The following is a 53,911-nucleotide window of genomic DNA, read 5'->3' as shown; positions in this document are numbered from 1 at the left end:
GGCATATTCTCACCTTAGGGTTTGGGGCCTATTGAATTTAGCCACATGGACTCATACTTATGCACAATACTCTTTCCACTCACATTGTTCGCATCTTTAAGACTTGAATAGCAGGTCAGTTGTAAAGGCTCGCATTGTAATCAGTAATCTGTAAATTGTGTGTGCTGTAATATGCTCTGTCTGAGGCCAGAACTCTCCATCCACCTGACGAAGAAGCAAACCCCGAAAGCTTGTGAGTGTACTACCAAATAAATTGGTTGGACTTAAACCTGGTGTTGTCAGATTTCTTACTGTGTTTACCCCAGTCCAACGCCGGCATCTCCACATCACTTCTAGAGCGATCCCATTTCCCCTGCTCTTTCTCCACAACCCTCTGAACCTTCCCTGTAAATGCGGCGTCTTATTGTGTTGACTTTAACATTCTTCAGAGAAAGACACTGATCAGTATTCCAGCCGCGATTCCCTGGTCCCGACCCAGTTCTGTTTGGTTTTGGCTTTTATTTTGTGCTGAGCTACTGAACTCCATTCCTGGAAAGCAAGAACTTTCATTTCCCTGAGATCTCATTCGGCCTTTGGGACTTTCAGTTTCCAAACGTCACGCTAGTTTCCTGGAGGCTGTTTATCGGTCCGGCAGCCCCAGCAGTTTGGGTGTGGGGTTTGATAAAGCGCCCTTTGGCTGGGGAGCTGAGTTAGGCGCTGTGTCGGGCTGAGCTCTCTCCACTCACTGCGGCCACAATGAGTGTCCGCTGCAGCTTCCAGATGGCCCAGTCACTGGGACCGGCGCTGTACAGGGAATGGGCCAAAAGGATCTTCGCAATCGAGTGCAGCAATAACTCGGAGCCGCTCTACTTCGCCCTCAACCCAACCTCCGAGGGGCCCTGGGATGAGAATTCCCGTCTGCACCAACTCCTGAGCCGCGCTCAGACCTACTCGCTTTGCATCACCTCTGAGAACAGGATCCAAGGTGCAGAATCGTACGTCTATCTGCGAGATCAACTGAGCAGGCTGCCCACAAGATGCCGCGTTATGGAACTGATGGCCTTTTCCCCGAACCAGCAGGGATCCTTGATCAAGGGGTTCTTGGTTCAGGACGATCAATGCTTGAAGGAGACAGAGCGTCTGTTGCAGGATGTGGTCCGTGCAAATGAGCACACAGCTCTCTGCAGCTACACCAGGGACGGTGCGGGCAGAATATGGCAGAGACTGAGGCTGATCATTGCTGGACAGGAGAGAGAGATCTCCAGAAACTGCATCTGTCTGGCTGAAAGACCAGAGCTCCATCCTTCTGTGTTAAATATTAAAAATTCAGTTATATTCACCAAGTATGAAGATGCTTACGGCGTTTTAGAAGAGGTAAGTGCGAATTTTTAAATGATTCTTCACAGCAGATACGTTTCTCGTTTTGGCAGAACACAACTATTCATGTACTGGTTAAACGGCGTTTAAATCCTGGCATCATCAAACCCCACTCAACTTTTTTTTACAACCTTGTCCCATTTCCATCCTCATCTGTTTATTTCCTTCATTTTTATCTGTTTATCGCTTCCTTCCTTTGACCCTGCCACCCAGGGAGGGCAGGGGCAGACAGCAACATCAGCATCCAGGCATTGGGTGTGAGGTGGCAGTGGTAAAATTCAAGGGCAGTGGGCACATAGGAACACCATCATGCACAAAGTCCACTCCATGTTATGCCCCACCATGACTTGGAAATCTATTGCCATTCCTTCATTGTCATTGAGTCAGAATTCTGGAACTCCCTCCTGTGGGTGTACCTAAACCAGATGGACTGTAGGAGCTCAGGAAAGTGTTGAGCTGCCACCTTCTCAAGGACAGTAAGAATAGGGTAATAAATATCTTGCCAACAATCTCACTTCTCCTCTTGATAGGGATCCTTGTCAAATATATTGCATCGATTGACACACACCATTGAGTCACTCTTAGATCTGTTCTTCCCTCTGTTGCTGGAGCAGAAAGTGAAACCAGAAAGTGCTGGAGATTGATAACTCATCAGTGTCCCTGGCTAGTGAACACTGGGAGTTGGGGATTTTCAGCTGTCTGGCAACAGAAATAATTCTCAGTGAATTGTCACATGATTGTGGCCAGAACTCCAGTTTCCTGCCTGTCCAATATAACCTTAAATCCCTTATTGATGAAAAATCTACCTAACTCAGCGTTGAATATATTCAGTGACCCAAGCACACCCTAGTCTGTGGAAGAAAATTCCAAATACTAAGAACTCTCTGAAAGAAGAAATCCTTCCTCATCTCTGTCTTAAATGGGAGACTACTTAGTTTTAAATGACGCCTCCAAGTTCTAGATTCCCCTATGAGAGGAAACATCAGCGTCTACCCTGTCAAACCCCTCAGAATATTTTATGTTTCAATAATCACTCATTCTTATAAACTCCAATGATAATAGGCCCAACTTCTCAACCTTTCCTTATAGACACCCTCCTCCCAGGAATCAGTCTAGCAAACCTCTAAACTGCTACCAATGCAAGTAAATCTTTCCTGAAGTAAGGAGACCAATGTTGTATGTACATTGCACTCTAGGTGTCGTCTTGTCAATTCGCTGTACAGCAAATAGTTGATGCCCCATCACTGATCCCTGCAACACTTTACTAATTATAGTTTGCCAGCCTGATAATTACCTATTTATCCTGACTCTTCAAACCCTGAGCAGCTGTATGGAGATGCTGCACCCTAAGATTATCAGATCGGGGCAGTACAGATCTGTGAAGTATTGGCAGGACTTTCATGGCACTGTCCACAACTGCATTGGGAGTGGAGGAGTACAGCTTGCATGACACTATCCACAACTGCGTAGGGAGTGGACCATGCATCTCCCTGGCAGGCTGTTGCTGCTGATGTTATTTGTCTCACCACAGGGCACTTGCAGGTCTCATCATAATAGGCTGGTGCTGCTCCTTTGTTGGCCATCTGTAGGTCTCATACAGTAGGTTGTTGCTACTGCTGATGGCCATCTTGCTCCTTGTTTAAGGTCCAACCTAAGGATCTTACCCACCTTCAAAGTGCACAAATGAACCTTTCTCAATGACTACTTTCAACAAATCCTTTCCTATAGTGAGAAGTGAGAAAGCAAAGCTAAACACCGGAGAGTATTTATGACTTTTAATTAGCCTCATGAATTGCTGCTCATCTTCGTAGAATCATAGAACCCTGCCATGCAGAAAGAGGCCCTTCGGCCCATTGAGTCTGCACCAAACACAAGTCCACCCAGGCCCTACCCCCATATCCCCACATATCCACTAATCCCTCTAACCTACACATCCCTGGACACTAAGGGGCAAGTTCTTAGCATGGCCAATCAACCTAACCCACATGTCTTTGGACTGTGGGAGGAAACTGGAGTACCCAGAGGAAACCCATGCAGACACAAAGAGAATGTGCAAACTCCACACGGATAGTGACCCGAGCCGAGAATTGAACCCAGGACCCTGGAGCTGTGAAGCAGCAGTGCTAACCAGTGTGCTACCGTGCTGCCCAATTATTCTTATAATTATTTTTATTCTTATAATTCTTCTTTGGTATGCATTGGTGTACTTCAGGAAGCCCATGCATGCCCTAGTAAATTTAAATATTCGTCATTATAACATTGCAATATGGTCAATTAAAAATTCACATCATTAAACTACCTCCACACACACACACACACACACACACACATCTGAAAGTGCTGAGTTAAACCTAGAGGTGGTGAGTTGGAGCTGGCTTCCAGATGTATGGTAATTTTCACAAAACTTAGCTTCCCCAAATTAGTCTAGATTTCCAACAGCCACAGTACTTGCAGAATATTTGTCCAGCTCACCTCTTGCAGGTGCTATTTCTGTGCCACATCCATATTTTAACTACTTCTTGAAGATTTTGCTATTTTTCATGTGCAACATCTTTAGAAGTTGTTTTTTATCAGGCAAAAAGCGATGTAGCTAGTCAATTCATCTGATTCCACTTCCATAAACATTTAGGAAGTAGCCACTTGGTTGGCACAGTGGCACAATGGTTAACACTGCTGCCTCACAGTGCCAGGGACCCAGGTTTGATTCCCAGCTTGGGTCACTATCTGTGTGGAGTCTGCATGTTCTCCCTGTGTCTGCTTGGGTTTTCTCTGGGTGCTCTGGTTTCCTTCCACAGTCCAAAAGACGTACTGGTTAGGTGAATTGGCCTTGCTAAATTCTCCCTCAGTGTATCCGAACAGGCACTGCAGTGCGGTGACTGGGGAATTTCCGCAATAACTTCATTTCAGTGTTAATATAAGCCTACCTGTGACACTAATAAAAATAAACAAAAAAATGTTTTTTTAAAATAACATTATTACTTCTGTGCGGGTATGCACATAAAGTGAGAGTCTGAAGGTATTTTCTTTCCAATACTGTTCTAGGTTTTTTGATCTATATATTGTGCTTCGTTGAGAGGGTGGGTGTAAGGATGACCTGTTGTAAGGCCAATCTCACTGAATATTGCCATCAGAGTATACTCTGTGAAAGAGCAACATAAATAAATTCCATGCTTTGTCTTTTATTTTATGGGAAGAATCTGGCTTCCTCACAAGCCTATTTGTGAAACTAATAAATAAACTTTGAAACTTTAAGTGAGGTGGGAGGTTCCACGCTAAGGACATTGATCATATGAATCCGGATCCAGTGACCCTGTGCCGTGCAATATGAGCTGCAGTGGACTCCACCAGCTTAAGACAATGCGCTCCTCTAAGGCATGCAATAAAGGCCTAACCTTTTTTATTGATTGAATGTGTCTTTTTATGCTAAACACAATAAAACAAAACAGGTTTAAGCAAAAGCATTTGGATTATAAATGCTAAGACAAATAACAATGATTTACAGGCTGTTCTAAAAATGCCACTTATGTTGAATGCTGTGTTTGTATTTCTGTTCATCTAAGTGTATAGGTATGATTCCCAAAGCTAAGGATGTTCTGCAATTAGCGGATCAATGTGACAGGACTTGTAGAAAGGGACAATTTCCAGTAATTGTGATAGAAGGACTCGATGCAACAGGTAAGAAACATCATTTTATATTTCACACAATGAGAATACAAAACATGTAACATTCTTCAGCAAGTATACAGAGTTCAGCAGTTTGTAAAAATTAATATTGCATAAAAGTCCAAAACTATTGTCAACATGCAGAACAGGCAGGCCACCTAGTAAGGAGCTAGTTTCCTAATGCAGTGTACTAAAAACTTTTAAAGTTTTAATTGCCAGATATCATCAGAATGATATTGGCTACCTAATAGTGTTGTGGAGTTATTAAATCAATGAAATATGTTTTAAACAGTTATGATTTTAACATTTCAGTGAGATCATATAGTTCCTTATGATAATATTTGCACAGGTAAGAGGCATAGCCGTTTTCCCTCTCTGCTTCAAAAGATGCTGAATTTTGTAAGGGAATCTCATTCAAGTGTCCCTTCTGTATGTTCAAGCCAATTCAGTGTGAAAGGGTTTCACAGCTGATGTCATTTGATGTTCATCCTACAGAAATGCATGCTATCGCCCTGGGACAGTTGAATAGGCAGCGACATGGGAACCTTGGTTGATTTTCTTACTTCTCTGGCCAGTTATGGGATCTACTGTCCCATACCAACTGAATCAACTCAAAACGGCAATCTCAATTGCGACCTTCTCTCTTATACGGCTCCCGAGGTAATCTAGTTCACCACTAGGCCATTGATGGCTGAACAAGTGGAATGTCAAAGCTCATGAGCGATCCTCCCAGTCCGCCTGTGCTGCTTTTGTAGCACAGCAGGCTGGGAGACTCAAGCGGAGGCCATTTTGAGGACTCCCTCTGAGAACCATGGCTTCCGTGAGTCTCCAACAGCCAGACTCCGGTGCCATCAGCTGCGTGCCGATTTATTCAAATGAGCATTTAAATCCTATTCAAATATCATAAAGGGCCTGGGACTGAAGTGTCCGGGCCCACAACTTTCTCCCCCCCCAACCCCACCCCCACCCCGCCGTGCCCCCCTGATCAGGAGTGGTTCACTCCAGCAGGGTTTACTGTAGCTCCCCCCCCTTGCAGGGAGTTGGCAGTTGGACCCACTGGAAGGGGGCAATGGAGGCTCCCCAGAGGCACTGACCAAGTGGCAAAGTGGTAATGCCCAGAGGCACCTTGGTAGTGCCCCCCCTGGCCATCGGGCAGTGTTGGGGGGCAAGATCAAATGGTGCAGGGCCTAATGCGGGCAGGACCTCTCAGGGAGACTGGTGGGGGTGGGGGCTCCTGCTGCCCCTCTGCACTGGGATCATGAACAGATGGAGGGAAGCCAGTGATCAGGACTGGCCATCGGAGTGGGGGTGGGGAGTTTGGGGGGGGGGAGGGGGGCAGTCTGCTTGGAATTGGTAGTTGCAGGGGAGGTGCAGGGAGGTTGGGCATCGGGATATTGGGACAGTGAGGGACAGGTGGTGGAGATCAAGGCAAGCCGGGAGGTGTGGGGGGTGGGGGGCTGGGTAGGTGGATGGGTTGATGCTGGCCTGGACACATCCAAGAGGACCACAATCGGGCCATGGGGCGGGGGGTTTGGAGGAGCAGCGATGAGGGGGTTGTGGGGCTGGCCAGTGATTAGGCTGACCAGCAATCAGGAGGTCAGCAGTGCGGGGCTGACAAAGAACAAAGAGCAAAGAACAACACAGCACAGGAAACAGGCCCTTCAGCCCAACAAGCCCGCGCCGCCATTTTAACATTCAGTGAGTCCCTCATTCCAATCCTTCTTCTACCTATGACCTTGGCGCTGGCAGATTAGCGCATGCGCAGTGGCCCGCTCAGCGCAATGCTGCCAATCTCTCAAGTGGGAATAGGCCATGCCCACTGATTTTTGGACTGATTTACGCTGAGGCACTGAACAGTGCACAGAGTCTGGAGATTCATTTTGAAAATCCTACTGAAAAAAACTCAGCGTGATTTACTCCAGTTTTACCTGAATTCGGTACTAATAATTTTTTTGGGTGAATTGCACCCCCCCACCATATATTTCCCTTGCTCAGTGCTCTGGTTACACATAGCCTGTGCATCTTAAGCCAGTAATTTACATCTAAAAAGAGCTGCTCTATGATGTGTTATTGGCATGACTTCTAACCTTTTGTATTTATCTGTAGGAAAAAGTACTTTGACTGAGGCCTTAAGAAAATCAATTCAAGCCACACTTCTGAAGTCCCCACCGGATTGCATTGGCCACTTGAGAAAAACATTTGACACGAAGCCGCCTCCTATTCGACGAGCTTTTTATGCTTTGGGTAACTACATTACTGCTTCCACCATAGCAAGTGTGTCGGAAAAGTCTCCAGTAATTGTAGATCGGTAAGTATAGCCTTTAGAACTTTCATTCTCAGTGAATACCATACTGGGGCTTTCTATTGGCGTGTAACACCCCTCAGTGTGCACAAATGGTCCTCTGACACATAACTTTCAGATATAAACATTGCTGATGCTTTGGCATGTAACTTTCAATGACGCCCACTGAAAAACTAACAATTTATAACCATGTAGATCCCCAGTAAAAATTAGTTAAGTTCTTAAGCACATTGAGTTGTCAGTATCATTATAGCCAGAGTAAATCGACATTCTGCTGGAAAGAAAGGGAGTTTATAATGTGATCCTGTACTGAGGGTTAGTTCAGAAAGACAAATACCACAAATTTCAAAAAAATGAAGAATTGCTGTAAACACAGGAACTAAAGGATATTGCTTCAAAATCCACAAGCTTAAAGCTGCTTTCATTATGGAGTTGCAGCATTGATCATCATTATTGCATGACATTGAATCATAATTGCATGATCATCATTAGTTATAGATAGTGCAGCCCATCTTCATGTTAACCAATAATGCTTTGGGATGCAGTGTTCCATGCATGTTCAAAGCAGCCCTGGTATTTTGCCTGGACAAATGAATGTAATAACAATCGTGATGTGTCACCAAAGAGAGCAGGCCTTAATACACGTAATTTTGTGAGAACACTTCTGCCATAATGCACTGTTGCAGTCCAAAAAGCTAATTTATTGCTCCAGCAAGCTGCAATGAAGTACTTGCTTGGTAGGACAGAATGTGAGTATCGCTGAAAACAAGGGACATGTTGTCGGAGCTTTTCATCTTGCATTTCAAAGGGAACAACACTTTTTATTGCATGGGAAAAGATTTGCCAATTGGTTGACAAGTTAACTTTGATGAGTCAAAGAGTTGTCATGGAGAATGCACAGGATGCTATTGTCCCGCATGCTTTTGTTTAATTAAAAAAAGGCGCAATTCCCGGACATGTTCCTTCTGCTTGCTGAGGACATGTCCCTACATATAAATGTACATTGCTTCTAACCAATGTACAACTAGTTCAATAAAACATTTATGCAGAGGCAGGCCTATCACCCATTCACCTCCTCTACCTTCCTAACAACCTCTGCATTCAATCCAGGGGTGGTGGTGGGGGTGGGGGGCAGGGGGAGGGGGGTGGGGTAGGTGGTGGGTGAGGAGAATGGGCCTGACTTCTAATCAAGCTGTCCAGGATGAAAGTCTAACTTTCCAGGTCTCTTTCTTTCTCAGGTCTGGTTCAGTGGAGCCAGAAAATTTCCCAACTCTGCGCACCCGATTGGGAATGAAAATCTGCGCCAGTGTATTTTCTAAATGGCTAGATGCTAGAAACTGTGGAACAGGAGGATAATTTACAGATTCGAAAATCACTAAAAGTTTGTGGACAGGTGCAGTGGTGATTTAAAAGACCAAGGAAATATTGGCCTCTATCTCAAGAGAGCTGGCGTATAAAGGGGTGGAAGTTATACTATATTTAATCCAAGTTATTCCTTTGGAGCAGAAGTCCCTTCACCAAAATCCTTTTATTTACAAACTCTAATAGCAGTACACAAAGTGCTTTCAGTCAGCAGTCTAACTCCAGGGGGATTTCAGAGGAACTGACACTCCTGGTTAAGTACAAGGCAAGGACTCCATGACTGGCCTATCAATTGGACCCTTAATCAGGGAATTCATACTCCAATAGGCCAATCTCAATGGCTTGATTGAAGTCATTACACCCCATGTGGAATGTTGTGTTCTATTCTGGTCACTGCACCTGAGGAAGATCATAAGAGCGTAGTAGTGAGTGCAGCCTGCATTCACCAGAAGGACACCAGAGTTTAGAGGGTTAAGTTCTGAAGATGTGTTGGGTAAGTTAGGTTTGTTTTTCCTTTGGGTATAGAAGATTGAGGGGTGATTTACTTAAGATATTTGAGGTGATTAAATGAATTTAGAGAGAGAGCGAGGAACAATTTTCTTTGGGGGGGGTCATACGGAAGGAGGAGCATAACTTTAAAATAGGAGCGAGATCATTGAAGGGTCACGTCAGGAAGCACTTCTTCATAGAAAAGATAATGGAAGTTTCAAATTCTCTCTCCAAAGAAAGCTTTTCATACCAGGTTAATTGGAAATATAAAAATTGAAAGGCAAAGTTATTAAGGTTACAGAAACAAGGTGAGTAGCTGGAGTTAAATAATGAATCAGCATTATTTATTGAATGGTGAAACATGCATGAGGAACCCAATGATTTATTCCAGTCTCTGAGTTGCAGAGAGATCAATCTGCTACCTGCTAGTTTATTGACCAGCTTTTTTACTCTTTGGATCAGATGATGCAATTTCACAGGATGATTTAGTTGCTATTTGCTGATGAACTAGTCTTTAAAAACCTGCTGTTAAAAAAAATCAATGAAATGTAATTTGCAAAATGTGCTAGGTATTATTTGTTATGTTGTCTGGTGTCTTAAGTTAAAATATTACATTATTAGATACACTGACACTTAACAAGTCATCTTTTGACAAAATAGAATATAACTTTGTGTAAACTGACAGCACTAATTTCAATTACTGACCGACCTCTAAGAAGTCAGAAAGAAGCTGGACCGGTGGTCCTGTCTCCTACGTGTTGAGCTACCGGTCCCCAACAGCATTCTGGACCTATCCCAATTGCAGAAACAGTTCACTGAGAAAGCAAACAGGAAACCACAATTATCGTAACATATATTTCACATAACATTGCCCCAACACAAGGAAGTAAACACCTAACAGGAGGGAAATGAATTGCAAAACGGGAATGAGTCACAAAAGCAGAGAATACCTGTTGCTGGGAAAGAATGTGATGGAAGGGTTCAAAAACAACTTTGAAAGATATGCTGGTTAGGGTGCTATTGGACATGCTAAATTCTCCCTCAGTGTACCCGAACAGGTGCCGGAGTGTGGTGACTCAAGGATTTTCACAGTAACTTCATTGCAGTGTTAATGTAGACCTACTTGTGACACAAATAAATCACTTTTCGTGTAAATCCAACTATACTGAATATTGATCAGAAATATTCATTATTATTTAAATACACTAAGACATTTCAAAAATTATTGTCAACTTTTCTTCCAGGTTACCAAACTCATCTCTCTGTTTGTAATACTATCTGTCTTTATAGAGATTTAAGTGTGTTGTGTTACATTCTAGATTCTGGCACAGCACTGCAGCATATGCAATTGCAACGGAAGTCAGTGGAAAGGTGGAGAACCTACCACCCCCACACCATGAATTGTACCAGTGGCCCCAGGATCTAGTTCAACCAGACTTGGTGCTGTTGCTCACAGTTGATGCAGAGGAGAGAGTCCGTCGCTTAGAACAAAGAGGAGAGACAAGAACGAAGGAAGAAATTGAGCTGGAAGCAAACAATTTATTTCGACAGAAGTAAGGCATTTTTAAAACTACTTAAAGCTATGGAGACAGGGCAGCCATCTTTGGCTTATTTACTTTGGGTCTTTGAGAAAAGTGCATTCTCTGTCTCTCCACATGTTAATGTTTTCTAAAACCCATCTTTTTTGGCCAAGAAAATGATCCCTCTTTGAATCACCATCTATTTCCTAATTTATAATTTATTATTGGACAATAAATTTCCAAAATCCCTTTCCTTGTTTTTGAACCCTTCCATCACATTCTTTCCCAGCAACCGGTATATTTTGTGACTCATTGCCATTTTACAATTCATTTCCCTCCTGTTAGGTGTTCACTTCCTTGTGTTGGGGCAATGTTATGTGAAATATATGTTATGATAATTGTGGTTTTCTGTTTGCTTTCTCAGTGAACTGTTTCTGCAATTGGGATAGGTCCAGAATGCTGTTGGGGATTTTAGCTCAACATGTAGGAGACAGGAGCAGCAGCTTAGTGTTGGACCCTCAAGTCCAACAGCAAAAGGAGCTGGATGTCAGTAAGCAACAGCTGGAACTGGATCTATTCTCCTAGGGAAACTCAAAAAAATGCACTTCAGAAAGAGATTATAATGAAAAAAAACAAAGAAATTTGCAGCACAGGGACAGGCCCTTTGGCCCTCCAAGCCTGCACTGACCATGCTGCCCCGACCAAACTAAAAACCCCTACCCTTCCAGAACCATATCCCTCTATTTCCATCCTACTCATGAATTTGTCCAGACGCCCCTGAAAAGTCACTATCGTATTTGCTTCCACTACCTCACCTGGCAGTGAGTTCCAGGCACCCAACACCCTCTGTGTAAAAAAAAACTTGCCTAGTACATCTCCTTTAAACATTGCCCTCGCACCTTAAAACAATGCCCCTAAAATATTATATGAAGAGATAATTCATGTGGACATTTATGGAACAGCTCATCATAAAATGTTAAAACAGAAAAGTTCAATCCTTGTGCCTATACCAGCTAATTTCAATTGGCATGACTTATTTAAAATGCACTGCTGATTTATAAGACACACCCTACGTACCTGCTCTGCAGTAACCTCACATGAGACCAGAAGAACACCCATTATCTTTATTGTGAGTCAGTAAAGTAGTCTCAAGTCACTTGAAATAATTTAGATGCTAACTTTAAGTACTGAAGACAAAACTAGGAACCACATTAATTGTCACAAAAGCCAGCACTGGACTTTTGTGACAATTAACACTGAAACTTCAGGAATTTATCACCTCCAACAAGTTGTATGGCTTGTGCCAAGATCTGTTTTAATCAATTTACAAATATGTTTCTAATCTTTTGCACACTAGGGTGGAAGCAGCTTACAGAAGAATGGAGAATCCAGCCTGTGTTGTTGTTGATGCCAGTGTTTCAAAGGAAAAGGTCCTTCAAAACGCTCTTCTTCTAATTGAAAAACACTGTGCCATTGAACAAACCTGACCTCATACATTGGTGAATTTGAGCTTCAATCATTTCCTACTGAAATATATTTCATGCCTTTATTTAATGCATTGTAATTAAGTGTCATGAACAAGTATTAATAACCCCATTTCTTTTGCACTGGGTATGTAAATGAGTCATGCACTAATTTCACTGTGATAAAATAATAAGTGAATGATGATGTGATTAGCTGATTTTATTTGCACATCGACCTGTGCACCTTTAAGTGAATGAAAATAGATATACAGGACCCTATTGCTCACCTTTCCTTTTCCAGTGACTGATCACCAGCACCTCTCTCCCTCAGATCCTGGAATAACTCTTAATTTCTTCACTTGGGCATTAATCTGTTCAATTGGGTTCTACAACTGTCAGTGATCTGCCCTGCTGGGTTACTGCCATGACAGTGAAGTTGAAAATCAGTGCCTAACACTTTGTCAAAAAAAAGTGCTGAAATTGTTGTAATCAGTCATCTGAAGAACCATCAAGTGACATTAATCAAACACTCTGCACCAATCATTACAAAGCAAGGTTGACAACCCTGCGGATGGAGTTTGATTGGACAGTTAAATTTAAGCCGAAGAAAGTAGTGGCTCAGCACAGGCTGTGTTGCCACTGACCAGCTTCAGAGTTACTTTGAGTTTGTTCTCACGTGGAAAATTGCAAGTTTCCTCCTGCATAAAACCAATCACTTTTGGTGCAGGCTGCAAGGCAAAGTCATTTGAAGTTGCACTGTATAGTGTTAGCTGGTCGCACTCTTGTCTCTTGAGTTGTAAAGGTCTGAGTCCAAGCCCACTCCAATGTTTGAGCATTGAGACCGTGCTGTTGGAGGCATTGCCTTTTCATACAAGACATTATAAATTTTCTGCACACTTGGGTGGATGTAAAAGATTCCATGGCAAACTTTCAAAAGAAAGAGCAAGGTTGTTCTCCCTGGTGTCCTGGCCAATATTTATCTATCAACATCCCAAAGACATTCACTCATTATCAAGTTGCGGTTTGTGAACATTTACTGTTGCAAATTGACTGTTGTTTCCTACATTACCACAATATCTGCACTTTGAAAGTACTTAATTTGCTGTAAAGCACCTTGAGATATCTGAGAGCTGGGAAAAGTGTGTTATAAGTGCAAGTCCTTCTTCATGCAAAATACTGAAGTAAATTTGTTACAGCAGAATGCCATGCCAACGTAGTTATCCACTCTCATCTGGTTATTGTGCTGGTGATATGTGAGGCATGGGACTGGTCCATTAAACCCATTTTAGAATTAAATTTCCAATTGCATCAGATTTTGGTTTCAAACATACCACAATCCCTGATATGGATTGCCTTAACCTGTTCTGCTGTAAATAAGATACGAAACACACAATATATGCTATTTCAATTCATTGAGTAATTCTGTGCAATCATCCTGTTGTTTGGTTATAATTCTGTAATGAATAAACTTAAAATACACCCATATAACCATCAGTGTCATTATATGGAACAATCTGAAATAAAAATAAATATTTAATCTACATTGAGGAGCCATGTTTTGTTTTTTAAGTGAGGTAGTATATTTATTGCCTATCCCTTTTTTTTCAGGCGAATATTAGGAGTGAAGTAGATTGTCTGGGCCTGGAGTGACATGTCACTCACACTAGATAGGCATGTGGGCCTGACCATTTGCTAAAGGGCATGTTCCTCACTGGCAAAAGGAAATTGGATTGGACCAATAGTGGATGGTTGATCTTACACCATCCCCCATTTTGTGCCATGTTAAAGTTTGAGCGATTCTCTCTACTTCAGCAACGTACTAAATCACTCTTGTAAGTGTTTCAAGTGTTGGTGAGGTATGAAAATTTAGTGGTGGGAGGAGATCTGGCAAAGGGGGAGCGGTTAATGACAACATTTATTTAAATGAATGTAAAAGGTTCTCACCATTATGTCGGTGAGGGGCACCTGGTTTTGCTGGCGAGATTCGGGATTTCTGATTTTGCCGGATCTTGTGGACGGAGACCGTAGGCTCAAGATCACTCCCAAGGTATTTGGGGATTGAATGGGAAAATTGAACTGAGGTCAGAGGTTAATTGTAATGTTATTGAATTTGGAGCAAGTTTGAGGAGCAATAAGGCCTACTCCTGCTCTGATTTCTAATGTTATTTCTTAAGAAAGGGACATGAGGCAGAATTTTAGGCAGTGGGGAGGATGGGGATGGGTCGCAATAAAATTCTTCACATGGTCTATACACCCAACTTGCACTCAACCTGACGTCTTTTTTTTCCTGGTATGGGTAGGGCCTAGGCCAGCCAGGCCTTGCCCTAACTGAGGCCCTTAATTGGCAATTATGGGCAGTTTCCCATCCAGCCTCAATTATCAGGCTGGCAGGAGGAGATCAGGGTCAAGGAAAAAGCCCAAAATGTTGGCTTTGGGTGAGAAGCTGGGGGATGCTGTGGACACTTCAATCAGCAACCACTTTTTTGACCCCTAGACACCATCTACCTCTGCTTCCCCAAAAAGGAAAGGCCCCTGCAGGTGTTCCTTCCCCTCCTCCAATGCTCCCAACCAGCCTCTGCCATCTCCTCTGGGCCTCACCTCCCCGTTCCACCCAGATTCCCAGTTACCCAGTCCTGGAATCCCAGGACATGCCACAGAACCTTACTAAAACTTGGCAAAGAGTCAGTGTCTGACTGAAAATTGACATGCTTCTCTTCAGAAAAAAAAACAGGCAGGTTTTCTTGCCAGATCTTATGGCACTTAGTCAAAAAAAGGGGGTTGTTTCACACCACCATGTTGAGGGGTGGGGCCTAAACATGCAGATATAGCCTGTCTGCATAGAAATCAGGGTACCAATTTTAAAAGGCATTCCAATCAGAGGCAAAAAAAAATCTTCCCCGCATCCCACCACAGAGGTCTCAGGGGCTTTGACCCCAACCCCCTCGCCCGCAATCAAAGCTAGAATCACCCCCTTCCCCAATGATCAACGCCTGCATCACTCTCTCTCTCTAGCAACACAATTTAAAATTTAAGACAACTGCCAGTGAAACAGTTGGGGTTGACACAGAGGTCTTGTAGTTCATGGCCTGGAAGATGTTTCTCCAACTTTTGTGTGGACATTTATAAAATTTGGACATCAATGAAACTTTAATGTTTTGATCAACTCTTTCCCAATAAAACCCTAACCAAGGCCAGCGATGCCTGGGTGGCAATCAACAGACCAAATATTTGAATTAATGAGTTAATATTCTACAAGGACGAAATATAAATAGTGTCTAATGGTATCACCATCAGTATACAATTACATAGAGGCTAATGATCAACAAGGTAGCTTAATCATTGCTGAGGCTGTGGGCGGGAGGAGAGTGCATTTAAGATTGTTTCAAGCTGCAAAAGTAAAATGAAACTTACATGCCAAATTTCATGTTAGCAAATACATAAAGGTCAGATCTAATCACGTGCAAAATTGCTCCATCTCCTCTATCCCATCATCCTTGACCTCAGGGAAGAACCTGCTGCAGTACCTTTGGAAATGTTGCTATCTCTGGCCTTTAGGTGACATTGGCAGATTAACTGGTTAGTACCATGAATTCCACCCAAAAACTGAGTTGCAACCAAGTTTATTTCAGACATGATTTCTACAGTGAATGTAGACAGAAGACTTTTAGACAGATAAAATCTAAAATGTTGACTGTAATGATGCATCAAATCACTTCGCTATCAAGCACATCCTGTTCCTTTCTAGCAACCATCTGATAAAGTCGAAATATGTTTTGTTCACCATTTAATTTCACTTATAGCTCTGTAACATAAAAAGATGCTAGTTAAGCACATTGGCATACGTTGCCGATTCAACCATTTTCAATTCTTCATTTGTCTGCAGGTTTTGTGTGTAGATCTAACTTTTAATCCATCGACAAATAAGGGAGCCCAATAGTCAAATCTACTCAATGAAAACTCAAGTCAGGATTATTAACTTTAATTTCTGAAGAAGGGTTCAGCCTTATCAAGATTTGAGCCAATGACTCTAACAGAAATAATGTGATGAGAAGGAAGATTTTAAAAAATAAAAAGAGTAAGGTTTTAAAACTGATTCACGAAAGGTCAATAATAAAGCAAGTCAGCAATGCCAGTATGAGAAAAAGATTAGAATTAGAAAAGAGAAAGATCTGAATCAAAGTTGGCACAACATTTTATAGGTAAAAACAAGATCACACTATTATTTGAAAATACATCAGGTAATATATTTATCTGATTTTATGATGGCAGTAATTCCCCTGTTTTCCAGTATTCTTGAAATGTATAATGAAGATATTACAAAAAAAATTCAATAGATTAGATTTTCTAAAAAGTTAAATTGGAAGTTTTTTTCCAGTCTTCTGCCATAACATCAGCAAATTTAAAAAAAAACTATTCATCTATTAAAGGAATGCCAAACAAACTACATTAATTGAGTTGTAAACAATCCTTGTGAAGTGCCAAATGTTTACTAGAAATGGATATCATTGATCAGAGCTGTCAATCAGGCATTAAAGTGGGTCTTTTGTAATTGTATTATATAGGGAGCAATAGATTTGTAGGAATGGTCAAATGGCAATAATCACATTGGTCAATTTGTGGTTAGCATTGCTGCCTCAGTGCCAGGAACTCAGTTTCAATTCCTGGCTTGGGTCACTGTCTGTGCAGTCTGATCGTCTTCCACATGCCTGCATTGGTTTCCTGTGGATGCTCAAGTTTCCTCCCACAGTCCAAAAGATGTGCTGTTAGATGCATTGACCATGCTAAATTCTTCCTCAGTGTACCCAAACAGGTGATGGAATGTGGCGACTGGGGGATTTTCACAGTAGCTTCATTGCAATGTTAATGGAAGCCTACTTGTGACACTAGTAAATAAACTTGGGTTAAAATCTCATCTGTTGTGCTGAGATTACAGTTTGTAGAGTGTTATATAACCTGTGGATTTTATGGAAGTTGCATGATGTTTTTCTTTCTCTCACTGGCTTAGTGTAAATGATGAGGAAATATAACTTGTTTATTGGTGTGAGATTATATTCATATTGATTAAATAATTTTATTCTTAAAAATACAATTCCACTAGTCAATGTTTAATAATTAATTAATGGCAAATTATATTTGTGATGTGTAAAAAACCTACACAGAATTCAATACCAATGTTGTAACTTTGAGTCCAAAAATCTTGAACAACCCTGGTTTATTAGAATCTGGGTTACTTCGTCTAACCACTGCATACTTCTAACCATTGTGCAAATCAGTGTTTAGCTTTGAATAGCACAGATTGCATTAAATGTTTCCCATCAATGACATTTACACCGATTTTCCATTTGGGAGACTGAAATGCGTGTGAGATGGATGCATGACACAGGAACGTCAGTAAATTTCATAACAGTAATGACCAGGACAAAATAACAAGCAATTTCAAAATAAATAAGTGGCCCATGAAACGCTTGAACATAAACATAGCCCCAAAAAACACTGACTACTTCATGTATTAAGTTCTATTTTAAAGGGGATATAAAAAGCCAATGTGCTGTCCTTCAAAGCTGCTTATTAGTTAGCTCTGCTATAATATTTCTCAAGAGTTTTTGTCAATCGCAATTGATCAATGTGTATATTTGCTGTGTTTTAACAGAGGTGCCAGAAAATCTAGCCCTCACTGAATAACTCAGGAAAATAGCAGTTAAAGTGTAAAAAGCACTACATTGCAGAAATGCATTATCAATATAAACGTATGGAAAATAGGAAATTCAAAAATATTGAAAGGGGTATAATGTGCAAGAAAATGTATGTATCAAAACAAAGTAGCTATGGACAATGTAATGCTTTAAGCAGTGATTCCATCGCTTTGCATCTCATGTTCTTTTTTCCTTGATCAAAGATTCCCTTCCACTGTGGATGACAGAGACTTCACGTATGTGTATTCCATTTCCTCTCCCTCCCTGAACCATGATAGAACCCCTGTCCTTGCCTTCAAACTCACCGATCGTCCTTGGACGTTTCTGCCACCTCCAGCTTGATGCCACCACTAAACCCATCTTCTACTCCCCTCTCCCATTCAGAATTGCAAAGGGATGCTCCTTTGGTCTTCTCCTCCAATTACCTCCAAACTCCAAACAGTTTCTCCCTAGCAATTCTGTCCAGATCCATCATGATTTTGTACGTCTCTATCAAATCATCTCTCAACCTTCTCTTCACCAAGGAAAATAATCCCAACTTCTTTGATCTAGCTACGTACCTGATGTTCCCTCAGACTGGAACCTTTCTCAACTCTTCCTAATGCCTTCACACCTTTCCTAAAGTATGACATCCAGAAACAAACACAATACCACAATAGCTCGGTTGAGGCTGAACCAGTGTTCTATACACTTTTAACATTTCCTCTCTGCTTTAATAAAGCCAAGGATATTCCAAGCTTCTGACCTGTACTGTCATCTTCAATGACTTTTGTACCAGATCCCTCTGCTTCTGTACACCCGTTAGAATTGTATCATTTAATTTATATTGTCTGTTTGCATTCCTCTTATCAAAATGATTCACCACATACTTCTCTACATTATATTTTATCTACCATTTGTCCGCCAATTCCACCAACCTGTCTTGTTCAAGTTCTATCCTTTCTTCCTTACTGTTCACAATGCTTCTGAATTTTGGATCATCTGCAAAGTTTGCAATAGTACCTTGTACACCAAACTCTAGCTCATTAATATATATCAGAACGAGCACAGATCCTTGGGAAACTCCAATATAAACCTTCGTCCAGTCCAAAAAATATATTAACCATTAATTTCTATTTCCTGTCATTCAGCCAATTTTGTGTTCAATTGCTCCCACATCTTTTATTCCATAATTATAACTTTGCTCTTTACAAGCAGACTTTGAAGGTCTGTGATATAGCCTTTTATCAAATGCCTTTTGGAAGCCCATGTACACCAATAACAGCATTGCCCTCACCTGCTCTTTCTGTTATCTTATCAACAAAACTCCAGCAAGTAAGTTGAACACAATTTGCCCTTAACAAATCCATACTGGCTTTCCTTAATTAACCTGCATTCACCCAAGTGATTATTCATTTTGCCCTGAATTTTCCAGAAGCCTCCCCACCACTGATGTTAAACTGACTGGCTTGTAGTTGTTGGGACTTATATTTACTCCCTTTTTTGAATAAGGGTATATTGCGCTTTTTGTGACTGTGCCTAAACTTTGTCTAATCAATCCCAATTAGTTAAGATATTTCTTTAAAATCCAGTTGGAAGTAAATTTATGCTCAATGGGAACACTTTTAGTCTGGAGAGAGTTTTTTTAAGAGGAAGTCATATGATAATTTCTGTAGACTTTATTTCCTTTTGCTAAAAGAGGGCATTTTCTAAAGTTCATCATAAAATAAATATAAAAGGGGAAAGTCTAGTGGAGTATTTTTCTCAAAGCATAACGACACATCTTTGTTCTATGAAGATATGTAGCAACAAATACTACTTTTTGTACCATACTGATTTTACTACAACTGAAATTCCTCATTTTCTGTTGCAATAATGGAAAAAAAAGAAGCTACTAACTAGACTCAGGGATTTACTTAGCAGGCAGGGAGCTTTCATCCATCAGACAGTTTTGGCCTGGATCCTCAAATGGTCCTAAGGCATATTCAGGCAGTGGAGTTGCTCCAAGACACACAAAGCCTATTCTCAGTAAGTGGGAGGTAGAGAAGGAAGGAGGGCCCTGCTCTGTTAAGTCTATCTGGCACACTGGAGACTTGAAAGGGTTTCCCCAAAAATCAGAATAAGGGCTGGTGAGCCTAAATGGGCATGACTTGGACAGCCACTTTCAGTTTGGTGTGTAAGTTTAAGCACTATGATTTACAGAATGGAACATAATTTCTGGTGGAAACAAAGAAACAAAACACACATGAAGTGAAGTTCTTCCAGTCAATTCAAAGAAAAAGACAATTTTTTGTTTGCTAAAATCTAATTGTCTCACAGCGCCAGGGACCCGGGTTCACCTCCCGGCTTGGGTCACTGTTTGTGTGGAGTCTGCACGTTCTCCCTGTGTCTGCGTGGGTTTCCCCTGGGTACTCTGGTTTCCTTCCACAGTCTGAAAGATGTGCTGGTTAGGTGCATGGGCCATGCTAAATTCTCCCTCAGTGTATCTGAAAAGGTGTTGAAGTGTGGCAACTGGCAGATTTTCACAGTAACTTCACTGTAGTGTTTATGTACGCCTACTTGGGACGATAGTAAATAAACTTTAAACTGAATTTCACCCACAAGGTTGTCTGTCAGACTCATTACTGGAAAGCCCTATTTCTAGGTCTTTCTGAGCTTTTTCTGACCTAATGCCAAAGTTAAGACAGTGATCAACAGAGGCCACATGAAAATTCTTATCCAAAGGCTTTAAGGAAATCTACTTGGCACAAAATTATCAGAACATTCACAGTGCTGAGCATACCAGTCAGTGGAAATGATGATGGTTTCCCCATGGTTTTAGCCACTCCAGTCTTGATTGTGGGACGAGTTAAAGCTGGGCCTTTCCACCCAAAGGCAAAAGGGAAAGTGCCAGAGGATGCAAACATTCCAGAATTGATATTATTGTTGCCTGTTTTGTTAGAGCATCCAAAGAGGAAAGAAAGTAATGGAAATGGTTTGCCAGAGAATGCTGTTGTGATCCTGTTAGACCTGCTTGATGTGTGGACGTTACACATAGGTAGTGCTGCAGAACTGCTTGTCGTGTAGATAGGAGGTGGGTCAAAAATTTGCTGGAAGGAAATGGAGGTGGGCGATCCTTGGATTCTGCAGACTTTTTTTGCTACAGGTTCATCTGCATATAGATGGGAAAATTCTTATTATTTCAGTAAATTCATAAATCGCAAACAAAAAATTATTATTTCCAGAGTCCAGGTTAGGTAACAGTTTCATAGGGCTTGTCAAGAATTACGAAGTAAGAGAGGGTGATGAAGTTGTAAATTTTAGATTCTAATTGCTTCTCAATGTTATCTCAACTCCAGTCTTATCAGTCAATAATTACACTATTTCTCTTCTGTTAGGGCTGTATTCAGAGATTCAGAGCATTTAATCAAAGATTTTGATTTGATTCCCATTTGTTTCACATTCCTCTTTACGGAGATGTCAATTTTTAAATAATTTCCATAGCCAACACAAAACTTATACACACAACAGGATTTTACTTTGGAAAGAACCTCAGAGATTTGAACATTTAATAAATGGCACTCTTGTGGCACAAATTTCGACTGGAGCTTGAAAGGTGAAACAGTACTTGTATTTAATCTGCAATATAAAAACACAAAAAACAGAAAATGCTGGGTAATCTCAGCAGGTCTGGCAGCATCTGTGGAGAGAGAAAATAAGTTAACCTTGCGAGTCCAAATGACCCTTGTACAGAGCCCTGTACCTGACTTCTGATCAGTCTTACTTCAATCTGTAGCATGTGAAGTAACTTGAGTTTACTTTTCCATTCTTAGTCCTGCCAATTTTCTTCTGCTAACACTGACTCCTTGTTACATTACGCACAGATGGTCTCCAACAAATCCCTCAATCATCACTTATTTGTGAGACAAGGCAGTGAGCATCGGCAGGGCATTTAACTTGGGGAGACAGTAAACCAGACCAGGGAAGGTCCAAAATTTCTTTGTGGATCCTAAATTGATATAGTTGTAGGCAAAAACCAAAAACTCAGTGGAAGCACTTGAAAGGTAATGCATCAACCCACTGAGAGAATTGAAATGTTGAGGAGCCCTTCTATTCAGCAAGGAAACCATAACCAAAGATAAAAGGAAATTTAGTTTCTGGACAAATTCTCACCCCAAACGCGCTTTGCTTCCAGGTTTAATTGGGGGCGTTAGACATAGTTGAGATGAATTTCACTGCTTGTTAAAGCATCGTATCAGTGTTTTTTATATCAGTGTCCAATTTGCATCGTAGGAACAAAAGGTCACAGGTGTAAGTTGAGAGGTGATATATTTAAAACTGAGATGAGGAGGAACAACTTGTCGCAGAGGGTGGTGAATTTGTGGAACTTGCTTCCCCATTGTGCGGTGGAATCCGAATCGTTGAATGGTTTCAAGAAAGGGATAGACATATTTCTAATAAAAAATGGGTGAAAGGGATATGGGGAGCAGGCAGGGAGGTGGATTTGAGACCAGGGAACGATCAGCCCGATCTGATTGATTGGTGGAACAGGCTCGAAGAGCTGAATTTGCCTACTTCCTTCTGTTCCTATGATTCCAATTTTTGCAATTTTCTTACGTCCCTGCATCCTTGCAGCAAACACTTCCACCATTTCTCAGAACCTAGGAGAACATTGATAGTGGGGGCGTGAACATGATGTAAACAGTGAGGCAAGTAACCTGCCCTCATTTAATCTTCCTGCGTGCCCTATTTTGTTCAGCAAGAGGCAGGGTGTTAATATTCAGAGTAAAGAGTAGCAACTGCTGACAGAATTTTTATTACTGATAATCCAAAACAGAACTACAATATTTAGACACATTTCTCAACACAATGAAGGCAGCTGGTAGCATTTGCTGAATTTGGTCAACAAAGCTGTTTTTATGGTTTAAGCATGGCAGACACAAGTTTTATGTGAATACTGTAAAATTTCAATTCTGAAATGAAATGAAAAATTAATAGAAATCTCAGTGTTCATGTGGTTGCTTGCTATCTTGGAAACTGGTTAGGCAGATCAACTCGAAATGTTACCACAGCTTCTCCTTTTTCCATTTCCCCAGATGGCAAGCAATAGCACTTAAGGAGCAACAGCTAAGTTACAGCTTAATAAAAAAGTCGTCCAAAATGACAAAGGTCAGAATTCTCCGACCTCACACGTCCTGTTACCACTACCAGCATGAGTGGAGAATTTGGCACTCAGCCAAATCTCAATTCACAGCAGTGGAAACGGAAAATCCCACCCCCGGGCGAGGTTGGATAATTCTGGCCAAAATAAATTAATAAATAATCACCATCAAACAGAAACCAAGCCGAGCCATGAAATAGTATTTCACTTACCCAAATCTAAGAAATTGTCTTTTTTGTTGACATCCTGTAGTGTTGACTTTGCAGGAGGTAATGTACCATGAAACAATTTTTTATTAGGTTTAATTCTAGTGGACACAGATGGCAATGAAACAGTTGTGTTTACTTCAATGGGTTGGAGAATGGTTGCACATTCTGTGCCAGTTGGAAGAAATTCTGTTGTCATTCTCTCTTCAGTACTAGTGGGTAAGATATCAGCTGAAGAGTACGTTTGTGGGACAGAGCAAATTGCCTCATTCATATGAGAGGAGTGGGGCGCCAAGGATGCGGACATCTCTGTTACACTGGGAATCTGAGGGGCTGTTACTCTTTCGCTTTCCAACCTGCATGGGTTGGTATTTTCTTTTCTGTCGGTGCTCATTTCTGTAAATAAATCATGAGTTCAGTAGGTTTATTCAGAAAGGTGACAATGATTTTCAAATACTGAACTACCAATGTAAGGCTATTACTACCTTAGAATTCCATCCATGTTCAGATTTCCGATTCTTTATGCAAAGATTTGGCTTTCAGTAAGAATTGTCCAGATCTAAGAGCTGGATTCTGTGACCCCTCCTGTTTGAATTCTTTGACTTAATCTCTACCTGCAAATCTGCCCTCAAATATGCTTCTTCGCCGACTCCATCCCCACCCCTCAATCCCTTGTTCAGACTAAGTGACATTTCAGAGATTTGCTCTTTCAGTGGCTGGAATCTTCCCCAAAATACACAGAGTTGGGTTAGGTGGGAAAACTATAAGAGCATAAGAACTAAGAGCAGGAGTAGGCCATCCAGTCCCGTTAGCCTGTTCCGCCATTCAATAAGATCATGGCTGATCTTTTCGTGGACTCAGCTCCACTTACCCACCTGCTCACCGTAACCCTTAATTCCTTTGCTGTTCAAAAATGTATCTATTAATACCTTAAAAACATTCAATGAGGTAGCCTCACTGCTTCACTGGGCAGGGGATTCCACAGATTCACAGCCTTTTGTGTGAAGAACTTCCTCCTCAACTCAGTCCTAAATCTGCTTCCCCTTATTTTGAGGCTATGCTCCCTAGTTCTAGTTTTACTCGCCAGTGGAAACAATGTCCCTGCTTCTATCTTATCTATTCTTTTCATAATTTTATATTTTTCTATAAGATCTCCCCTCATTCTTTTGAATTCCAATGAGTATAGCCCCAGTCCACTCAGTCTCTCCTTATAAGCCAACCCTTCTCAATTCTGGAATCAACCCAGTGAACCTCCTCTGTACCCTCTCCAGTGCTAGTATTCCCTTTGTCTAGTAAGGAGACCAAAACTGTACACAGTACTCCAGGTAGTTTATACAGCTGCAACATAACCTCACTGTTTTCATCCCTCTAGCAATGAAAGACAAAATTCCATTTGCCTTAATTTCCTGCTGCACCTGCAAACCAACTCCATGAGATTCCTGCACAAGGGCACCCAGGTCCCTCTGCACAGCAGCGTGCTGCAATTTTTTACCATATAAATAATAGTCCATTTTGCTGTTATTTCTACCAAAATGGATGACCTCACATTTACCAACATCGTACTCCATCTGCCAGACCCTTGCTCACTCACCTAGACTATCTATATCCTTTTGCAGACTTTCAGTATTCTCTGCACATTTCTTCCACCCATCTTAGTGTCATCTGCGAATTTTGACATACTACACCTGGTCCCCAACTCCAAATCATCCATATAAATCATAAACAATTGCAGTCCCAACATTGATCCCTGAGGCACATCACTAGTCACTGATTGCCAACCAGAGAAACACCCATTTACTCCCACTCTTTGCTTTCTGTTAATTAACCAATCCTCTCTCCATGCTAATACATTACCCGTTTACACCGTGCACCTTTATCTTTTGTAGCTGTTTTTGGTGCGGTACCTTGTCGAATGCCTTCTGGAAATCCAGATACACCACATCCACAGGTTCCCCATTGTCCACGGCACATGTAATGTTCTCAAAAAATTCCACCAAAACCAGTGTGAAGCTTGCAAGCTGAACAGCCGACTTTTCTCACCATATTAAACAGCACCCAGCAATTTCAACAAGGAAGCAAAATTCACACAGTCAGCTGGAGGGGTGGGGCCTATGAAAGCCAGGAACGCCAGGAATCCTATGATTGGGGCGTGCTTTTTAAAGGATGTCTCGATCTCCAATTTAAATAAAAGCTCCCCCTGCCAAAAGACATTGAAACCCCCACGGACACAGGGAATTCTCTCTTCCCCCCCCCCCCCACGGACATTGAGAGCTCCCCCACACAGTAGGTCAACACACCCATAGATAAAAGGACCACCCCCCTCAGTCACAGAAGGGCAACTCCCCTCCGCCACCCCCCCCCCATGGATAAAGGTAACCTCAGTGCCATAGAGCAGTACCAGGGAGAGTGCCAGAGAGCAATGCCTGGGCATATTCCTCACTGCCTGGGTGCTATACTTAGTTGTGCAACCCCCAGTGTGGTCATCTCAACCAGTTTCTGTATTTTAAAATCAGTAGAGATTCATGCCGGTGTTAACGTCATGCTGGCTGGGTGGGAAGTGGGGATGAGATTGGAAGTAGCGATGTCAAGCCTGCTAATGTGATGTTAATCTATGCAAATCAGGCTCATGTCCTTCCTGGATGTGAACCTGATTATGTCACCAGTGGAGGACAGGGAAGATCTCACTCTGAGATCTCGCCAGCGTAAATCCTGTTTTTGGCCTCTCACGAGATTTTGCAGCCATTATGGATTTGGTGGTCTCCTCAAAGGGCCTATGGTCGTCTGTAACTATGATGACATTTTGGAGGTTGGTTAGCTCAGTTGGTTGAATGGCTGTACCAGCTGAGGTCATTTGTGAAAGCTCGCTTTCTTAATCTTGCCCCTTGCCTGAGATGTGGTGATCCTCAGGTTAAATCATCACAGGTCAGATCTCCCCATCAAAGGCGGGGGGGATCATCTGGACTGTAGTAATTTTACTGGTACTATGGCAACTTTACACAGGACTTCAGGTACAGCTATACCAAATGCATGCATACCCCATTATTACCTGCAGGGATGTGTGCTCTATCCCTGACTGTGTATCTCAGGATCCGGTTAGTTCTCTTTGCCCAGTGTTGCTATCTATCAATACACCCAATTCCACCACCATCCCCCCACCCCCCACCCCCCACCCCACCTCTGGTGTTTTTTGCTGTGGTCAAGATTCATTTAGTATACATTCCCACTACTCCACTAATTTTACTAATTCCACAGCATTGTTTACACTAAATGCCATTTGCCATTCATCTGTTCAGTTTCCCAATCTTTGGTATTCGGTTTGTCTCTTTGCGATCTAAATTTCCTCCCAGAATTTGACATCACTAACAATATTCTCGTTGCTTCACTTCCTCACTTTCAAATCCCACCAAGTCTTTGCCTCCTCCATATCGCTGTAATCTCCTCTAGTCCTATAACCTTCCCAGATGTTGGCACTCCTCCAACTCTCTTCGATGTCCCCGATTTTAATTGTGTCACGTTTTCATGCCTTCAGCTATAACATTCTCTCCCTAAATCTCTCCTCCTTTCCACCTTGCTTTCTTCCTTTAACATGCTCCTCACAATTTAACTCAGCTTCTGACCATCTGCCCTAACATCTCCTGATGCTGCTCCATTTCATCTTTGGAGCCAAACACTGGAATTCTACTACCTTATCCGTCACGGAATCGGAGCAGACGAGGAGCAGATAACGGAAATGTCCGTTTATCTTGGGCGAGAATTTTGGGTCACACTTGGGCGAGGCCACAAAATCTCACCCTTAATATCCCTGTGAACAGCCTTGAGATGTTTTATTATCTTAAAGGCATCATATAAATTACAAATTGTCACTTGTTTGTTGTTGCTAACTTTGGATCCTCCAGATACATACATCATAAACATAAATACCCTGACAAATGAACTCATTCAGGCAGCACAGGATTCACCCTTTGTCTGGCAGATGCAGTTCTACTCAGAACCGTTACTTTCTCTTATCTAACTAACCTTCAAATTTTCTCAAAAACTTCCATTATTGACTTGCTACCTTCTGGACTCATTGCCAGAGTGAGGTGATATCACACGTACATATATACACATATATATGATATATAAATATAACATATACATATATATTGCCAAGCTGATTAATCAGCAGTGTTAAATTAAAAGGGTGTGTCTATTAACTTCAACATCTTGGTATTTACAGCACAGGCAGAATTCTATGGACAATTTACCATTTGATTGGATCCTTTTACAGCTTTGCAGTATAACGCCATATCTCAGTACAGCACAGCCCGTACATCTCACTGCCGGAGCTTTATTTGATAATGAACATGTGTCACAAATCCATATCTCTGGTGAATTGCGAGGCTTTGCCTTGTCAGAGTTGTTGCTTTCTTTTGACAAATTGGTATCAGATGTGTTGACCAGTTTTTCACCGAAATGAGTATTAATCGAATTCTTTGGGTTTGATTTTGAGTTAGGCTTTGTCCAGGTCGCATGATGCTTAAGTTTTTTGTTGCTTTGGGTTGATGTTTTTTTATGATTTACGTTCCTGGAATTCTGGAAAGGTTGTGATGACTTTGGTGCTAAGCAGAAAAGAAAGAATGATTGGTTAAACTATCCTCTATTTAAAACTAGAAGAAGCATTTTAAAATTGATGTATTAAAATGATCGTATTAAAAACCTATCAGAATTTTCCTCTGCCCCATCGCCCCCAAAGTCAATGGAATGTGCATGTTATTGGTTTCACATAACGGAAACTGTAACAAAACGTCAAACTGCAATGGGGAGTGCAGAAGCATCCCATTGGTGTCATTTCAAATTCATAAACTCAACAAGATGGTTCTCATCTCTAAGATGAGCTCAAGAATATGAAAACAAAGACATACTTAACTTTATGGTATTTTGGGACAGGAAGGGGGATGTGAGGAGGGATCACATGCAATGGGAGATGGCAGTCTCAGGACCTTGGACCACTCTGGCAATTGATCAAGTAGGAGATTGTGAGTGAGAAGGTTTGGACTAGGTTAATGGAAGAGGACAAGCTGAAGGCATGTTCAAAGGACTGGGCTTCTGAAGAAAGGCTCTTACCTCACGGAGCCAACACTTCCTACCTCCCTTTCACTAACGAGTTTTCTGACACCTGGAAACCAGTTCAGCAGCAGTGGATTTTAAATTGGGCCTTGGGAACCTGATTTAAATGTGGTAGTAATGCCCCCTACCACTTGTAGGCAGTATACTCACATACTTAGATATCTGTGGCTGTAATAATGATGCTGAGGAGATGCCGGCGTTGGACTGGCATAAGCATGGTAGGAAGTCTCACAATACCAGGTTAAAGTTTAACCTGGTGTTGTGAGACTTCTTACTGTAACTTTAACCTGGTATTGTGAGACTTCTTACTGTAATTTTAACCTGGTGTTGTGAGATTTCTTACTGTAACAAAGATGACGGGTGGATGTGCAGCATACTGGGGTATTTACACCTTATTCAAGTCTGTAGCCCTTCACCCTTTCACTGTGCAAGGATAGTTCAAAGGTTAATATCGAGACCAGTATAAATAGTGATTAAGATATAAATCTCATAATGACTTTGAGTATTTTCTAAAGATAGTAAATACTTGACTCTAACTGCTATTAAGATATACCCCAGCTATCCCCCACTAACCCCCCTCAAGACTGGAATCAGACCAAAAGCCTCAAGAAATAACCAAAACTTCAGCAATAGGGTTCTGAAGTGCAAAATATTAACCATTATGGTCGGAAAATAGATTCAGTCAAACAATTCAGGGTTGAAAGGTAATTACGAAAAAGAAAACACTGGTTAACACAGAACATACATAAAACTGCAACATTTTGTGATATGGATAGATCAATAAATTCATCTGGAAAGAAATAAGGATAAAAAGAACGGTCTGATTAAACCTATACGGTCCATCTATCTTCACTCAGATATTGGGTTCAGTCAGAGCATTTTATCTGTACTCCATCTCTTCTGCAAGTAATTGTGAACAGGATGTTCTATAAAAATGTGTTACCTTTTAAGAGGCACCTGTGGGAGTTAGAGACAAATTGAGAAAGGTGACACCATCATTGATCCAGCTGGACAACACACACGTAAAGACATTTTGCAAAGTAAGTTACATTGCGATAAATTTACAGTGGCACAGTTGGAAGGCATTCAAGACAACAACCCAAATCAATTCCTCTGTGGTCTGGGAAGGTTTATAGAAATGAACATTCCAGATTTACCGGCAATTTCCCTTGCAAGCCACACACCACCCTGACTTGGCAGCATGGGGACGATTCTTCCATCCCAACCTGTACTTTTTCTGGTGGGAGATGTGTGTCAGCGGCTTTGTTCTGGGATTTGCACATACGCCATGAATGCACGTGCATCTCCCAGAGCCAGAGAACAATCGGAGTCCAGACCACGCTGGAAACCAGCGGGAAGACAGGCAAGTCATTTGAATCTTTTTTAAATGTATTTTAAATGTCATTATCAGGAACTTGCCAGTCCTGATTGAATCTCCCACCCCGCCAGGAGCATTTCATTCCGGTGGGGTTTACAATAGCTCCCCGCATTCAGGGAACTAGTGAGAGATGCCGCCAGGGATGAAGGAGGGGGAATAGGGACCCCCAGGGGGTCGGGCGGCGGGGGAGTGTGGTGCCCCCTGGGCATGAGCAGTCTGGCAGCACCAGCCTGTGCCCCTGGCGCAGCCCAAAGGGCAAAGTGCCCATACCCCAGTAGCACCTTGGCACCAGTCACCGGGCATCGGGCAGTGCAAATGGGTGGGGCCTATTGGGCTGAAGCCTAAGGCTGATGGGGGGTGGGGGAGTCCCACTGCATTGGGATCGGTCTGGAATAGAGAGAGGGCAGCAGTTGGGGCAGGCTGGGGAATTGGTCTGCTGGGGTCGGGGGTGGGGGGGCTGCCTCCCTGGGAGGCTTGACCCCAGGGGGAGTCAGCGGGGTGGGGGGGGGGGGTTCTGCCAGGGTGAGTGGGGGTGGGGGCTTTGCAACTGCTGAGTAGGGGGGGGGGGTGGGCTGAACATCAGGGCACTCCAGGGCTGGAGGGGAGTGGGGTGGTTGGGGTGGTGGTCAGGGTTGGCATAGGAATTATTGTGGGGGGCGCTGGAGGAGCAGCACTGTGGGAGTCCCAGGCTGGCCATTGATTGAGCTGGCCAGCAAACAGGGAGGCTGACAGATCGAGGCCACGGCGCATGAGCAGAGCTCCAGAACTGTCTGACTCTGGCGCGAATAGGCACTGCACACGCCCCCCCACTCCCCCTCCCCACATTTTTTATGAGATTCACGATTGGGACCTCTGCAGTGCCCAGAGTGCGGAGATTTGAGTGTGAACTTGAACTCAGTCGTGATCTAGAATAGTTTTCCCACCAATTCAGCACTTTTGGGAGAATTGCCCCCCTTGATATCACCGTTCCTTCACTGTCACTGGGTCAAAATCCTGGCACTCCCACTCCGACAGCATTGTGGGAGAAATCGCTCCAGGTGAAGATGCCCTTCTCAAGAGGAATTAGGGGTGGGCAATAAATTCTGACCTCACCAATAAACACGCACAACCCATAAAAAGCATTCCCAAATTTCCATTGAATTTGAAGAATCATATGCAGCTTACAAACACTCTGACTTTTCACAAAAAATTTGCAAACTTTACCCTCTTGGCAACATGTTGGGACAAATGAAGTGTCTTCTGACTGGCCATCATTAGCACATTTCTGTTAATAAAGGTGAAACAGTACAAAATAAGTGATTACTTCAACTGTAAAAAAATTCATCATTGTGAGTTCTCATCACTACTATTTTGAGATGGTGAACAGCTAGTACACTATTAATAGGATTTTTGCTGAAAACTTTCTTAAAGTTTTATGTATGTTAGTTTTAGTCCTGCTTTTATATATTTAAGGAACAGCAGATTTGTACTTAAACATTCCTTCTGGAATAAACTTTCAGCTAGTATTATACATATTTAGACAGTCCATGTAGTGAATTCATTCTCACAATGCTATTTGATAATTATTTGATAATATGACCCAGCATCAATGAAAGAAAAGTGGCGTGTATCTAAGTCAGGATGTTATATCACTTGGAAGGAAATTTGAAGGTGATGGCTTTGCTGCCCTTGACTTTTCCAGTGGTAGAAGTTATGGGTTTGGGTGATACCACAAAATAAACACACATTTATAGTGAATACACATTGCAATCATGGTACACCACCGGTGGAGGGAGTGACTGTTTAAGGGGTGGTTGGGATGCCGATCAAATGGACGGCTTAATCTCGGATGGTGTCCAGCTTCTTGAGTGTTGTTTGATCTTCCAGGCAAATGGAGGTAGCCCTGACACTTCTGAACTGTCAGTGGTAGAGAGGCTTTGAGAAGTCAGGCACTGAGTGCTGTAGAACATTGAACCTCTGAACTGCCCTAATAGCTCTGGCATTGATGTGGCTGGTCCAGCGAAATTGCTCAGCTTAATGTAATCTACAACAGAACTAACAGCAGTTTTGTAATCTTGGACTTCAGTTCCTTTAGCGGAAAGCATAACTTTTATAAATGAGTTGTATCAAATCCCCACAATTGAACATCATGGAATTTGAAACATTTGTCTTTTCCATCATGTACAAACCCAAAAATTTAGGAATATTCTATATTTGCCAGGATGAATGTAGCTCCAATAACACTCAAGAAACAAAATACCATCCAAACCAAAACAGCTTGCCTGCTTGTTTGGCCCTACTTCACCACTTTCAACATTTACTCCTTCCACTGGGTGAACAGTGGCAGCTGTGAATACCATCTGCAAGATGCACTGTAGCAACTCGCCAAGGCTCTTGGCAGCACCTTCTAAACTTTTGACCTCTGTTGCCCAAAATTTAAGGGCAAGAGACTCTTGGAAACGACACCATCATCAAGTTACACATGCAACATGGCCATTCCTTCATCAGCACTGGAGCAAATTCCTTGAACTCTCTCCCTAACAGCATAACGGCTGCATCTACACCACTTAAGGATTGGAGTGAAACACAAAGCCAGCTCATCATCAGCTTCTCAAAGGCAATTAATGAAGGGCAATAGAAGTTTGTACACTGTGAATGAGTAACATGAAAATTTAATAAGATAGAAGCTGAAAATGAAGGAACAATATAAATATTACTAACCTTTCTCTCTCCTGTCTCCTCTCTCTGAGGCACTGTCTTCCTCATTGATATAGGTTTCATGGGCAGTAGTCATCCTCTAATACTTTGCTCAACTATATTACTCAAGGGCAAAACACCAGCTGGCTGTGGAACTGTAAAAAGCAGTGCATTCCTGCCCAATGAAGTTTTTGCTTGACATCCCTCAGCATGCACTCTTTGGGCTGGCTGTCCCATTATAAGAAGTGAGAATGCTGATTTAATTTTCCATGGACAATTATGGTGGCATTTCAGCTGCACTTGCTGAGATTAATTAACTCAACATTGACTGCTGATCGATCATGGGATCTGTCTTTGGCTTTTCTTGCTCAGAAACAGACTGCTTGTTTTAAATCCCTGAGCCATCAGAATAGCTACTAGCTTACATTTCAATACACAGGGAAGAACTGGATTTTTCTAAGCAAAATGTATGTTTTGCAAAAATCAGTCATCAGCTTGCGGTTTGGAATACAGGTACATGGAAAATGGAAACTTTTAAGTTGTGCAAAAGTAGAGCCAGGTCATGAAAGGTAATTTAGTTGGTTGTTGAATCAGCTGCCATTCTCTAATATACCTGCATGTAGTATAGTATTTCATTATCTTCTATGCCCCATGCTGAGAAATGACCAGTGCTCATCCGATATGGTACAGGACTGCTGTTTACTATGTAGGAACAGCCTGTACTGGGAGTGTCTACTAATGTTACTTTTGGAGAAGGGGTTGAAAGATTTCTTTTTCTAATAATTCCAGAAATAGTTCCAAATTAGTATAATTATCATAGTTTTTTTGAGCATGTCCGTTTTCAGAAGATTATAATCTGTATACATTTATAATTGGACAATTATGAATGACAAGAACTGTTCCAAACATGCAAAATGAACTGCAAGAAGGTTATGAGGGTTCAGCTCCAACACAGGGATATTAGGTAAAATTGTTACCATTAAATCCAGTACTTAAGCAATAAATACTGATTTTAAATTTGATGTTAAACAGAATTGAAACATTTCATCAGTAGTGAGTACACTGTGCACATACACAGCTGAGCAGAAAACAGATGTGTTAAATTATAGAGAAGGAAAAATAGAATTCAAGCAGAGATTGAGAGATTGACTCAGTAACTGCTTAAGAGATTCACGAGACATGTCATTAGTTTGAGGAGAATAAATAATTTAAGATTAAGTGTATGCATCTCAGAGCATACACTTTAATGGCTGAGCCAGCTGGAATCTCTGTTTCAGTGAAGCTTAATTTATTGTGCGATTATATTAGAGTATCCAATATCCTACATAGCTCACGTTACAGAATTCAACTTAGTACATCACTGTTCTCCGTGTGAACGCAAACTTTTACCTGGAAAATTCCACTGGGATTGAACAGAAACATAGCACCATAGTCATTATAACCATTCTGATAAAATTAATAGATTCACACTTAGACTAAAAGTAAAACAATTATGTAATTAGACTAATTAAAATAAACATTTTCAACAAGTCAGTAATGTAAATAGTTGCAATTCTTGTGGACAAATGAACATGTACTTTAGTAAATTTATGTTTCAGCAGCTATCCAGATTTAAACGCAAATTGAAGGGCCAAACCTTTTCGGCATGTTTTCATCGATTGTTGTATCAGCCAAACGCTTGCGCTGCCCTTGGTTAGTGGAAAAACTTGTGGTGGGTGTTGTATCCTGGAGTTAGACACAAGTGGAATGGGTTTTATGGAGTAAAGGATTAAGTCTAACACTAGCCTGATAATTTTCAGAAGCTGATAATAACTTCTGAAAAAGTACAATGTCATAAAGATGTCACTCAGAGAAAGATGGACCAAAGAGAAGCGCAATAATGCTGTTCTAATGTTCCATGATTTTGTTCTTGTTAGTCATGTAAATAAAAGTACTTTTAAGAAAAAGACCAGGATTCTTCCCAAAAAAATTAAGTGTTGAATTCGCGTGAAAACTGGAGTAAATCCCACTGGATTTTTCAGTGGCCCTCTCAAAATGAATCTACCACATTCTGCAGAGTGCCTCAGCGTGAATCAGGCTGAAATTCAGTGGGCAGGGCCTATTCCCATCCAGGAGGCCGGCAGCATAGTGCTGAGTGGACCATTGCACATGCGCTGATCTGTCACCACCAAGATCGATGCAGGCGCAACGGCCCCGCACTGCCGGCCTCCCGATTGCTGGCCAGTCCCACAACCCCAGTGATGCATGGGCACAGCCTTGACCCCCGCAGCTCCGATCTCCCACCACCCACCCCCCACAACATTGTGGAACCCCCTTCGTGCCCACCGCAGTGTTGACCCTCAACTGCAGTCCCAACCCTCCCCCCCAGTAGGCTGCCCCTCCCCTCTGATGGACAGCCCCGATTGCTGGCCTCCCTCACCAATGCCAAATGGTGTGTGGCAATGGGAATCCCACCTCCACAGTTCTTGCCCGGAGGTCCCTCCTCTATTAGACCCCATCCCTTGGCATTGCCCAATGCCCAGTAGGAAGTGCCAAGGAGTCCCCTGGGCATTGGCACTATGCCGCATGGACCGTGCCAGGGGCCAAACTGCCAATGTCCCACTGCCCAGGAGCTACCCCGTGGTGTCCGACCTTCTAGGGGACCCCGATTGTAACCCCTCCTTCACTCCATCTGGGATGAGCCGTCAGCTCCCCAGAAGTGGGAAGCTATATTAAACCCTGCTGGAGGAGAAATTAGCAGGCCAGAAGACTTCAGTCCCATGCCTGCGAATTCTATTTAAGTTGTAAGGAAATGACATCCTGCATAGGTAATGAAGCTACATACCTGCTTCCAGTGTGGAGCTGATGCCATCAGAAATCCAGTGCTGGGAGACACTATTGGAGCATGATGCCTAGCATGATCCCATGCATCGGGTGCTTCTTGAATCTCCTGGCCTATTGTGCTAATTTTTTAGTGCAGCGAGATGGGAGAATTGCCCCGAAGATCTTTGCCTCCAGCCAGACCTCTTACTAAAGTGAGGCACTCAATGTATTCTGAGACAAACCCATAATGTCCTGGTTCCTCCCATGCCAACACTATAGTTAAGAAAGCCCATGAACACCTCTACTTTCTCAGAAGACTAAGGAAATTTGGCATGTCAGATATGATTCTCACCAACTTTTACAGATACATCATAGAAACCATTCTTTCTGGTTGTATCACAGCTTGGTATGGCTCCTGTTCTGCCCAAGACTACAAGAAACTACAAAAGGTCATGAATGTAGCCCAATCCATCACACAAACTAGCCTCCCATCCATTGACTCTGTCTACACTTCCCACTGCCTCGGCAAAGCAGCCAGCATAATTAAGGACCCCACTCACCCCGGACATTCTCTCTTCCACTTTCTTCCATCGGGAAAAAGATACAGAATTCTGGGGTCATGTACCAACCGAATCAAGAATAGCTTCTTTCCTGCTGCCAAAAGACTTTTGAGTGGACCTACCTTGCAGTAAGTTGATCTTTCTCTGCACCCTAGCTATGACTATAACACTACATTCTGCACTGTCTCATTTCCTTCTCTATGAGCAGTATGCTCTGTCTGTCTAGCGCGCAAGAAACAATACTTTTCATTGTATGTTAATACATGTGACAATAATAAATCGAATTAATAACTGGTGATCAGCAATGACTACATCCACAGAGAAACAGTATAAAATGACAGGAAACAGACTGAAGGGATGCAGAGAGCAACAAGTGAAGGACATCCAGGCCAACCTGTAGTCAGCCCAGAGAAGGAAACCAGGAGGACAATCCAACAACTAACATGGAAAGCAGTGCAGGAAATGGGAAACTCTACCCAGGGTGAGAATAGCTTCTACCCAACCTCTCCCAGAATTGTTTCAGAAGGCAGAGCGTCCTAGACAGGCCGAGCAATGGAAAAACTGCAGAAAATGTTTTGTTTGGTATCTCAATACTTTGGGACTTGCGAGTAAGAATAACAAGGGCTAGGTTAAAACCTTGTTATATGCAGCCAGCAGCGTTGCAAATTATGTGCTTGTCAAACATGGGGTTAAAGAAGAGTTATCGTCTGACAAGGATGGCATCAGAGTCTTTAACTTGTATTTTAGTCTCTGCTGAAACATTGTAATAAAGAGGGCAAAAATTAAACAATTAAGACCAGATAAAGAAATCAATGCATTCATAAATTAACTTATTACTTGGCTGGCAGTTGTGAGTATAGAACATTAAACAATGACTTGCGTAGACATAGAATAGTCGTCGATGCTTTAGAAGAAACCTTCCTGAGATTTTTTATGATCTTGGGAAGATTTGACACAAAGGTTTACAACCAACTAGGTGGGCTGAAGAGCGATGGCAAAATCAACTTTTTGTAAGGAATAAGGAGGAAATCCCACAGGAACAACCTGATGAAACCATTCAGTTTGTTAGGTGCAAAGCTGCAAGTTACATCATGGTAGCAACCAGGGAAGCCAACTGAAAAGACGCCACCCATCATTTTCTAATGTCACTGCTGTGGCAGGAAGAAGATCCACAGATGTGAATAATACCCTGTCTGAAGCACACAACACCATTGGTTTGGCAAGGTTGGTCATTATGAAGCAGCATGTTGTTCAACAATGCTTGTATTTGCAAAGCAAAAAAGGTCTTTCAAAAAAGCTCGAAACAAGAAACACAAGAACAGGACACCCATGAAATCCATTTCCCATTGGGAAATAAAAGAAAATGAAGGCCAACACTGGAACATTAACATTGACGTCTATGGACATCATGCAGAATTTAAATCGGGTACAGAAGCTGGAGTCTCAGTTTTATTTTATTGAGAGCAGTAGCTATGAAATCTTCATCAGTCCAATGCATGGCCCAGGAGGAATCAAGTTAAATGTCAAAGGCCATAAAACACAAAAATAGAAGAATCTCTGGGACAGAACTAGGAACTGTCTGTTGAGCAGAGAAGCTTGTAAAGGTCAAAACCTAATTCTTAAAATTGGTGAAGTCAATGAACAAGAACAAGACAATACATTTAGAAGAGAATTTTCAAAACTCTTCTGAGGCTTGGAAAATTGAAAACATCATTCTGAAGACAGATGCAAACCCTATACGGGGCAGGATTTTCCACTCTCACCTGTCCCAAAATCGGAAAATCCCAACCAAGGTCAATGGATCTTCCCATGGTCCGCCCCTCGCTTGCTCCGATTTGTGTGGCGAGTGGGACAGTAAAATGCCACCCCCATGTGTCTACTTACACCCAGTAAGGTTCCACACTGACTTCTAAAGGAATAAGGAGTGAAGGGGTTATTTCACTCATCACTGAACCAACCAGGTGGTATGGCACCAATTCCAAAATCAAATGGATCTGTCTGAACCTGATTGACCTGTCTGAACAAGCTTGTGGAATGAGAAGTACATCCAACAGCATCAAGGGATGAAAATCTTTGCAGAGTGTACAATCTTTACCAAGTTTGACACAAACAGTGATTCTAGCAATCAATGTTGGATCAGGAGATTTAACCACCTTCATCACACTTTTTGGACATTACTGATCCAACCATCTGCCTTTTGACAAAACTTTAGTGCTGGAAATTTTCCACATGCCGATGTCTAACATACCAGAAGATATGGAATGCGTCATATGCCAGCCACATGGACAACATTTTGATCCATGGCTCAACAAAAGGAGGAACATGACAAAAGAGCCAGAGAAACATTAAAAGCACTGCAAGATGCTGCCTTAACACTTCCAAACCTACAATAAAATTCCTGGTCCATAGTATACAGGAAGCACTGCAAACTAACAGAAGGAAAGCTGCAAGAGAATTCCCGTTGCCCAGGAATATCACCCAACTACTAATGTTTATGAATGGGATCAACCAACTGGGAATATTCCTACCTTACCTATCTCAAGTAAATGACCCTCCAAGACAACTTTTGTGACAAGACGAGGCACGAGCATCACTGTCAATCCTTTGAATGAATCAAAATGATATAAATATCTTTGGAGATCCGAATTCACGATAAAGCTGAACTTCCCCCTTTACCTCCGCGTTCGCCCATCCAGAATGGCGAAACAGACATGCTCCACAGAATTCCGATTTGGGTGCTCCAGTTAGCGAGGCGGTAAGTGCTGAGTGTCTGGCGGCTCTCTGCTCGAGATCGGTGGGGGGGACGGTGAAGGGGGGGTTCTACTGCCACACTGCCTGTGATCAGTGAGGGAAAAGTAAGTGTCTGCTGCCACTCTGCCTGAGGAGGGAGGGAGGGTCACTCTGCCCTGATATTGGTGGGGGGATAAGGGTGGGGGGGGGGGAGCGCGATCGATCTGGGTGGCAGAGGGGGTGGAAGGGTTAAGGGGGTCAGTAATGTTGTGGGGGTGGTGCAAGGTACGTTTGGGCCAGGGGGAGGCATTATCCGGCTTGGGAGGGATGTGGCAGGGGAGCAGCATTCTATCATTTTCCTCTGCGCATGCGCAGTTGAAGACACCAACTGGAGCTGCAGGATTTCGGGTGCATTAAGCCCTGCCCACAGGCTTGTGCAATGTGATTCGGAATTGCTGATATTTTTTCAGACAGTGGGTGCCTGAGAACGGGTCTGAAAGTCAGATCTGGAACACTCCTAGTTTCAAGTCTGCCCAGCATTTAGAATGAAAATGGTAAAATAGGGCCCAGAGTATCCAACTCTGTCACCTTCACCATTCAAAGAATCACTTCTACCCTCCTCTTTCACATCCAGGCCTTGGGAATGTCTTGGTCTCGGCCTATTTGAATTCAAAGGGAAAATATCATCGTGGCTTATTATTTCCACTGGATAGAGATAAAGAAGCCTCATCCCTGAAGCTGAGAGAGAATTAATAACAATATCAGCTAACATGGAACTATAAAGGCAACTCAGCAATCTGATACAAATCAGGTTGTGAGGGCAGTAGGAGCTCTCAAGGACAGATTGAGCTTGGAGAGGGCGTGAGGGGGAGACAGGAGAAAAAGGTATGAATTCATAGAACACAGAACGTAGAACATTACAGTGCAGTACAGGCCCTTCAGCCCTCGATGTTGAGCCGATCTGTGAAACCAATCTAAAGCCCATCTAACCTACACTATTCCAGTATCATCCATTCATGTCTAAGGAAGGCAGAATATTAGAGAAATTTTGGCTTGGTGGACTGGGGAAAGGAAGGGAACTGCAGAAGCATTGGATCAAGTTTTTATACAGAAAGAGAGATTAAGGACAATAGGTGGATAGTGAACTCAAAGAGAGCATGATGAATTAAGATGGAGGTTGAAGTCAACGAAGATAAGAAGTTGTTCAGTGTAGAGTCTCATAGAGCAAAGGTATTATGGTGAAAATTTTATTTTGCTTGGGCGCAGGACAGAAATGAATATTTTAAATGAGAAGGTGTGAAAGGTGAAACAAAGTGGAATGCTCAGAAGAGAAAGTGCCAGAGGAGTAAAGGGCTGGCCAGGGTAAGATCAGTCAGAACAGCATATTACCGCCAGTGGCACAGTGGTTATCATTGCTGCCTCACAGCTTCAGGGATCTGGGTTCGGTTCCTGGCTCAGGTCACTGCCTGTGTGGAGTTTGCATGTTCTCCCCAGGTCAGTGTGGTTATCCTCCGGTGCTCCGGTTTCCTCCCACAGCCCTAGGATGTGTGGTTTAGGTTGATCGGCCTTGCTAAATTGCCCTTTTGTGTCCCGGGATGTGTAGGTTAGACGGATTAGTGGGGTAAATATATGGGAATAGGGCCTGGGTGGGATTGTTGTCGGTGCAAACTTGATAGGCCAGATGGTCTCCGTCTGCGCTGTAGGGATTCTATGATTATATGAGTGGTCTGGGAAAGGCAAGTGGTAGAAAGTGTAATCATGCTGGAGAGGCTTTAATTAGAGGGAAGCTGTCATCACCCCTTAGTGGGACTTTGTTAAGACCATGATGTCCTTGCAATAAGATCATGGATGACAAGGGCCTTGTTGAAAACTGATGGGCATTCTGGACCGACATGCGGAGGGAGGCATTAAGAGCTAAAACACAATTCCTGTCACCCAGTTGCAGAAAGAGCCTTTCTGTGGTCTGAGAATGAATTGGAGGAATATAGAGAAAGTTCAAGTGGTTTTAACATTTAAGTCTTTGAAATAACAACCATGTTTCATCCTATCTTGCACTGTGCTGGCAACACTCCACACTTGAAAGCCCACATACATGAACCTGACCCTAATCCTCATGCAGAGCTTATTCCAGCTTACCTGGGCAGGCAATTCGTCTATCAGCACCTCTTTCTGTGGTTCACATTCTTTACCTTGAATGATCTGATGAACTGCGTGGGTCACTGAAATGGACAGATCTTGAAACTGAGCTTCAAGTGAAAGCAATGGCTGGAAATGTGAACTATCAGCAGGTTTAAGGTCAGGTTTAGAATTTTCCTGAAGGAAAAAATAAAGTAGCAAATTACCTTCTGTTTAACATTAAATGGAATGGAAATAAACAGCCTGCAGTGAGAATGAAAAGTTAAAGTTTATTTAGTAGTCACAAGTAGGCTTACATTAACACTGTAGTGAAATTATTGTGAAAATCCCTTAGTTAAAGTTCAACTTTCTAACAAATTGATCTGTACAGGCGAGTTCAAAGGTAATTCTGCACCAATATTAATCCTCATTTTACTCCATAAAAAGTCTATCACAATGAGACGCAGCATTTTTTGAAATGGTGTAAATGGTGAGTATTTCCTGCAAATTTAGATAACATGAGGCAGACTGGAAATCAATATAAAGACCAACATAGACAATTGGGGCCTGATGTAGGTCTGAGGCCTGCAGCCACTAATTTTTGTAATTTTGTATTTTTACATTTTATTTGTGCTTTGCTCTCGCCTTTAAACCTATATTGAATATTCAGAGTTATTTTGTATTGAGTATTACTTTGTAGACACTGAGTTAACCTGAGGTGTGATTGTGCTTTGATCATTGATCAATTATAGAATCATTATATTGTTAATTGGGGATTAGACTTCTCCCCCGAGGATTTTTCTTGAGCATTATGTCCACCGTTGGTGTTTTGCTGGTTTGACTGAATATTGTGGATGAGTTGCTGTTAAAAAGAAACAAAACTGTATATATTTTTCCCAATAAAAAGAGGAACTGTTCTTACTATATTGATCAAAATGACCCTTGACCTAGTGGCATTATCGCTAGACTTTTCATCCAGAAACTCAGTTAATGTTCTGAGGGTTTGGGTTCAAATCCTGCCATGCAGATGGTGGGAATTGAATTCAATAAATAAAATCTGGAATTAATAATCTAATGATGACCATGAAACCTTTGTTGATTATTGGAAAAACCCATCTGTTTCACTAATGTCCTTTAGGGAAGGAAATCTGCTGTCCTAACCTGGTCTGGCCTCAATGTGATTCCTGAGCCACAGCAATGTGGTTGACTCTCATCTGCCTTCCAAGGGAAACTAAGGATGGGCAATAAATGCTGGCCTAGACATGTCCCACGAATGAATAAAAAAATGCTGAATGGCCTAACGGGGGTGGTCAGATGGTGCTGTAGTCACAAGATGGAGTTTGCTTGATAGACATAACACTTGATGGGTGGCAAGTAGGGAGACACCATAAAAAAAGTGTGAACAACTTGGATATTGCGAAGTCTGCATGGCTTGCAGTCTTATGAGGAGAATCTATGCATGAACCAAGGGGAATTTCATCCTGTCATGGAAAAGACTAATTTGGGGTTATCTATTTTAGAAGACTGTCTTGAACAGACAAATTTGAGGTAAATATTTGTAATATAGTATGTCTTTGTAATATTGTATAAATGTTCTACATAGTATATATGTGTAATATAGCATATATATGTAATGCTTTATATCTATAATGTAGTACCTGTAATATAGTGTATATCAACAATACAGTGTATGTCTGTACTATAGTATGTATCTCTAATATAGTATATGTCTGTTATAGCGTATATATGTGTACTATAGTATGTACCTGTAATGTAGTATATGTCTGTAATATGTCTGTAATGTTCTCTGGAGCGGTGTGCTGGTGGCTGGTGAGTGTAAATGCGAGTGTACTGTGTTTTTTTTTAAATTGCACTGCTGGGTTGTGGTTTTTTTCCCTTTGTGCTTTCCATAGAGGGCCCTAGGTGCAAGGGCTGTTGGGAAGGGAGTGAGGGGGGTATAAAAACAGGTACTCACCTGAGGCTCAGCCTCATTGTTCTCTGGAGCAGTGTACTGGTGGCTGGTGAGTGTAAATGCGAGTGCGAGTGTGCTGTGTTTTTATTTAAATTGCACTGCTGGGTTGTGTTTTTTTTTCCCCCCTTTGTGCTTTCCATAGAGGGCCCTAGGCGCAAGGGCTGTTGGGAAGGGAGTGAGGGAGTATAAAAACAAGGCCGCAGTAGATAGTGGGCAGCAGAGTGAGGCAGGTGCTGAGTGAGTACTGCAAGGGCTTTGGCTCGACAGGGTTAGGCAAGGTGAGTTACTGGTCAAGTTTTTCCAAAGTGTGCCCGTAGGTCTAAGGGTAGTCAAATAAATGATGTGGATGTGCTGGTGTTGGACTGGGGTAAACACAGTAAAATGTCTGACAACGCCAGGTTTTAGTCCAACCGATTTGATAGTAAACTCACTAGCTTTCGAGGTTTCCCTCTTTGTCAGGTGAATGAAGAGTTCTGGCCTCGGACGGAGCATATAAAGCACAGACAGTTTAGAGATTACTGATTAGAATGCGAATCTTTACACCTAACCTGCTGTTCAAGTCCTAAAATGGCTGACAATGTGAGTGGAAGGAGCACTGAGCACAGGTTAAAGAGATGTGTATTGTCTCCAGACAGCACAGTGAGTGTCGATATGTGCAATCTTCTTGGAGATCCCCCTCTACTTGGATCACTGTACTGTCTGGAGACAATACACATCTCTTTAACCTGATCAGTGCTCCTTCCACACACATTGTCGGCCATTTTAGGACTTGAACAGCAGGTTAGGTGTAAAGATTTGCATTCTAAACAGTAATCTCTAAACTCTGTGCTTTATATGCTCTGTCTGAGGCCAGAACTCTCCATTCACCTGATGAAGATGGAAACCTTGAGCTTGAGTTTACTATCAAATAAATCGGTTGGACTAAAACCTGGTGTTGTCAGACTTTTTACAGCCAAATAAATGGCAGGGACCACGGGGAGACGTGTTAGCTGTGTAAGGTGTGATATGTGGGAGTTCCTGGAGACACAGCATCTCTGGAGAGTCCACATCTGCACCAAATGTCTGGAGTTGCAGCATTTTGAGGGCTCGGGTTAGGCAACTGGGGTTGAGGCTGGAGGATTTATTTTTAGTGAGGGGCAAATGAGGCACTAATGAATAGGAACCAGATTCAAGGAGGGGGGATGGGTGGGTTAGTTAGGGGAAAAGTAATGTTCTAATGGCTACCTCAGGGGTAGTCTGTCAAGATAGCAGGGGTAAGGCACCAACTGAGGTGGAAAGGGCATGAGGGGAAGAGGAAAATGCCTCAGGGAAGGAAGGGGGCTGGATGTGAAATAGTGGTGGGGGATGGGAGGGTTAGAGGAATTAATAGATGGTTCTGTGGGCAAAAGCAGGACTCCAGGATGGTGGTCTGCTCCCCTGGAGCTGGGGTACAGGATGTCAGAGAAGGTAGAGGGAATCTTGAAAGGCCAAGGGACCCAGGCAGATGTAATTATACATGTAGAGAGAAGGACATGGGAAGGAAGAGAAGGGGGAAATGCGTATGCAGTTCAGGGAGTTGGGAGCCAGGCTGAAGTGTAGGGCCTCCAGGGTGGTGATCTCTGGGCTGCTGCCAGTGCCCAGCAATAGCAGGGATAAGAATAATGAGATCCTGCAGCTGAATGCGTGGCTGAGGGATTGGTGCAGGACAGAGGGTTTTAGTTTTGTTGACAATTGGGAAGTCTTTGCAAAGGAAGGGCACTTCTATAAGAGGGATAGGGGACACATATTTTAGCTGGGAGGTTGGCTGGAGTGTTTAGGCAGGGTTTAAACTAGTATGGAGGGGGGGGGGTGGGGAGGAGAGACAGCTCGGGCACTGGGAGTGGGTTGGAGGTCAGGGTAAGTCTAATTGATAGGAAAATCCCCCAGGAGAAGGAGGATCTGAGGGTCTTGGGTGCATCTGTTTTAATGTGAGGAGTGTGACAGGAAAGTTGGGTGAACTTAGGGCCTTAATGTTTGCGAGGAATTTAGATGTGGTGGCAGTGACAAACGTGGTAAAAGGAGGGGCAGGACTGGCAGCTAAATGTTCCAGGGTATAAGTGTTTTAGGTGTGATAGGGGAGGGTTGAAAAGAGGGGGAGTGGTGCTCTTAGTTAGCAAGCAGATCAGTGGTGCAGAGGGAGGATAACATGGAGGGGTTGGAAATTGAGTCTCTGTGGTGGAGTTGAGGAATAGGAAGGGGGCCATTACTATGCTAGGAGTGTACTATAGGCTGCCCGACAGCCCATGGGCAGTGGAAGAGGGTATATGTAGGGACATTTTGGTTGTGTAGGAAGAATAGGGTTGTTGTAGTGGGAGATTTTAATCTCCCTGGGGTGGATTGGAAGGTGCCTAGAGCTAGGGGGTCTGATGGGGAGGAATTTGTAAGATGTGTACTGGAAGGGTCGTTGGAGCAGTATGTAGATAGCCCGACTAGAGAGGGGGCGATACTGGATTTAGTTCTGGGAAATGAGCCAGGTCAGGTGGTTGAGGTTGCAGTAGGTGGACATGTGGCTAATAGTGACCACAACTCCATCTACTTCAGGATACAAATGGAAAAAGATGAGGGCTGTCCTAAGGGGAGGGTGCTAAATTGGGGGAAGGCTAGATATAGATGATCTGGAGGAGGGAACCGAGTGCAGGGTGTCGAAATTTGCTGATGACACCAAGATTGGGGGAAAGGCAAATTGTGCGGAGGTTGTGGAGAGTCTGCAGAAGGATCTAGATAGGCTGGGCGAATGGGCCAGGAAATGGCAAATGGAATTTAATGTTGGCAAGTGTGAGGTGGTCCACTTTGGTAGGAAGAATGGTAGGAAGGACTATTACTTACGTGGCGAAAAACTGCAGCAGGCGACGGTGCAGAGGGACCTCGGGGTCCTTGTGCATGAGTCGCAAAAACCCAGCTTGCAGGTGCAGCAGGTGGTCAGGAAGGCGAATGGGATGCTGGCCTTCATAGCGAGGGGGATTGAATATAAAAGTAGGGAGGTCTTGCTGCAGCTGTATAGGGCATTGGTGAGGCTGCAGCTGGAGTACTGTGTGCAGTTTTGGGCGCCGCACCTGCGCAAGGATATTTTGGCCCTGGAGGGAGTGCAGAGGAGGTTTACTAGGCTGATACCGGAGTTGAGGGGATTGAGCTATGAGGAGAGGCTGAATAAACTAGGCTTGTACTCGTTAGAGTTTAGAAGAATGAGGGGAGATCTCATTGAGACGTATATGATGATGAATGGGTTGGATAGGATAGAAGTGGAGAGACTCTTCCCGCTCAAAAAAGACAGTAGGACTAGGGGGCACAGCCTCAAGATAAAGGGGAGGCGGTTTAGAACAGAGTTGAGGAGGAACTTCTTCACTCAAAGGGTGGTGAATCTCTGGAATTCTCTGCCCGTTGAAGTGGTGGAGGCTGCCTCGCTAAATATTTTTAAGAAGCGGGTTGATGGGTTCTTGATAAGAGAGGGGATTAAGGGTTATGGGGAGAGGGCGGGAAAGTGGAACTGAGCCACAACAGATCAGCCATGATCTTATTGAATGGCGGGGCAGGCTCGAAGGGCTAGATGGCCTACTCCTGCTCCTATTTCTTATGTAGATACAGCCAGATTAGGCAGGAGCTTAGGGATACAGACTGGGATAGGCTGTTGGAAGGCAAGACCCCGTTAGGCATGTGGGAGTCTTTCAAGGGAAAACTGCAAAGGGTGCAGGAAAGGCATATGCCAGTTAGGAGAGAGGATGGGAAAGGTAGGATTAGGGAACCGTGGATTACTAGAGATATAGACCTGGTTAGGAAGAAACAAGAGGCGTATGTCAGGTCTAAGTAGCTGGGAACGGAGAGAGCATTGGAGGAATACAGACTAGGAGGGATCGCAAACGGGAGTTAGGAGAGCAAAGCGGGGGCATGAGATGACTTTAGCAGGTAGGGTTAAGGAGAATCCAAAGGTGTTTACTCCTATCTTAAGAACAAAGGTGGCTAGGGGTAAAATTAGTCCTCTCAGGGACAGATGTGGGGAATTGTGCTTAGAGGCAGAGGGAATGGGGAGATCCTGAATGAATACTTTGTCAGTATTCACAAAGGAGAGGGGCTTGTCTCTGGTATGGTCATTGAGGGAGCGGTAGACCAATTGAAAGATCTATTGATTACAAGGGACATGTTGGGGCTTTTAGATGGCATTAAAACCAATAAATCTCCAGGGCCTGATTGCATTTATCCTAGGCTGCTTAGAGGCAAGGGATGAGATTGCTGGGCCTCTGGCATGAATCTTTCTCTTCTTTGGACACAAGTGAGGTCCCAGAGGACTGGAGGATAGTGAACATGGTACTGTTTTTTAAAGGGTAGGAGGGATAGCCCAGGTAACTATAGGCCAGTGAGCTTGATGTCAGTGGTAGGTAAGTTGATGGAGAGGATTCTTAGGGATAGGATGTATGCGCACTTGGAGTGTTGCAATCTGATTAAGGATACACAGCATGGCTTTGTCAAAGGGAAGTCTTGCCTTAAGAATCTGGTAGAATTCTTCGAGGAGGTGACAAAAACAGTTGAAGGACCAGCCGTTGTCATCTATATGAATTTCAGTAAGGTGTTTGATGAAGTCCCTCATGGTAGGTTGGTACAGAAGATTAAAGCTCATGGGATATGTGGTCAGGTATTTAGATGGGTAGAGAACTGGCTTGCAAAGAGGAGTCAGTAGTAGTGGAGGGGTCTTTTTCTAGCTGGAGGTCTGTCACTCATGGTGTGCTGCAGGGCTCAGTACTGGGACCTCTTTGTAGTGTATATAAATGATTTGGAAGAGGGAGTAGGTGGTGTGATCAGCAAATTTGCTGATGACACCAAGATGGCTGGATTGGCAGGCAGTGAGGAGCAGTGTCTGGCAATACAGCAGGATATTGATAGGCTGGTTGATTGGGCAGATATGTGGCAAATGGAGTTTCCTCCAGATGTGAGGTGATGCATTTTGGCTGGAATAATGTAGGGGGAAGTTATATAAAGGGTAAGCCTGTAAGGAGTATAGAATTGCAGCAAGACCTGGGGGGTGCAAGTGCACAAGTCTTTGAAGGTGGCTGTGCAAGTGGAGAGTGTGGTGAAGAAAGCCTATCCTAGCCTTTTATAGGAAGGGGTATAGAATATAAGAGCTGGAGTCTGATGTTGCAGTTGTACAGAACATTGGTTAGGCTGCATTTGGTGTACTGCGTCTAGTTCTGGTTGCCTTACTACCAGAAGGATGTGGAGACTCTGGAGAGTGCAGAAGAGGTTTACCAGGATGTTGCCTGGTATGGATGGACTGGGGTATGAGGAAAGATTGAAGAAATTGGGGCTCTTTTCCCTTGAAAGACACCAACTGAGGGGGGGGGAATCTAATAGAGATATATAACATTATGAAGGGTATAGATAGAGTAAACAGAGGTAAGCTATTTCCTATGATAGAGACATGTAGGACAAGGGGCCATGGACTTAAAGTGAGGGGGGGAGAGGTACAACACAGATATTAGAGGGAGGTTTTTCACCCAGGGTAGTGGGGGTATGGAATGCTCTGCCAAGTAAGGTGGTGGAGGCAAACACGCTGGAGTCCTTTAAGAGTAACTTAGACAGGCACATGACTGAGTTGGAGGTGGGTGGATATAGGAATCTTTTAATAAGGGTCATGAGCATTGGGGTGTCCCTGGTAATGTAAATGGGTATAGTATGATAATGTTTTTTCTCTTTTCACAGGTTTGAAGTCAGTCCACCTCATGCCCAACAAGGGGCATACACAATGGGTTGTACTGGGACTGCTCTTGTTTGCGATTGGCCTAGCGCATCATGTCATTAGTGTGTGCCTAAACTGGACAAGATACTAGGCAAGATGACAGCTCAGAGACTATCACTGATTGCTGTGCAGACACATGGATTTGGGCCAGTGTCTGTGGGAGTTTGCACATTCTCCCTGTGCTTGTGTGGGTTTTCTCCAGTTTCCTCCCACACCCCAAAAATGTGCTGTTAGGCTGATTGGCAGGAATAAATTGCCCCTAATCAGTTTCCCTCAATCTGGATGGCCATAAAACATTAGACAGGGGTTGTGGGTAGAGAGGTGGACTGGTGGTGTTGGGGTGGTGGCGCGGGCTTGTTGGGCCAGAGGGCCTGTTTCCTGGGCTGACTTTGTTCTTTGTTCTTTATAATAGCGTATGGGTGGGATTTTATGGCTCTGCTCGAGCGAGACAGGAAATTCCTGCTTGAAGGCAGCAGACATTTCCATTGACCACCCCAGGCCCACTCTGATTCTGTGGCAGGTGAGGCAGTAGAATTCTGACCTATTGTCTGTAATATCATATATCTGTAATTTCTTATGTCTGCAATATATAGTATGTATCTATAATACAGGTGGTGCGCGGTGTGGTCCAGCTAAGTGAGACTCCAATGGGACTGTCATTCCCCTTTACTCTAAGGAAAACACATTACCACAATGAATGCAAATTAGATAGCCAGGGAGAAATGTACCCATTTCTAAGCACCATGCAGCATCCCAAAAGTGAAATATGGTGTCTGACATGAGTACAAACACTTCCACTGGGGCATGTGCCATTTATCACCTTGGCAAAGCAGTAACTTTGCCAAGTTGATAAATGGAGTTTGTAACTTAATTCATGCAGCTGGGGCAGCAATTTTTTTAAAGCATTCAAGAAATGTGGGCATTGCTGGCTTAGTCAGCATTTGTTGTCCATCCAATTGCCCTTGAGGGTGTTGGTTGGTTGTATTCTTGAACTGCTACAGTCCATGTGGTGTCAGTACACCTACAGTGCTGTTGGGGAGGTAACTACAGGATTTTGACCCAGCAACAGTGAAGGCATGGTGATATATTTCCAAGTCAGGATGGTGAATGGCTGAGGGGAACTTCAACTGGAGGTGTTCCCAGGCATCTACTGCCCTTGTCCTTCTAGAGGTTGGGGTTAGAGTGCTGCCTACGGAGACTTGGTAAGTTTCTACAATGCTGCTTGTAGATAGTGCACATAGCTGCTGTGTGTTGATGGTGGAAGGAGTGAATATTTGTGGATGGAGTGCCAATCAAATGGCCTGCTTTGTCCTGGATGGTATTGAACGTCTTGAATATTGTTGCAGCTGCACTCATCCAGGCAAGTAAAGATTATTCCATTACACCCCTGATTTGTCTTGTAGATTGTGGACAGGCTATGTGGAATCAGGAGCCAGTTTCCTAGCTTCTGAGCTGCTCTTGTAGCCACAGTATTTATATGGCTGTTTCAGTTGAGTTCCTGGTCAATGGTAATCTGCAGTTGGGGATTCAGTGATGGTAATGCCATTGAATGTCAAAGGGCCATGGTTAGATTCTCTCCTGTTGGAGACAGCTCATTGCCTGGCACTTCAGTGTGAATATTACTTGCTGTTTATTACAAAGCAAGTGTCACTTGACAGCACTGTTGACAATGTCTTCCATCACTTTACTGATGATTGAGAGTAGACTGATAGGGCAGTAATTGGCTGGGTTGAATTTGTCTTGTTTTTGGTGGAAAGGACATACCTGGGCAATTTTCCATATTGCTGGGTAAGTGTTGTAACTGGAAAAGCTTGGCTAGGGGAGTGACAAATTCTGGATCTCAAGTGTTCAGGACTATTGCTGGAATATTGTCAGGGTCCATAAGCCTTTGCTATATCCAGCGTCTTCAGCTGTTTCTTTATATTATATGGATTGAATCGAATTGGCTGAATATTGACATCTGTGATGCTGGGGACCTTTGGAGCAGGCTGAGATAGATCATCCACTTGGCACTTCTGGCTGAAGATTGTTGTGAATGCTTCAGCCTTTTTTTGCTGATTTGCTGGGCTCTCTCTCTCTCTCTCTCTCCCTCTCTCTCTCTCCTCTCTCTCTCTAGTGAGTTGTTTAATTGTCCACCATTGCAATGACTCAAGCCTGACTGGATAGGAACATAGTTCATTGCAGAATGCAAAGTGAAACCAATACTGTGGTGTACACACACTAGCCTCTGCCTGGGCCTATTGTTCACAGGCCCACTTCTGTGATGGTGCTACTGAGCTGCTCTTGATGATAGACATTGAAATCCCCCACCCTCAATGCTTCCTCCAAGTGATCTTCAATGTGGAAGAGTACTGAGTTATCAGCTGAAGGGGTGATGTATGGTAATCAGCAGGAGGTTTCCTTGTCCATGTTTGACCTGATGCAATCAATACCATTGAGCCTGGAGTTGATATTAAGGACTCTTGGGGAAACTCCCAGTCGCTGTCAGGACTGTTCAGACATATCCAGGAATGGTGATGGTGATATCTGGGACATTGAATCATGTCCAACAATCAGTGTGACTTGTGTGAAATAGCTCTCCCTATTTTGGCCTGAGATGTACATAGAGACTTTACAGGGTCAACAGGACTGCTTTGTCATTGTTTCCAGTGGTATTCCTTTTTGTCGGTTTTGTAGTGTTGAAGTGGTATGACATTTAAGAATCAACCACATTGCTGTGAGTCTGCAGTCACATGTAAGCCAGACCAGGTAAGGACAGCAGATTGCCTTCTCAATGACATCAGTGAACCAGATGGGTTTTTCTGACAATATGCAATAGTTCCACAGGCATTCAAAAGTTGCAGAATTTCAAATCACATTTCACCATCTGCCCTAATGGATTCAAACCTGGTTTCCCAGAGTATTGCTGGATTATTAGTCCAGTGAAAATGGCACTGAGCCACCACCCCTCTGATCTGTTAGAATGGATTGATGGCCTGCTTTGTGTGACTTTGGAATTTTGGATAACCTCAAGTTTAGAGGGTAGAATGTGGGAGGTTTGCTAGGAGTGCTGAGTCAAGAAGGTACAAATGCGTGGATGTGGATTTCAGCAGTAGATGAACTCAGGCAGTAGCAGAGTCGAGTGATGGTGGTCTTAGTGATGGTGCCAAAGTGGTGGATAGTCTGGTCTAGCCTTAAGCAGTTGCCAGTGAGGGATGGAATTTGTAACTAGGGTGTGGAGTTTGTAGTGAGTGGATGATGAGTTCTGTATTTCCAATAATGTCACCACAGAGCAGCAGGGGAAATATGAGAGGGACTGAGGATAGATTTTTGGGGACATCAAGGATAATGGTGCAGGAGCAGGATGAGAAAGCATTGCGAGTGATTCTCTGACCTCAGTTAGGTAATTGAGAATGGAACCAGTTGAGCTGTCCTACCAGCTAATTGAGGGCTGTGGAAGAAGATGGTATGGTCAACCATGTAAAAGATTGTAGGAAGGCCCTGAAGGGTGAGGAGGGATAGTTTATTTTTGTCAGTCACATAGCATGTCACTTGTAACTTTAAGAATTGTTTCAGTACTGTGGCAGGGGTGGATGTCTAATTGGAAATGTTGGGTTCTGGGAAAGGTGGGCATGGATTTGGGATGTGACACATGGTTAAGGACTTTGGAGTGGAAGTGGAGGAACAGGGATGAGTGGGTTTTGCTGAACAGCAGTGGCATGTACATAAAATACATTGAAGACCTTTATCAAAGTGAATATTTGTGTTCAAACATTTCCAAAAGTAATCGTCTCCTCAACAGAACCTGTTCACCATTACTAAAGTTCAAGGTCAAAAAATTGTGATTTCCATTGAATCTTTATAATGGAGAAGTATTTGTTAATGACCACTTCTGTTATTGAGTCTTCAGTGCACTGAGTCCCAAATTAGAGTGGAGCAGTTGACACTAAATTTGAGGAAGAGGTCCTGACATCAATCGCTTCCATTACAGTCAAGGCTGTTCAGATTAGTGACTCACCCAACCAACATGAGATTTATATTAGAGAAAACAGTTCAGTTGTGACAGTGCCAGCCCTACACCACACCCAGTTGGTATTGTTAGATTGTGATATGAAATCACTTGTCAAAATAACAAAGGAAAATGAAATTTTTGTAACATACTACTTGGGATTTGCTATAATTTTTTTAATCTTGCCATCTGTTAATATTTAGCTTTAACCTATCATAAGGCATAGCACTGGCCTATAAATGTTACAGCAAAATCTATTTGTTAGTACTCACAATTTCAGGTGTTGAACATTTCATCAGGTCATATATGTTTTTAACTTTATTGTTGTATAAGCCAAACTCTTTGGAGCTCTTTGAAGGTATGTTTATCCTTCGGACTGTAAACTGGAAAATAACAAGTGAATGCATTTGATTATATGTTACTACTTGCTGTTAACTGGCACAAAACTGTTAGCAACTATTATTGCTGTAACTATCAGGTGGCATTGTAACACATTGGTTAGCACTGCTGCCTCACAGTGCCAGGGATCTGGGTTTAATTCCAGCCTTGGGTCATTATCTGAGTTTGCACATTCTCCCCATGTCCATGTGGGTTTCCTCTAGGTGCTCCAGTTTTCTCCCACAGTCCAAAGATGTGCAGGTTAGGTGAATTACCTGTGTTAATTTGCACCTTAGTGTCCCAAGATGTGTAAGTTAAGGGGAATTAGAGGGGAAAATACATGGGGTTACAGGATAAGGCCTGGATAAGATCCTCTGGAGAGGGTGTGCAGACTCAATGGGCTGAATGGCCTCTTTCTGCACTGTAGGGATTCTATGATTCTAAAAATTTTGTCTCCCAATCAATCCCTTTAATGGAATAGTTTTTCTGAATGTTAACCATGATGAATTAGTGATCATTTCTACCACTGACTATTTGATGTACTGCAAGAATACTAGAGTGGGGCAGCTGACATTAAATTGGAGGAAGGGAACACAACTTTGGCAACTACCCCACTAATGGCTACTCAGATCAGTGACCCCTCTCACTGATCTCAGTTTTTGATTTACAACAGGAGTCTGAGACAACAACCATGTTGAGTCCATTGAAAGCTGTGCAGTTATGGCACCCTCTCCCTGGCTTATCATAATTGTTTAGGTTATACATGAAACCAACCACTTGTCAAAATAGCAAATTCAGAATAGAGGAAGTAATTTTCCTGATGGTTGGAATCCATGACACTGTTGTTTTCTTTAATCTTGCTGTCTATACATGCTCCCTAGGTTCAGCATTAACTCTTTAGGCACAACACTAGCCTCCAAATATGCATCTTGCTCTATTTATTAATACTCACAATTTCTAGATTTGAACATTTTATCAGGTCATATATCCATTTAATTGCAGTGTTATGTAAGCAAAACTTTGAGGCCCTCTTCAAGGATTTTACCCTTCTGATTGTGAGCTACAAAACAGCAACAAGTGAGCACATTTGATTAAATGCATTTTGTACAACTATTTGCAGGATTAAAACATTGTCCAGAGCTTTTATTATTACCACAAAGAATTCATTTGCACACAGTGCAATTCATTTCAACTTTGTGTGCCAAAGATCATCTTGGGCTTAGTGGAGCCAGTTGCTGTAAGCTGGTTTATAATTGGGAGGCAAAGGTTAGTTATTAAAGGAAACCA

At 42.8% G+C, this 53,911-nt stretch overlaps 2 protein-coding genes across 2 annotated transcripts; one reads left to right on the top strand and one right to left on the bottom strand.

The window, feature by feature from the left end:
* The first annotated feature begins 623 nt into the window (after positions 1-623).
* cmpk2 (cytidine monophosphate (UMP-CMP) kinase 2, mitochondrial) lies at positions 624-13,667 on the top strand. Its single transcript, XM_080193252.1, has 5 exons — positions 624-1,353; positions 4,917-5,031; positions 7,126-7,327; positions 10,492-10,725; positions 12,050-13,667. The coding sequence occupies exons 1-5, from the start codon at positions 736-738 to the stop codon at positions 12,177-12,179; spliced, it is 1,299 nt and encodes a 432-aa protein (XP_080049378.1). The 5' UTR covers positions 624-735; the 3' UTR covers positions 12,180-13,667.
* Positions 13,668-23,439: 9,772 nt separating this feature from the next.
* On the bottom strand, positions 23,440-53,678 carry LOC145345575 (uncharacterized). Its single transcript, XM_080193413.1, has 7 exons — positions 53,577-53,678; positions 52,519-52,629; positions 40,565-40,741; positions 33,973-34,061; positions 32,950-33,112; positions 29,226-29,239; positions 23,440-23,569 (listed from the first exon to the last, which is right to left on the bottom strand). Exons 2-7 carry the CDS (start codon positions 52,540-52,542, stop codon positions 23,440-23,442), a joined length of 597 nt encoding a protein of 198 aa, XP_080049539.1. The 5' UTR covers positions 52,543-52,629; positions 53,577-53,678.
* Positions 53,679-53,911: the final 233 nt, after the last annotated feature.

The sequence above is a fragment of the Carcharhinus amblyrhynchos genome, chromosome 7 (assembly GCF_965287045.1).
Source record: "Carcharhinus amblyrhynchos chromosome 7, sCarAmb.v2.hapA, whole genome shotgun sequence".
Taxonomy (NCBI): Eukaryota; Metazoa; Chordata; class Chondrichthyes; order Carcharhiniformes; family Carcharhinidae; genus Carcharhinus; species Carcharhinus amblyrhynchos.
Note: the sequence above shows the minus strand (reverse complement) of the source record. Positions and strands in the feature narration are given on the sequence as shown.

Coding starts and splice junctions, on each gene's coding strand:
- cmpk2 (XM_080193252.1), top strand. CDS start 736: ATGAGTGTCCGCTGCAGCTTCCAGATGGCCCAGTCACTGGGACCGGCG. Junction 7,328..10,491: donor TCTCCAGTAATTGTAGATCG/GTAAGTATAGCC, acceptor GTTACATTCTAG/ATTCTGGCACAGCACTGCAG. Junction 10,726..12,049: donor AACAATTTATTTCGACAGAA/GTAAGGCATTTT, acceptor TTTGCACACTAG/GGTGGAAGCAGCTTACAGAA.
- LOC145345575 (XM_080193413.1), bottom strand. CDS start 52,542: ATGAAATGTTCAACACCTGAAATT. Junction 34,062..40,564: donor TAGACGAATTGCCTGCCCAG/GTAAGCTGGAAT, acceptor GTCTAACTCCAG/GATACAACACCCACCACAAG. Junction 33,113..33,972: donor GATGAAAACATGCCGAAAAG/GTTTGGCCCTTC, acceptor TGGAATTATTAG/AAAAAGAAATCTTTCAACCC.